The sequence below is a fragment of the Strix aluco genome, chromosome 34 (genome assembly GCF_031877795.1).
Source record: "Strix aluco isolate bStrAlu1 chromosome 34, bStrAlu1.hap1, whole genome shotgun sequence".
In the NCBI taxonomy this organism is placed as follows: domain Eukaryota; kingdom Metazoa; phylum Chordata; class Aves; order Strigiformes; family Strigidae; genus Strix; species Strix aluco.
Genome location: NC_133964.1, coordinates 367,311 through 437,942, shown reverse-complemented (window position 1 = coordinate 437,942; position 70,632 = coordinate 367,311). Strand labels below are relative to the sequence as shown.

Here is a 70,632-nt window from a genome sequence, read left to right as displayed (position 1 = left end):
ACCACCAAGGTATACTGAAGCAAATACTGCAGTTTAGAGTGTTGCAAGATGATGTGAAAGTATTGAAATGATTTTCAACACTTTCAAAGGGGGGAAATGTTACTGATTTGATATGTTATTGATTTAAAATAGATTAGTATTAATTTGTTTAGTTTTAATAGGAATATAGAAGATATTTAGTAAAAATCATATACTGCATTTGCACTCTATACAGGAACCAAGGCTACTACGAACTCCCTTGTACAGCCCTGTACCAAGGCCGAAAGAATTGGTCAGAATCACCTAGTAGGAACATTTAGAACTAGATAACAGGCTTAAGATTCAAGATGATTTATATATATATCATTTACTTATAAGGTATTTAATAACCTGAAAGAATGCAGAGAGATGTCAGAATCCAAATTAATGGGAAAATGGGGAAATCGGCTGAAGCAACATATAAGTTTAAGCCAAGAAACAGTGTCCTCAGGCAATAGGTAATTCCGACAGGGGGAGATCGCGACCACCGACTCATTAACCACCGACTCACATTACACCCCAGACCCATTTCCAGGTGTTTCTGGACTCTACGGCGCAGAATCGGAAATAGGAGGAGAGTATGATAATGATTTCCAGGAATTGTTATGTTTATGCATGAATACATAATGAATATGTATGAGTGAGTTCTATATAAGATGTATGATTTTGGTGCATGGTGTGCGTCGTTGGTGAAAGGATTCACCCGCGCACCCGGCCGTCAATAAAGAAGTGTCTGCTTATCTACATCAAATTGGTGTTGATAAGTTTTTATTCCGAGTTTTTCGGTAACAATCATGTTTCATTGTTTTTTGCTTGCAAATAGGAAAAATTCTTCTGTGCCTGTGTGCAACCAGTTCTCTCAGGAGAGCAGGTGGGAGATGGTGCAATGGAGCTGTAACCTCCCGCTGCAGACTGCAGTGGAGAAGTCGGATGTAAGGAAAAGGGATGTAAATCCCAGCTGGCCAATGACAGAAATGGTGAGGCTGGGGAGGTGAGGAGCAAGGTTGTCCAGACAGTGCCAGACCTCAAGGGGCTGCTTCTGCTACCTGTGCAGAGCTCCTGAGGAGACCCTCTGGATCAATATCAATTGCAGAAGGCTTCTATCACCTCTTCTCTAATCTGAAAAGTCAATAAAAATAACCGTTAAAATAAAAAATAATTTTTATTAGATCCTCTTTGAAATCTTCCTGCTTAACTACACTGTGAAATGACTCCAATGAGCTGTACAAGTCCTGAAGACTTGAAGAAAACTAAAGGAAGAGAAATAGCTCGTTAGGGTTTTCTTTATTTTAATGAGCCCCATGGTGTATTTGGGCCTGAGTCCATGAACCTCAGATACTGAGAGGAGACTGAGCAAAGTACTCAAGAAGTCAAAGTCAGCAGCAAAGCTCAAAGTACCTTGAAGCACTGATTGGCCCCACTGAGGGCCACTACTGACAAAGCCTCTCCAGGGACTCGTTAGAGCAGATAATTGAGGCTGGGATTGCAGGTAGGCAAAGGCACCCTGCAGGTGGCTGTAATGCTGAGAAACCCCTTGGTTTGTTTTATGAAGCAGAAAGGCCAAGCCCTGACCCTCAGGCCCTGGGAAGGAGATGCTGCCCCTCATGTGTGGCTCAGGGCTCTTCCTGGGGGCAGTGGGGTGTGAGGGTGAGCAATGCCAAGTGTAGGAAAACTGCACAACACCTCCCGGCTTCCCCAAGCAATGGTGAAGAAGAAATGAAGTTCAAAGCCTCAAAACAATTTTTTTCCTCTTAGACCTCAGTGGCAGAGGCAACTGCCATAGCCAAGGGGAGAAAGAACTTGGTCCTTGCCAGAGCCCTTGGCCATCTCGACTGCAGGCTGTCCCACACTGTCCCATGCCTGCACCTCTTTCCCTCCAGGCTGCAGACACCCATCTTGCTTTCCCACCTAACTGCTACCTCAGCATTTCCACACCTTCACTGATGTCTCTCCACCCTCAGCGCCTGTTCCTTGAAAGACAAAGCCATGGGCTGATCCTGACTCCCTCGGGGTGATCTCTTGCACCACAATGCTACCATTTGAGTGAGATAGCTTCTTCTTCAAATGCAGTCTGAACCTTCCAAGATACACTTTTTTGAGATTTCCTTCTCCTCCAACTACCAAGAAATGCTCCATCATCTCTGAAACCCCCCTTCAAGCAGTTGCAGGCTATTTGTACAGTGCCCTGAGGCTCCACCTCACCAGGCTAAAGCAGCCCAGGTTTCTCAGCCTCTCCACAAAGTCCCCAAACCCCGTCCTGGCAGATCTGCTCTGGAGCCTCTCCAGTTCCTCCTCATTCCTTCAGAACAGGGAGCCCCACACCCAGACACACTAGTCATGATGTGGCCACCACAGTGCTGATGATCACTCCCTTGTCTGAGTTGGCCACATGCCCCCTAACGCAGCCCCACAGGCAGCTGGCCTTACTCACGGTGACATGAACCTCTGCCTTGTATGGCATCCCTAGTGATGCCCAGGCCCTTCTCCTCGGGGTCACTCCTCTGCCAGTCAGGTCCCCGCATGCCCCCATCTATGGGGTTATTCTGTCCCCAAATGCAGGACTGGCCACTTGGCCTTGTAAAGCTTCATGAGGTTTCTAATGACTGAACACAGAGATTTTCAGGCTTCCCCAGGATTGAAGCTCCATTGGGCCAGGTGGTGATGTGTGCCTGCAGATGGCTCACCCTGACATGGGGTGACTTTGACACAATAAGAGCATGAGGAATTGCAGGACATAACAGATAATAACAGGAGGCACCTATTCAATGATGCTGTTCACCAAGGTACACATTCCCATGGTGACAAGTTCAGAAACACCAAAGGAAATTGCAAAGGAAGCCAAACTAGGACCAAAGACGAAAAGGTAAACAGAGATGGGCTATTTGCACTGGAGGGTGCAAGGATGGTCAAGGGGAAGAAATTTTGAGCAGGAAAAGACAGGAAAAGGTGAAGCAATGGAAAAGATCAGGTCTGTTTGGAGGTACCTGCCAAGCATGCCTGCATCAAAAAATTCACAGATCATCTGAGCAAACTTTCTCATTGACTTCTGTGGCCACCAGGAACCTGAGTGATTTCCCTCCCATCATGAAGGAAAGATCCATGGTGGATCAAAATGCAGAATCATTCATGCTGGAAGGGACCTGAGGAGATCTCTAGTCCAACTTCCTGCTCAAGGTAGCGTCACCTAAGGGTCATGGCAGGTTGTTCAGGGCTCCATTCATTTTCAGCTTGAAAAGCTCCAAGGATGGAGATGACACAAGCTCTCTGGGAGATCTGCTTTAGTGCTTGACCGTCTTGATGAGCAGAAATATTTTCCTCCCTTGTTTCAGCTGATGCCCATTGGCCCCCATCCTCTCACCATGCACAACAGTGAAGAGCCTGGCTGCATTTCCATGAGGACACCCAAGAAGATATGGGAAGGCTGTTATTAGGTCTCCCCAAAGCCGTCTCTTCTCCACGCTTTGCACCTTTGCAGCAAAGGTGGCCAGTGGCTTTCTGGGCTGCATTAGGAAGAGCACTGCCAGCAGGTTGGTGGAGGTGATCCTTCCTCTCAGCACTGTTACAATTTCTCTTGTTGACTTCCCTCTGTTTCCAACCTGCCTCTGTTTCCAAGGTTTCCAACCCTGCCACCTTCACTTGCACTGTAGCCACAGCTGCCCTCCACATCTTCCACCAGTCCTGCCCTGTCTTCTTGTGAAAAACAAGTCCAGGAGGGCATTCCCCCATGTTGGGTTGGGGATTATTTTCCACCTTCCCTTCAACCAAGGCCACATAGCAGAGGTCCATGGTCTTCAAAGTCTCCACTGATTACCAGGGCCTGAATTTGTGTCTGTTCTCTAACTGTCTAAAGGATCCATCCTCCTGCTGTCCTTCATCAGGAGGTTCGTTTATCCTGACCAGAAGATCACCGTGCGTTGAGGAGTCAATGATCCTCATAACAGTAAACCTGAGTAGACCCAGGCCTGGGCTGTGCTCCATGTACAGCCTGGGCTTCAGGTCCTGTTGGGCTGAGTGTATCCCTTGGTCGTAAGTTAAATTTGATTGTAAAAGACAAGAGTGCAGGAAGCTCCCACCTGCCACTGATGATCATGCCATCTGCATGTCCTTTCCTTCATACAAAATTACAGCAACAAATGCCCGTGTGGACATCCTCTTTTTAGGGCAGTAGAAGTCATGACTAGAATTGTTTTCCTTGTAAGAAAACACTGAAAGAGCTCACAGGAGCTAAATGAAATAACACTTCAACAGGTGGGATCTGCACAGCTTGCTGCACCAGGATCAAAAGCACGGGTGACGGGATCAGAGTATGGGAACGAGGGCTTTGGAGGGTTAGGTGGTAAAGCCCAGGGTTTTGCTGGGGCACACTGGATGCCCTGGAGTGTCCTGGCCATGGGAGGGGAGGGTCTGAGGCCAGCAGATATCGTGGTCACCTACCTTCTTAAATACACCCTGTTAGAAAGGCTATGAGACCTCACTGGTCACTGAGATGTCCCCAGTACCAGCAAGGGATGGGAGGACCAAAGTGCCCTCCAGTTCCCCAGACTGGATGCCCTCCAAGTCCACCCCACTACTTACCACCATGCCATAACCTGCACTCGCTTCGAAGAATGCCTAGGGAAGAAGAGCAAAGGGGTGGTCTGGAGTGGATCTTGGTGGGGCTGGGGTGAGACACAGGTGTCCCCAGTCCCTGCAGGCCCATGGCTTCCCCTGGTCTGAGCAGGAAAATCCCTTCTGCTCTGCCTGGCCCCATTCTTCCAAGTGTCACCTACAATACCTGTCCATGCAAGGACCAGGGGTGGGGATGGAGACAAGGAGACAGTGAGGAATTCATGTCCTCCAAAGAGAATGGGGTTGAGGTGGGGGGAGACCCAAAGACAGGGCACTGGGGTGAATTAGTGGACACCAGGGTACTGGGCTGGGGGTATTGCAGGGACAGGACTGTGTCGAATGCAAGTGAGTATTAAAGGAATTCAAGTGGAGGGGACATGGAGACTTCAAGCACAGTGGCTAGTGGGGACAGAAGGAAAAGGACCACAGAGGACAAAAATGACAAGATTGGGAGAGTGTTTGGGAGTGGGGGTTCAAGGAAGGGGATCTGGGGACACTACTGCAGTGGACAGGATGAAAAGCAAAAGACTGAGGGGAAAGACAGAAAGAAAGGCATCGGGAGGGATCAAAGGGAGGGGATTTGGGGACCCCAGATAGGACATGAAAGAGATCCCAGGGATGAGATGTCTGAAGGGACCAAAACAAGGGGATGGCATTGCACAAGAGGGATGGACGTGGTGTCATCAGGACAAGAAATCTGTGGGGACACTCCCAGGGAAGAGACGGGTCCAACCATTCCAACAGGAACTGAGGCTCTGGGCACAAGAACATTAATTGTGGGCGAAGGCAGGGAAGAGATGGAATTGTGGAGGGGAACAAGATGGGGCTGGAGGTGCAGGGGAGCCTGCAGGAGCCCCTGGATTGGGAAAGGGAGAGGCCAAGGCAAGGGGTTTCATGCTCCCCACTATGATTTCGTTCTGCAGGAGAGCTGATGTCATGCAGCCAGGACCCATCCTCAGCCTTGAGCACCTCCCCGTGGCACTGGGGACTCACTTGAGCATCTTCTAGGTTGCACAACAGGATGGGGAAGAGCAGGGCCATGGTGAGCACTGCGACCTTCTTCTTCCTCTGCAGTGTGGCGAGTGCTGGGTGAAGCTGGAAAAGGTGAAGGGCAGATTTATCCCTCCCAGGACTCCTCCTTGCGCACCCCCAGCACCCACGCCTAGAGCCCCCAGGGCAAAGCCAGGCTTGACAGAGACACCAGCCCTGGTAGCAGAGTCACCCCCTCATCCGGAATGGATCCAACCACCTTCCTCGGCACCAGTGCTGCTTCTTGCATGGGGCAGCTGCACGTGGAAGGGCCCAGGCACCTTGGGGTGGTGATGGGGGGTGGACAGAGCACCCCTGACAGCTGAACGTGTTGTGGGGAACTGTGTCAAAGGTTTTACAGAAGCCCAGCTAGACGACATCCATAGCTCTTCCCTTACCCACTGATGTTGTCACTCCATCTTAGAAGGCCAAAAGGTTGGTCAGCCAAGGTGAAGCCACGCTGTCTCAAATCACTTCCCTGTCCTCCATGTGGCTCAGCACAGCTTCTAGGAGGATCTGTTCCATGATCTTCCCAGGCACAGAGGTGAGGCTGACAGGTCGGTAGTTCCCAGGGTCCTCCTTTCTACTCTTTTCAAGAAGGGGTGCAATGGTTCCCTTTTTTCAGGCACCGGGGATTTCCCCTGACTGCCAGGACTTCAAATATCCTGGAGAGTGGCTTGGTAACTGTATCAGCCAATTCCCTCAGGACTCTGGGATGCATCTTGTCAGGTCCCGCAGACTTATGTATGTTCAGTTCCCCAGGTGGTCCTGAATCTGACCTTCTCTTACAGTGGGAGGGACTTTGCTCCCCCAGTCCCTGTCTTGTGGTCCATCCACTCGAGAGGTTTGGGAAGAGAGGTTGCAGTGAAGACTGAGGATAAAGTCTTGTTAAGTACCTCAGCCTTCTCCCTGCCCATTATTTCTAGTTTTCCAGTCTTGTTCATTGAGTTGATACAAGTTTTTTGACCTTCCTTTTCAGGCTGATGTGCCTGTAGAAGCCCTTTTTCTTATTCTTTGCATCCTTTGCCAAGTTCAGCTCCAGCTGTGTCTTGACTTTCCTGACCCCATCCCTACACAACCCAGCAGCGTCTCTCTACTCATCCCAGGGTACCTGTCCCTGCTGCCACTGCCTGTGCATTTCCTTCTTGCCCTTTACTTTGACCAGCAGGTCTCCACTCAGCCATGCTGGTCTCTTGCCTTCCTTGCCTGATTTCTTACACCTGGGGATCAATAGAGGTTATTCTTCCCCCCAATGCAGGACTGGCAACTTCTCCTTCTAAAACTTAACCTTTCTGTTGGCCAAAACCCAGAGTTTCTCAAAGGCCTCCTGGACTGAAACTCCATTTTTCTGGCTGTCAATGTTTGTGTGCAGGTGGCTCACCCTGATTGTGGTGAGCCATCAACACAAGATCACAGGAAAAGAAACTGCAGGACACCACAGCTAATAAAAGGAGTTGCTGGGTTTGTACTGACCAAGGCAGGAATCAACATGACAACCCTCTTAGAAACACTCTAGGAGGGCAGGAAGTCAGCAAAGCCGGGGGCAGTGGGGAAAGAGCAGAGTTGGGCTGTTTGTAGAGGAATGTGTGAGGGTGATCAAAGAGAAGAACTTGGGAGGGAAAAGGAAGAAAAAGAAAAGCAAAGGTTAAGGTCAGACATGATGAAGACTGCATCAGAGGTTCCCTGCTGAGTAGTCAATGACTTCAGTGGGACAAAATTTAGGAGCTGATTGCTACAAATGTATGTCTGCTCCCTTCCATGGTCATGGGGAATGTGAGCGCTCTCCCAATCATCATCAAGGGAAGAGCTGTGGTGGAAGGAAATGCACCGTCACCCATCCTGGACGGGACCTCGGGAGGTCTGTAGGCCAAGCACAACCACTGTCAGTGGAGAAAGGAGAAACGAGGTTTGGGCTGTTTGTATGCTGGGCTGTGGCAGTGGAAAACATCGGCCTCTATAGACACGTGTCCAGTAGTGATCTCTCCAGGAGCTGATCTGAGACTCTGCACCTGTCCAAGAGCTGCTCCTGGGATCCCCTCATCCCTCCAGTACCCCCTAACACAGACAAACACACACAAACACGCAGACACATGCATAGAAACACAAAAATTTATTTCTCCAGCAGAGAGTAATGGAACATCTGAGGCTGGAAGGCAGCCAGATTAGAAATTCTCTGTGCCGCCTCTTCATGCTTATTTTTGTCAGGAGCTCCTTTCTCATCCATATGCATCTTGTCCAGTGTTGCTTCAATTCCTGCATATGTGGTGGTGCTACTCTGGAGCTTGAAGAGGAGATCCTTGGCCATCAAACACTTCTCGCCTCTTCTTTTCAGTGTCATATCCCGTGGGATTCTACCAAGCAGGTTACTCCACAGGCTAAATCTTGCTCAGTGTAGTCCTGCTCTTTGCCTTCTTCTGTTCTCTCAGGAGCCTCAACTCTACTTTCTCACCCCTGAATGTTACATCCCTGACCAGCTCTTCCTTGTTTCTAAGTATGATTGCCTGCAGGACACCTCCCATCACTGGCTCCTCAGTCACCCTTGTCAGGATGATGTTGTCAATTAACTCCCAAACCCTCCTGGATGGCTTTCACTGTGCTGTCTTAAAACTGTCTCCTAAACTTGGGAGAGATTAGGAGTGCCATGAGGTGCAGGGCTTCTTCCAGTTGAATGCAGAAGGCTTCATCTACTTCCTCTTCCTCATCTGGGGGTCCATAGCAGACATTCACCCACCACAGTGTTGTCCATGACCCTTCAGCTCAGCTGACTCATCCTCCATCCCCAGGCAGAGCTCCACACATTCCTGCTGCTCTCTCCCATAAAGGGAATCTTCCCCTCAGGGTCCAGCCCCATGGCCTTATCAGTACCAGACCCCCAGGACCCCACAGTTTCTCCAGGAGAGGGGATTTGTAGTGCCCTGCAACTCCTCATGCTGTTCTCCTGTGAGAGACACCCCAGTCAAGATAAGCCAGCTGCACACAAATATTAAAAGCTGAACAAACTTTTCTACAGTCCATAGGAACTTTGGCAAAATCTGGGATGTCTCAAACTTGAAGTTTTATGAGGAAAAGTGGCTAATCCTACATCATTGGGAGCAGGGGGCAAACAGCCTCGTACATCAGGACAGTTTGGGACGTGACCGACTGAGCATCAACTCTGAGGAGAAGGGCCTGGGCACTGTGAGGGATGCCCTACGAGCCAGGAGAGGATAAACACAATGAACAAGGGCAGCTGCCTACGGGGCTGCATTCGGAGAACCATGGGCCACCCTGACAACCTGAGTTACCATCCCCCTCCACTCAGCACTGGTGTGGCCCCACACACATGGGTGTGTCCCAGGGTGTGGCTCCCCATTTTGGAGAAGTAGGGAGGACCTGGAGAGTGTTGACTGAAGTTCTGCCAAGGTGGGGTTTGGGACCTGGTGCCCATGAGCTGTGTGGGGTGGCTGAGGGACCTGGAGTTCTTTGGCCCAGCAGTGTGGAGGCTCCAGGCGCTAGAGGAGTAGCCTGAGAGTGACTGAGGGGGGATTTCAGAGATGATGGAGCTTTTCTTTGTAGTGAGATACATCATGAGAAAGAACTAATGCCACCAAGTGCAGCTGGGGAGGCCCAGACTGGACACAGAGAAATGTCACTCGAAGGGCAGTGCTGTGGTGTAACAAGTCACCCAGAGGGAGACTGGAGCAGCCCCAGGCTTTGTGTTTCAAGGAGCAGCCAGGGAGGATGGAGAGATCTCAGTAAAGGAAGGGAGATGCTGAGGTGAGAGCAAGGTGTGGTAGCCGGGTGGAGGTCTCCAGCCTGCAGAGAAAGAGGTGCAGGTGTGGGACACAGTGGGACAGCCTGTGGTGGAGATGATAGAGGGATGAAGAAAGTCTGAAAATCCCCCAGCAGAGATGAGCTCTTTCTGCCCTTGGCTCTGGCTGTTGTCTCTGCCACTGATGCCGATGAGGAAGCATCTTCCCCTTCCAGCACTGGGTCTCATGGCCTCCCCTTCCCCACCCAAGAGCCTGGGAGGTGTTGGACCACAGTCCTGCCCTTGGCATTGCCCATCCCCACATCACACTGCCCCAGGAAGAGCCCTGAGCACTGTGTGAGGGACAGGCCCTCCTTTCCCAGATGCTGGTGGTCAGGTCATGGGCCTTGAGCTTAATGTAACACATCCAGGTTTACTCACAATCTGTTACACCTTGAGATGGCCAGTGTTTACGTGTCATCTCTGCCTCAGGTTTTCTTCTCTAACCAGGCCCTGGGGAGGCTTTGTCAGTAATGGTCCTCACTGGGACCCATTAACAACTCCAAGAAATTTTGGAGTTTGCATCTGACTTGGACTTCTTGACAGGAACCTTCATCTTCCTATCGCTGTCTAAGATTCATGGACTCTAAGTGGAGCCTGGGGAGGCTTTGTCAACAGTGTCCCTCAGTGGGACCCATTAAAGCCACAAGAAACTTTGGAGTTTGAATCTAACTTCGACATCTTCAGAGGTTTCTTCAGCAGCTTCTGAGTGTCTGATGTTCAGAGACACATCGTCAAACCCACCTGAGGGGTCATTAAAATACCTTGGGCTGGTCCTCTGCTGCGGAGCTGGGCCGGGCTCCTGGGACGGAGGGAGCTCAGGGCAAGTGGTCAGCGCTGCAGAGAGACAGCTCTGCCCAGGAGCAGCTCCTCTGCAAAGCGCAGTAGGGCTGAGGGCACTGCCTGCAGGCACCAAGGGCAGAGGAGCCGGGCACAGAGAGGGGAAAGGCAGATGGCAGTGGCAGGATGCTGAGAGCTCACTGGAGGAGAAATCTTCGCAGCCCTTGACACAGTAAGTCTGTGGGTGCAGGGCAATGCAGCTGCAGGTGGTGGAGGGATGTGGTGAAGCCGGCACAGCCGCCAGGAATGTCCCTGGTGTCTGGAGGAGGAGGCCGTGCTCCAGAGCAGGGCTTCCCTGCTGCACTGTCAGAGGGACAGGCCATGGCGGCTGCCTTCTCCTGGGGACGGCTGCAGGGGTGTGCAGGCGCGGGTGCAGCCAGGGGTGCCCAGGGCTGTCCTTGAGAGCAGGGTCCCTGCAGCCCAGGGGCTGTGTGCTGGGGCAGGGACTCTGCCGCCTGCCAAGGTCAGCACTCAGCCTGCCCGGGGAGCTGCCCACGGCGCTGTGGGGAGAAGCTGTGGGGGGAAGGAGAGACCCCCGGCAGGGCAGGGTCCTTCTGCTGTGGAGAGGGTGCTGCATGGTACATATCGTGAGAGCCTTTTTGAAGAAGAACATCAAGCCAACATTTAACTGAAAGGGAAAGAATCTGTGCTTTGAGTTTTCCCCTGTTCACTTCCTGGGTGGACAGAGGGAGATGGGAAATTATTTCTCCATTCTGGAGAAAGAAGTGAGACCCAAGTTCTCCTTAGGAGTTTTCTGAACTGCTTCTTAGACCCTGCACACACAGAGATGCCCCTGGGCAGGGCCCTGCTGCCAGGAGGAGTCTTCAGGGCAAAGCTGGGCACACAGCGGGAGGGATGGGGGCTGTGAGCACTGACAGGGACGAGTCTTGGAGAGAGGGAAACAACTCCTTGTAGGCAGAACTCCAGTCAGCAGAGATACTCTGAATCACTCTCTGCATAGGGAAATACGGAGATGTTTGGAGAAACTGAATTTGAAACTGGACTCTTCTGAAGTTCACAGAAGTCCATTTTCTTCAACTACATTTTTAATGAGATCATCCTCCAGTGGAGAGAGGTGTAATAAGCACAGGGCACCTGCATGGTGACCAGCTGGTCACTTGTGGGCAGACCTGTAGCTCTCCTGACTCTGCAAGAGGGCAGAGGGATGCCTTTTGTCCCTCAGGGCTCCCCTGTGTTCAGGCTGCGAGCAATGCAAGAGATGTTGTCTTCTGCCCCTTCAAAGAAACAGCCCTCACTCAGAAGCATGAACCTGAGCTTATAAAAGGGCGTTGGATGCAGATCCCAAAAAGAAAGAGAAGTAATTTTGAGTGGAGTTTTTTGGAGCATAGGATTGGCTCAGAGAAGTCTGCCTTCCATTATCAATGTCTCTTCCTCTTTCAACAGTCCCCCATGCCCAGAGAGAACAAATGTCCAACAGCAGCTCCATCACTGAGTTCCTCCTCCTGGCATTCGCAGACACACGGGAGCTGCAGCTCTTGCACTTCTGGCTCTTCCTGGGCATCTCCCTGGCTGCCCTCCTGGGCAACGGCCTCATCATCACCGCCATCGCCTGTGACCGCCACCTGCACACCCCCATGTACTTCTTCCTCCTCAACCTCTCCCTCCTCGACCTGGGCTCCATCTCCACCACTCTCCCCAAAGCCATGGACAATTCCCTCTGGGACAAAAGGGCAATTTCCTACTATGGATGTGCCACACAGGTCTTTTTCTTCTATTTCTTTGCTTCAGGAGAGTATTTCCTTCTCACTCTCATGTCCTACGACCGCTACGTTGCCATCTGCAAACCCCTGCACTACGGGACCCTCCTGGGCAGCAGAGCTTGTGTCCACATGGCAGCAGCTGCCTGGGGCACTGGGTTTCTCTATGCTGTGCTGCACACAGCCAACACATTTTCACTACCCCTCTGCCAAGGCAATGCTCTGGACCAGTTCTTCTGTGAAATCTCCCAGATCCTCAAGCTCTCCTGCTCACACTCCTACCTCAGGGAAGATTGGCTTATCATGGTTAGTGCCTGTTTAGGTTTTGGATGTTTTGTTTTCATTGTGGTGTCCTATGTGCAGATCTTCAGGGCCGTGCTGAGGATCCCCTCTAATCAGGGACGCCACAAAGCCTTTTCCACGTGCCTCCCTCACCTGTTTGTGGTCTCCCTCTTCATCAGCACTGTTATGGTTGCCCACCTGAAGCCCCCCTCCATATCCTCCCCACTTCTGAACCTAGTGGTTTCATTTCTGTACTCAGTGGTGCCTCCAGCAGTGAACCCCCTCATCTACAGCATGAGGAACCAGGAACTCAAGGATGCCCTGAAGAAACTGATTGGACGTTTGTCATCAGCCATAGACTGTCAAACTTTCTCTGCAAATAGCTCCCAGCGTATGTTATGACAACCTAAACATTTCTTTCCTTTGTTATATGGTTATTTTTCTTTATACATTCCTGATGATGATCTATAAAGAAATTAGATTATTCTTTCCCTCCTACATCAGTATCCACCTGTCTTGTATGGCCCAGGGCCATTGTCTAAAGGAGAAGACAGGTCCTCTGTGTATTTAAGCAAAATAAATGAACCCATGATTTCTTTGTCTTACATCCATCCTTACCACAACAGGAGTGTATGTGGAATGAAAACACTTTTCTGGTTGCACCAGCTCAGGGATCTTGCACTGATCTGGGGAAAGGGGATGGAACGGAGGAGCACCAAACCATTCAGGATCTGCTGGAGAGGAGAGCAGGACATGCAGGGTGCCCCTGACCTCCTTCTCCTTGTGCCATGGGTGCCTCCCATCTCTGGGGATGACTCCTCCCTGTCCCCGAGGAGCTGCTGTGCCCTTCAGAGGGGCTGAGGCTGCGGGGTGAGTGCCCAGAGCACCCTGCAGTGGGCACTGCCTTGGGACCGGCCCAGACTGGGCTTTCCTGGGGATAGAGGAAGAGAGAGGGCGAGGGAGGTGGGAGGGCTTGGAGGGAGCTGGGCTGGGCTGGAAAGTGCCAATGAGAGAAAACCATCAGCATATAACTCGCACTTTGTGACCACACAGGGTGAGGACACTCACCAGGGCATTTGTAGTGCAGAGCCAGGGCTTGTGGAAGGGATTGAAGACACTCAGGTGCAGGAGAGAAGAGGCTGGTCTGTGCCCTTGGTGGCATGGACAGACCAGGAAGGTGGCCCAGGACCTTCATCACCCCCCAGCCTCTCTCATCAGCCATTTCCAGCACTGGCTGCTCACCCAGGGCTATGGGTGAGGCTTTCTGTGAGACCATCTCCATCCTCCTGCTGGTCTCAGTGCCTGGATGGGGGGAACTTCCAGCCCTGCCCGGCCTCTCTCCTGGCCCAGACCCCAGCAGACCCTGGAACAAGGCTGTCTGCAAAGACCAACATGGGACACAGCTGGGTCTGGGCAGGGGTTGGATGCCAGGGGAGCTTCCAAAGCAGCATGGCCGTGGGGAGAAGGGGCAATAAAGGTGTCTGTGGGTTGAACAAGGGAACCTTTCAGTTATCGCAAATCAAATGGAGGGGTTGATTGGGAAAATCCAGCACAGATTTACCAAGGTCAAATTGTGCCAATCTAACCTGATCACAACATAAATCTCCTGTCAGCATGAGGAGAGCAGTGGATGTTGTTTACCTGGATTTCAGAAAGGCTGCTTCCTACAGATTTCTCCTGGACAAATGGGCAAGATACACATTGGAGGTGGGTAGGAAATTGGCTAGCAGGCTGCACTCAGAGGGTGGTGATCAATGATTTTTACTAAGGCTGGAAGCCTGTAAAAGATACATCGCCCAGGAAAAGATACTGGATTTCACCCTGTTCAACATCTTCCTCAATTCTCTGGAGGACGGGGTTGAAATCACCCTCACAATGTTTGCTGATGACAGCACAGAGGGTGGTGAGGTGGACACATCAGAAGGCAGAGCCGCCTCACAGAGAGACCTGGACAGGCTGGAAGAATGGTCCCGCAAGAACAAGATGAAGTTTAACAAAGGGGTTTAGCCTGAAGTTTGGCAAAGTCCTGCCCTTGGGTGGGAATAACCAAGGACACCAGTACAAGCCTTGATCTGCGTGGCTGGAAGCAGCCTTGCTGAAAAGGACCTGTTCCTGGGGGACAGCAAGCTGAAGATGAGCCAGCAGTGCACCGCTGCAGCACCAACGGCAAACAGGCTCCTGGGCTGCATCCTCAAGGGCGTCACTAGCAGACACAGGGACTGGATCATCCCACTCTGCTCAGCGCTTGTCAGGCTCCACCTGGAGTACTGTGTCCAGTTCTGGTCCCCACAATTAACGAAAGACGTGGACAGACTGGAGATAGTCCAACAGAGTGAGAACAATCATTCACTGGAAGAAACTCCCCAAGGGACGTGATGGAGTCCCCATCACGGAAGGCGCTAGATAATCTCATGCAGGCTCCCTTTTGCACAAAAATTTGGACCAGATGACCTGTTGAGGTGCCTTCTAACCTGGGCTGGTCTATGAGTCTAGGATTCTATGAATATCTCTATCATTTAATAGTGCTAAACTGCCCAGGTCCCAGGAGAGTCCCCTGTGCTGCCCCACCATGACCAAATATGTCCCATTGGCCTCCAGGTAGGGTATGACCCCTTCTTCACTGCGCTCTCAGCCTCATCATCCAATTGGTGTTTTACCCATCTTTTTGTCAACCCATCCAGACTGGATTGGCCTAACTTGGGTACAAGAATATTGAGGAAGACCATGTCCAAAGTCTTCCAGAGGTGAAGATACATGACACCCACTGTTCTTCCCTCATTCACAGAAGCAGTTACTTCATCAAGAAGTCAGTCAGGTGGGTGAGGCATGATTTACCCTTGGGAAGTCCATGCTGACTGCGTTTGGACACATTCCTCTCTTTTAGGAGCCCAGAAATGTCACCCAAGTAGAGTGTTAGACCACATACTTAATTTCTCTGATCTTTCACGTATTTGCAACTGTCCAGGATACAATGACAATTTCTAAAGTCACTTTTTCAGATGCAGACTGTCTAGGCAAGGGCCCTTCCATTATTCTCTGCATTTACCCTCCCCTTACTCTTTGTTCATTCAGATACCTCTCGCGGATGCACTTGCATCTTTGACACCAGGGAGGTAAAACTTTGCCTGGCTTTCAATAGCAATAGTTTACTCCTCATGAAACTTTAGCTTGCTTTACTCTTCTTTGCTCACAATTAGGAAAAAGAATCTGTGTCCATGTGCAGCCAGTTCTCTAAGGAAAGCAGGTGGGAGCTGGTGCAAAGGGGCTCTAACCTCTAGCTGCAGCCTGTAGTAGAGAAGTCTGATGTAAGGAAAAGTCCCAGGAGGCCAATAAGAGAAATGGTGGGGTTGGGGAGGTGAGGGGGAAAGTTGTTCATTCTGTGTCAGACCTCAAGGAACTGATTTTCCACCTGTCCAGATGTCCTTAGGAGAGACCCTGCATCAGTATCTATTGGAGAATGCTGACATCACCTCTTCTCTACACTGAAAAGTAACAAAATACACCCTTGAAAATAAAACCTCATTTTATTTGAAGCTCTTTGAAATGCTCATCCATAACTACACGAGGAAACTGCTCCAATTTTCTGTACAAGTCTTGAAGACTTGAAGAAAAGTACAGGAAGAGACATGGCTCCTTAGGGCTTGTTTTATTTTAATAAGCCCATGGTGTATTTGACCCTCAGGTACTGAGAGGAGATTACTCGAACCTCTCAAGGCTTGATATAAAAAGCAAAACCTGAAGTACCTTGAAGCATCATGGAGTCCCACTGAGGACCATGACCAGCAAAGCCTCCCCAAAGATTCATTAGGACAGATAATTGGAGGCCATGATTGCAGGTAGGCAAAGGGAAGTGCAGGCAGCTCTAATGCTAGGAAAACATGGAGTTTGTCTGATGAAGCAGAAAGGCCAAGCCCTGACCCCCAGCCCCTGGGAAGGCAGATCGTGTCCTTCACGCATTGCTCAGGGCTCTTCGAGGGACAGTGGGATGTGGGGTGGGTGATGCTGAGTGAAGAACAATGGTATGACAGTCCCCAGCCCTATGGGGGGTGTGCAAGGGGGCAATGAGCCCCCCTGAAAGCCTTTGGACAACATGTCCCCTCATAGGCCTTGGTGGCAGAGACGATGGCTGTACCCAAGGGCACAAAGACTTGGGTTCTCTTGCTGACTCCCAGCCTTGCCAGCGCCCTTTCCCATCTCCACCACAGGTTGTCCTACGCTGTCCACAGCTGCTCCTGTTTCCCTTCAGGCCGTAGACACCCACCTCGCTTCCTCACCTTGTCTCCCCCTGGCATTTCCACACCTTCACTGACATCTGGCCACACTCACACTGTGATCCTGGAAGCACAGAGACATGGACTGATCTCATCCACATTCTGGATGACTTCTTGTGCCACAGCACAACCCTTGGAGTGACATTTCTTCCTCCACATGCCCAGTCTCCACCTTCCAAGCTGCACTGCGTGACAATGTTTTTGTCTCCTGCTGTTTCCTACAACCCTCTGGGAAACAACCCTTCAAGCAGGGAACCCAACCCCTCCGCCTTCTTGTGGCCTTTCACCCAACCAGACAGAAGCCGCCTCACCAAGATCTCCCAGGGCTGCTGGCTGTACAGCTTCTCGGGTAGACACAGCCAAGCCCTGTGCCTGCTGCTCTCCTGTCATGTTCACAGGCAGAAGAGACACAACAACCCAAATCTAAGCCCCCTTCCTGGAGTGAGCCTGGGCCCTTGGGCAGAGGGGATCTCACAGTCCATGTGCCAGCTGGGTGCCTTCTGCTGGCCTGGCAGAGGTGCTGGGAGACGGGACCTTAAAAGCACCTCTCCCAGCCCTGAGTCAAGAGCTGACCTACCAGCTGTGACCTCACAGACCCTTTCTCAGCCGTGGTCCTGCTGTGGCCTATCACCTCCACAGGCACAAGTGACCTCACAGCCCCCTTCACAGCCATTGGCTTCCTGCTGGATTAGGAGTTCTGAGACACAATGACCACATGATGCTGTACCCAAACATCACCCAGTCCCTGAGCAGATAGAAGTCAGCTTGTTTCATCAGATTTATCTGATGGATTTCCTGCCAAGGTTTGGAGTAGAGAAACATTCCTCTGAGGAACTGCTGTATTTATACTGGTGTATTTCGTATCTCTATTTCTGCTTCTCTCTTTTTTCTTCTTCCTCTGTCTATCCTGTCTTCAGAGAGCTCTCCAAGGGAAAGATTCATTGAATCACAGAGTAACACAGGTCGGAAGAGACCCCTCAACCCCACGGTACTGGCTCTGGCTGGGATGGAGTGAACTTCCCCCATAGCAGCCCCTATCCTGCTCTGTTTCGTACTCATGGCTCCAACGGTGTTGATCACACTCCAGTGGTTTGGCTGTTACTCAGCAGTGTTCGTACTACAGGAAGGCTGTCTCTCCAACACCCCCCCAGAAGCTGGTACCCTCCGGGTGGGCAAGTGGCTGTGAGGGGACATAAATGGGACAGCTGACCTGAATTGACCAAAGGCATATTCCACAGCATATGGCATCATGCTCAGCAATAACAGCTGAGAGAAAGGAGTGCCGAGAGGAGGGCGTGACCTTCATTATTAAGATATTATTCTTCCAAAGCATGTACCGAATTCTTACCTCCCAGGAGGTGGCTGGACATTGTCTGCTGATGGGAAGTCGAGAATAATCATAAAATCTTTCACTCATGGAATGGCTTGGGTTAGAAAGAACCTTAAAGATTATTGGTCAGGGACACCTTCCCCTAGACCAGGTTGCTAAAGGCCCCATCCAACCTGGCCTTGAACCGTTCCAGCGAGAAGGCAACCTGTTCCAGTTTCTGACCACACACAAATTAAAAGGTTTCTTCCTAATATCTAATCTTAATCTCCCCTCTTTCAGTTGAAAACCTTTACCCCTTGTCCTATCCCTCCACTCCCTGATAAAGAGTCCCTCCCCAGCTTTCCTGTAGGCCCCCTTGAAGTACTGGAAGGCTGTTATAAGGCCTCCCCAGAGCCTTCTCTTCTCCACGCTGAACACCCCCAACTGTCTCAGCCTGTCATCACAGGGGATGTGTTCCAGCACCCTGATCATCTTCATGGCCTCTTCTGGACCTGCTTGAGCAGGTCTGTGTTCTTCTGATGTTGGGGGCCCCCAGAACTGGACACAGTACTATGGATGGGGTCACACAAGAACATAGTAGAGGGGAAGAATCCCCTCCCTTGACCTGCTGGCCACCCTTCTCTTAATGCAGCCCAGGATACAGTTGGCTTTCTGAGCTGTGAGTGCACATGGCTGACTCACAGCCAGTTTTCCCTCAAAGTCCTTCTCCGCAGGGCTGCTCTCAATCCACTCATCATCCAGGCTGTATTTGTGCTTGGGATTGGCCTGAACTATAAGCAGGACCTTGCACTTGGACATGTTGAACTTCATGAGGTTTGCACAGGCCCAGCTCTCCAGCCTGTCCAGGTCCCTCTGGATGGCACATCCCTTCCCTCCAGCATGGAGACCGCACCACACAGCTCGGTGTTGCTGGAGAGTTTGCTGAAGCTGCACCCAGTCCCACTGCGCATGTCACCAACAAAGATCATAAACAGCGCCGATACCAATACTGACCCCTGACGAACGCCACTCATCACCACTTTCCTTTCGAAAATCGAGCCACTGATCTCAATCTTTGAGTCAGACTGTCCAGCCAATTCCTTATCCACCGAGTGGTTGATCTGTCAGATCCATTTCTCTCTAATTTATAGACAAGGATCTCATGTGGGAGAGTGTCAAATCCTTTTCACAAGTCCAGGTAGATGACATCAGTTGCTCTTCCACAGAACACTGTGGGGGGCAGCAACTGGCAAGACCGTTGTGTGTGTGCATGTCACATTGGTGTGTATGTTGGTGGGTGTAACCAGTAGTGAACATCAAACCAGAGTAACCAGTGAGTACAAGAGGCCAGGAAGCCTGGTATTTTTGATAGCGTAAGTCTAGACTGGACACTAGAGAGCCCAGAGGCTTTGCAAGGAGCTACTGTAGCAGTAAGTTGGATGAAATCACCTCCTGGAGAAACTGTGGGGTCTTGGGAGTCAGCTGAGAGCTGAGGCGTCAACATGAGAGGAAAGAAAATCATGGGCAAAATTGTGGTGGGCAGATGTCTGGTCCAGACCTCCTGACCATGAAGAGGAAGTAGATGAGGCCTTAAGACAATTTCACCCTGGCAATGGCACAGGCTGGGGGCTGCCTGGCTGGGAGAAGCCCCGTGGGAAAGGTCTTGGTTGGTTGGACAGGAGGCAGCCGTGTGCCCTGGCAGCAAGGGAGGCCAGCTGCCCCCAGGGCTTGATGGCCAGGAGTGCGGCCAGGAGATCAAGAGAGGGCATTGTCCAGGTTACTGCATCCTCATTTCAGACCCCCAGGACAGGAATGGTGTTGGCAAGCTAGAGGGGGGTTGGTGAACAGCCCCTGAGATGGGCCATGTCTGGAACACTTTGCCTGTGAGGAGAGGCTGAGGGAGCTGGGCTTGTTCAGCCTGGAGAAGGGAGGGCTGAGGGGCACCTCAGTGCAGCCTGGCAGCACCTACGAGGAGGCCATAAAGAATAGAGAACTAGGCTCTGCACCATGGTGCATGTTCAGAGGATGGAAGATGAGTGTTGGGTGAAAGAGGGGATGTTCAACCTGGAGATAAGGAAAAGATTTTTCACCCATCTCAGGGCTAGTCCTGAGCAGGGTGGCCACAAGACCTGCTGGTACTTCTGTCTGCCATGGTTGTTCAGGTCAGAATAACAGAGATGCCCCCAGAATCAGAACCTAGGTGGGCCTCTTCCACCTGCCTCACCCCTTCCCCTCCCGAAGGATGTTGGAGTGATGTTATAATCATACCCAACCTAGACAGCTCCCCTTGGCCTGCCTCTGCCCTTCCTCTCTGTCCCTGTCTTGTCTCTGCTGGGATGAGTGGTTTTGTGAAGAATGTCTTCTCCACAAATAGCTGGGGCCAGCTACTGGCCAGTCAGGATCCTATAACAGGAGTGGACTCACAGTCAACATCACAATTTGTGGTGCCTTTGCCCGTCTGTCCCAAAACACTCCCTTGACTCCTCATCGCTGCTGGACCCCACGTTCAACAGCCAAACCCAACCCCTTCACTGCCCTTTCCCTCTCCCCTGTCCCACAGGTTGGCAGAGCCAGGGGGGGACGTATCGCACTCAGGCTTTGCAGTGCTCATGCAGAATTATTGTGACAAAGTCGGTGCTGAGATCAGACTCAGTGCTGTGGAGCAGACCCCAGCAAGAAATAACAGCGTTCAACAGGAGATCTGCAGTGGTGGCAACCATGTTGATTTTGCAAGGGGGGCTTCTGTCCATTCACTAAAAGGATCTGCTGCTACCAAGATGCACTTGGTGTTTCAAGCTGTCACTGGCAGAGCTCCCACCAAATCAATCTGCCATTGTGGCCGTGGGCCTCCACTCTGTTGGTGCTGGGCTGGGGCTTTTACTCCAGTGTAATCTGCACTGGTCACGGCACAAGACAGACAGCTCCTACCCCAGAGATCTACATCCTTCTTCGTGTTAGGCCAGCACTCACTTCCTTCATTCTGCTCAGAGTGTTTGCTCAGCTCATGGAGGAGCTTGATGAGATTCTCCTTGAATATTCTGAGGCACAATCCAATGCTTATTGCCTTCCGCATCCACAGCATAATAAATATTCCTTTCCCTTACTATGCCAATTGACCTGATGGGTGTGTTCACCTGACTCCCTTGAATTTCCCTGGTTGGAAGGTGAAATTTTCACAAATTTGGTGAATATGATGGGCTCTGTCGCAGCCACTTGGAGTCGCTTTTTCTAGAGTTATTCAGTCTGGGTTTGCCCCAGATGACCCAAGAGTGTTCATGGATGCTCCTGTGCCTGCTAATAACAGGGCCAAGTTTCTCGGGTTCCCAATGGCCTCTTCAGCTGTGGGTCATCCCCAAGAATCTGCTGGCAAGGGTACCAGGATCCATAGTGCTGGCCCAGAGGAACCTGGGCCTTCCCAGTAGAACCTATGGATCTTGACCAAGACTTACTCTTGAGTTCCCAGACTGCAGGGAATGCATTGCGTTTATTGTCACTGGTGTTAGTGACTATATGCTGCTCTGCTAGAAAGTGATCTGCTCTTCCTGCTTTCTCAAGGTAATTTTCTAAAGTCTGTAATTCCATTTCTAAATCTTGTACTTGTCTGGCATCTAACTCCAGCTTTTTATTTTGTAAGCAGAGTCTATATCTGTGGGCCCTGCTATCTTCCTCTCTTTTGATTAAGTTGTTGTCTTAATTTGGGAAATTCTTCAGCGTTGTGTAACATGGAATTCTTCCAGGCAGGTTCCTCATCAGGCCAAAGCCTGCTCACTGAAGTTCTGCTCTTGGCCTTGTTCCCTTCTCTCAGGAGCCTCAACTCTACTTTTCCACCTCTGACTGTTACATCCCCGACCAGCTCTTCCTTGTTTCTAAGTCTGATTTCCTGCAGGACACCTCCCCTCACTGCCTCTTCAGTCACCCTTGTTGGTATGATGTTGGCAATTAACTCCCAAACCCTCCTGGATGGCTTTCACTTGGGTATGTTGCCCCTTCACAAAATATTGGGATAGTTTAGGTCTGCTATGAGGACCAGGGCTTCTTCCAGGTGAATCAAGAATGTCCATCTATTTCCTCTTCCTCATCAGGGGTCCATAGCAGACATCCACCCACCACAATGTTCCCCATGACCCTTCAGCTCTCAGCAGACTCATCGTCCATCCCCTGGCAGAGCTCCACACATTCCTGCTGCTCTCTCCCATAAAGGGCAACTTCCCCTCTGGGTCCAGCCCCATGGCCTTGTCAGTACCAGACCCCCAGATTGGAGAGACATGGATTTGATTGATGGACCACTCAGAGATAAGGAACTGGCTGGACACTCACAGTCCAAGGCTTGTGGTCAGTGGCTCAATGTCCAGGTGACAAGTGGCATCCTCAGGGGTCAGTTTTGGGACCGGCTTTGTTAAATGTCTTTGTTGGTAACGTGGACAGTGGGATTGAGTGCACACTCAGCAAGTTTGTCAATGACACCGAGCTGTGTGGTGCAGTTGACACGCTGGAGGGAAGGGATGTTCCATCCAGAGGGACCTGGACAGGATGGAGAGCTGGGCCTATGCAAACCTCATGAAGTTCAACAAGGCCAAGTGCAAGGTCCTGCACATGGATCGGGGTAATCTTAAGCACAAACAGAGACTGGGCAAAGAGTGGATTGAGAGCCCTGGGGAGAAGGACTTGGGACTGTTGGTCAATGGAAAACTGACTGTGAGCCAGCAACATGCACCTGCAGCCCAAGAAGCCAACCATTTCCTGGGCTGCATCAAGAGAAATGTGGCCAGGAGGTTGAGGGAGGAGGTTCTGTCCCTCTACTCCATTCTCATGAGACCCCACCTTGTACACTGTGTCCAGCTCTGGGGCCCCCAGCGTCAGAATGACATGGACCTTCTCAGACAGGTCCAGAAGAGGCCACAAGGATAATCAGGGGGCTGGAGCACCTCCCTTATGAGGACAGGCTGAGGGAGTTGGGATTGTTCATCCCAGAGGAGAGAAACCTCCAGGGAGACCTTCTAGCGGCCTTCAAGTACTTAAAGGAGGCCTAGAGAAAAGATGGGGAGGGATGCTTTATCAGGGAGTGTAGGGATAGGATGAGGGGAAACTGCTTTAAACTGAAAGGGGCAGATTTAGATCATTTATAAGGAAGATATTCTTTTCTGTGGGGGTGGAAAGACATAGGAACACATTACCCAGTAAAATTGTGGATGCCCCCTCCCTGGAAGTTCTCCAAGCAAACTGTTTCAGTCTCTCAGCACCCTCATTGTAAAACATTTCTTCCTTACAACAAATCTAAATCTACCCTCTTTCGGTTTAAAAATGTTGCCCCTTGTCCTGCCATTACAGGTGCTGGTAAAAAGTCTCACTTTGTCTTTCCTGGACTATGACCACTATGTTTTCATCTGCAAACACCTTGGAGGGTTCCCAGACATCTCCCAAGATGGTGTCGGGAGGCCTCAAGCACATGACCAGTATAGAGAGGCTGTACACTCTGGGCTCACTGGTGTGGAGACTCCAGACAGAATAGGAGTAACCTGAGAGTGCTTGAAGAGAGGTTTCAGAGATGGTGGAGTTTTATTTCATAGTGGAAAACAGCATGAGAATGAAATAACACCAGAAAGGGCATCTGGGGAAGTCCAGGCTGTACACAGGGACAAAAAGTATTCACTCCAAGAGCAGTGCTGCAGTGTAACAGATCACCCAGAAGGAGTCTGGATCAGTGCAAAGCTTTTGGAAGATTTCAAAAACCAAAACCCAACATTTCAAGGAAGAGCCAGGGAAGATGGTGCGATATCAGTAAAGGAAGGAAGATGCTTGAGTGAGAGCAAGGTGGGACAGCTGGGTGGGTGAGTACAACCTGCAGGGAAAGAGGCACAGGTGATGCAGTACCATAGGACAGCCTGTGGTGGAGAAGACAGAGGGTTGTGGAAAAGGTGAAAGCACCCAACAAACGCAATCTCTTCATGTGTCTATGACTGTTCTTTCTGCCACTGATGCCTGTGAGGAGGCACAGTCCCCTGCAGCACTGGGGCCTCATTGCCCCCTTGTCCCTACTCAGGAGCCTGGCAGGTGCACATCTCCATCGCCCACTGCCCCAGGAAGAGCCCTGAGCAATGGGTGAGGGACAGGATCTCCCTTCCCAGGGGCTGGGGGTCACGGCTTGACTCTTTGGTTAATGGGGTCAGGGCTTGGCCCTTTGGCTTCATGAAACACATGCAGGTTTCCTCAGCATCAGAGCCACCTTTCCTTTGCTTTTCCCTACCTGCCATCACTGCCTCCACATTTCTGCTCTAAGTGGAGCCTGGGGAGGCTTTGTCAACAGTGTCCCTCAGTGGGACCCATTAAAGCCACAAGAAACTTTGGAGTTTGAATCTAACTTTGACTTCTTCAGGGGTTTCTTCAGCGGCTTCTGAGTGTCTGATATTCAGAGACACATCATTAAACCCACCTGAGGGTTCATTAAAATGCCTTGGGCTGCTCCTCTGCTGTGGAGCTGGGCCGGGCTCCTGGGACGGAGGGAGCTGAGGGCAAGTGGTCAGCGCTGCAGAGAGACAGCTCTGCCCAGGAGCAACTCCTCTGCAAAGCGCAGCAGGGCTGAGGGCACTGCCTGCAGGCACCGAGGGCAGAGGAGCCGGGCACAGAGAGGGGAAAGGCAGACGGCAGTGGCAGGATGCTGAGAGCTCACTGGAGGAGAAATCTTCGCAGCCCTTGACACAGTAAGTCTGTGGGTGCAGGGCAATGCAGCTGCAGGTGGTGGAGGGATCTGGTGAAGCCGGTAGAGCCCCAGGAATGTCCCTGGTGTCTGGAGGAGGAGGCCGTGCTCCAGAGCAGGGCTTCCCTGCTGCACTGTCAGAGGGACAGGCCATGGCGGCTGCCTTCTCCCGGGGACGGCTGCAGGGGTGTGCAGCTGCGGGTGCAGCCAGGGGTGCCCAGGGCTGTCCTTGAGAGCAGGGTCCCTGCAGCCCAGGGGCTGTGTGCTGGGGCAGGGACTCTGCCGCCTGCCAAGGTCAGCACTCAGCCTGCCCGGGGAGCTGCCCACGGCGCTGTGGGGAGAAGCTGTGGGGGGGAGGAGAGATCCCCAGCAGGGCAGGGTCCTTCTGCTGTGGAGAGGGTGCTCTGTGGGTCAGGGCTGCTCACAGCTCCACATCACCCCTAGGGAATTTCTGGGGGACTTTTCAAGAGGAGGGTCAAGATTGGACTACCTAAAAGGAGAGGAGTGTTTGCTTTGAGTTTTCTTCTCTTGCTTGTCTTGGTGGGCACTGGGAGAGTGGAATTTATTTCTTCTTTCTGGAGCAGGTGCTAAGACCCCAGTTCTTGTTAGCACTTACCAGAATTTTTCCTGAACTGCTGCACACACAGATATGCCCTTGGGCAGGGCCCTGCTGCCAGAAATTTCTGCAGGGCAGAGCTGAGCACACAGCAGGTGGGATGGGGGTGGCGAGCACTGACAGGATGGAGACGTGTTGACAGAGGCACAGGTCCTGCCTGTGGCAGCTCTAGGCAGCAGAGACATTTGCAGGGAGGGAGAGGGAGCTTCTCAAACAAATGCCATAGGAAGGTGATTTGGGCACCTCCCTGTCATCCCCTGCAACACAAAGACCCTCAGGGAGCTCCCCCCTGGTCTCCTCTCCCACCCAGAGAGTCTTTGCCCCCAGGGTTGGGGGATTTCCAGCTGAGTCTTCTTCTTGGCATCCTGACCTGCAGTGAGGAGAAACCCCTGAGTTCCTCTCTGTCTGTCCCTATCCTTACTCCTTACTCCTTGACAGGAGTTTTGGGGCATTTCTCTGTGTCTCCCCTCCTGACCTGCCTGCCTTTGTCCCCGCCTTACCTGGGGGCTCTGGGCACGGCAATGTGTGGGACTGGCAATGAGCTGACCCTCACTTAAGGACACCCCATCTTCAGGGCTCTGACTCTTTCCCTGGGGTCCTGCTGGGCTGCAGGCTGCCCTCCAGAAGGGCACAGCTCTCCCGTGGTCTCTCTGCGCCCCATGGAGAAGACAACTCGGTGCTAAGGCCATGACAATGCGGCTCATCGTCTGTGTGTGGGCAGCTGCAATGAGCCCTGTGTGTCCCTCCTCAGGTACGGTGAGATGTTGGGGAGGGGTTTGGGGATCTGCACTTTGAAACTGGATTCCTCCGCTGTCAGAAGTTTCCAGTTTCATTTCAGGTGAACATCAGGCTTTGATCATCCTCCAGCTCAAAGAGAGGCAGGGAAAGGGCAGCTGAGAGCAGGGCTGATGGACAGAGCAGCTCTCCACACTGCACGAAGGGACAGTCCCTTTGCCTGTCAGCACCAACAAAGTTTCATATGGAGTGGAACAGGAATGCCAAGTGTTTCTGCCTTAGGAAATGCTCCTCAGGAGTGGTGAGACAACTAGAACAAAATAAACAAAATCAATTCCCCACAGCTCTGCTCTAATGTCAGGTGAAATGGGAGAAACAATGCTGAAAAGCTCATTTCTATCAATAGTGTGTTTAATTTGAGATCACCCGTGTTCCTATTTGCCTGCTGTTGTAGGATAGGACTGATTCATCCAGAGCCCACAGCACAGACCCCTGCTCCCTTGGGTACCCTCCGCCAGCACCAACCAGAGCTCATGAGGTGGACATGTGTGGTCGTGCAATTCCTCCCCGCCTTCTCTCGGCACTTGTAGTGACTCCAACTCCCCTCCTTGCTCGGCCACTCAGTGCCCCTTCGCCAAGCCTGGCTCCTGCTCTCCCTATCGCTTGGGAACAGTCCATCACCTCCTGACAGCCTGGTACACCTGTACCTGGGACATGGTCCAGGGAAAACAATAACAGAATTGCACGCTCATCAAGTTCTTGTGCAAAGTGGTGGAAGATACCAGAATGCGCCATTATTTGAGCTGGGCTGGAGCTAAAAAGTACCTGAGAAAAGTCAGTTACCTTGGACCCTATAAATAGGGACCCCAAGTGAGACCCTCTGAGCTCTCCTGGATCGCAGTGGGCCTGTGACCAGCATCTTCCCTGAGCTGGGATGCCTCTCAGGTACCAAAATCCTTGAGGTATGGTCTGCCGTTAGAACTGACGGGAGACCAGGTCGAAGTTAACCCTCTCGAATCTCAATTATCACCCATTGAGGAATGTCGATGCACTGTGAGTATTTACTCCAAACTCGACAAGAGGGAAATGTTAACTGGAAGCTGGCTTCTCTTTCACCCACTCATTCTCTCTTCCTACCGATGTGTTTAGGTATACACAGTTATTTCCACGAGTGTGGGTACATAGTTATTTCACTGGATCCAAATATTTTTGTCTGTCTGAGTGTCTGTATGTCTTGTCTTTGTGAATGAGCATGTATATATGTATTGATTTAAGGTACCGTACGGTAAGTTAGTGTGAATCTTGTCATCTTTGAATCTGTAGTTAAGTCGCTATTTTAATTATAACATATTTTACTGAATGACTTTGTAAATCCTTAAATTGGTTAATGATCAAGTGCTGCCAGTCACTAATACAGCTCACTTAGCTGTGAAATCATTACAGTGTTAATACTTTCATCTGCGACAACCTGCCAATGGTCTCCTGAAAGAGGCAAAGGAGTTTAGTGGGGTTCTGTGAGAAGTGGAGAAGTTTTGTTCAGAGAAGTCTACTCTAACTGCTCACTGCTTTTCCTCCATGTACAGTCCCCCATGTCCAGAGGCAGCAGATGTCCAACGGCAGCTCCATCACTGAGTTCCTCCTCCTGGCATTCGCAGACACACGGGAGCTGCAGCTCTTGCACTTCTGGCTCTTCCTGGGCATCTACCTGGCTGCCCTCCTGGGCAACGGCCTCATCATCACCGCCATCGCCTGTGACCACCACCTGCACACCCCCATGTACTTCTTCCTCCTCAACCTCTCCCTCCTCGACCTGGGCTCCATCTCCACCACTCTCCCCAAAGCCATGGACAATTCCCTCTGGGACACCAGGCACATCTCCTACTCGGGATGTGCTGCCCAGGTCTTTTTTTTCTTTTTCTTTTTTACAGCAGAGTTTTCTCTCCTCACCATCATGTCCTACGACCGCTACATTGCCATCTGCAAACCCCTGCACTACAGGACCCTCCTGGGCAGCAGAGCTTGTGTCCACATGGCAGCAGCTGCCTGTGGCACTGGGTTCCTCAATTCTCTCCTGCACACTGTGAACACATTTTCACTACCACTCTGCCAAGGCAATGTCCTGGACCATCTCTTCTGTGAAATCCCCCAGATCCTCAAGCTCTCCTGCTCACACTCCTACCTCAGGGAAGTTGGGCTTATCATGGTTAGTGCCTGTTTAGCATTTGGTTGTTTTGTTTTCATTGTGGTGTCCTATGTGCAGATCTTGAGGGCTGTGCTGAGGATCCCCTCTGAGCAGGGACGGCACAAAGCCTTTTCCACGTGCCTCCCTCACCTGGCCGTGGTCTCCCTCTTTATCAGCACGTCCATATTTGCCTACCTGAAGCCCCCCTCCATCTCCTCCCCATCCCTGGACCTGGTGGTATCATTTCTGTACTCAGTGGTTCCTCCAGCATTGAACCCCCTCATCTACAGCATGAGGAACCAGGAGATCAAGGATGCCCTGAGGAAATCGATAACTAGGTGTTATTCTGAACCAATAAACTGCTCATCTTCTTCAAAGCAATTATAATATAACTGTTTACAGGCCCAGCCTCTCTGCTTTTTCTGTTGGTGGTGGTGGTATTTTACTTGTAATGATGTTGTCATCCCCTTTCTGTTTCAGTGTCTGCTTTTCTTTTCTGACTGAGTGGCTGCATAAATGAGGAGCCATGATCTCTGTGTGTTTTACAAAAGAAAGGGTCTGCAGTGATGTTTTTTTCTTCTGAGATCTTTCCTCTAAGACATTTTTGGAGCTGCAGGGACAATTCCTGTGTGCAGAGGTGGAGGGGAAGAGAGTCCCAGCATGGCAGCCCTGTCAGGCAGCACTTGGTCTTCCAGAGAAGTTCTCTCCTCCCTTCCACACTCTCTTTCTGTTCCCTTCAGTTTGGTGTAAGGCCTGAGTGCTCTGGCAGCTTGGTCACACTCCTGCTGCGTGGCAGTTCTGTGTCCACAGGCTGGGACAGGCTGAGGTCTTCTTCCAAATCTGATCTCAAGAACATGCCCAAGAAATTGTCCCATCGATGAAAACACCAGTGAACAGGTGCACAGTTTGATTTGCAGGGTGGGAGCACACAGCAGTGTCCTCGCACAGCCAGGCCTCCTGGGAGAGACTTGAAGGACCAGAGTCTGGTCTGTGTCTGTGTTCACTGGACACACTGGGGAAGCTGCCTGGGCTGGTTTGGCTGGGATACAGTTAATTTTCTTCCTAGTAGCTGGTATGGGGCTGTGGTTTGGATTTGTGCTGAAAACAGTGTTGATAACGCAGGGCTGTTTTCGTTATCGCTGAGCAGGGCTTACACAGAGTCAAGGCCTTTTCCGCTCCTCACCCCACCCCACCAGTGAGCAGGCTGGGACTGCACAAGGAGATGGGAAGGAAGACAGCTGGGACAGCTGACCCCAGCTGACAAAAGTGATATTCTATACCTTATGCCATCATGCTCAGTTATATAAAGTTGGGGGAAGAAGGATGAACATGGGGACGTTCAGAGTTACAGCATTTGTCTTCCCAAGTCACCGTTACATGTGATGGAGCCCTGATGTTCTGGAGATGGCTGAGGCCCTGCCTGCAAATGGAAAGAAGTGAATGAATTCCATGTTTTCCTTTGCTTACCTGTGTGGCTTTTTCTTTACCTATTAAACTGTCTTTATCTCAACCTGCAAGTTTTCTCAGTTCTACCCTTGTGATTCTCTCTGCCATTGGACCCAGGGGAGTGAGTGAGTGGCTGTGTGGGGTTCAGTTGCCAGCTGGGGTTAAACCATGACAATGACTCACGCTCTAGCCCCTCCCAAACACCATTTGCAGCACTGGCCTCTCACCCCACACTGGGGAGTTTCTTTTTCCCTACACAAAGGTACATCAAATACGTAGCTCAGAAGTCCATGTTTGCCTTGTGGGGAGGAGATGTAAGCATGCACATCATGTGTGTGAAGTAAGAGAGCACAAATGCCATCAGCCATTCCTGGGGGTGCCATGAAGGTGTGTGGGACAAACAGTGTCATGAGGTCACTTCACATTGACAGTAACGTCATCTGGGAAACCACCTGAATGCAGCAATGGAAGGTGTTCCCTTGAACTGTGGTCCCTGTGTCCATTCCTCATGCTGTGGGGCATCTCCCACGAGTGCAGAGCAGGGTGATCACCACAGGTCTGAGGGGCCTCCCAGACTCTGTCAGTGGCAGCAGGAGGCCAGAGAGACACTACGACTCCTGCAATGTACGGCCTCTGCAGGTGCAAGGGAAGGACTCGTGTCTCTGAACACCCCTGTGTGTAAGATGAGTGCATGAGGCCAGCTGAGATGTGGACACCTGACAGAGCCCTGACACTTCTGTGTGTGACTCCAGGAACAACCCCCACTCTCCCAGTGAGACTCATCTGGGCTGCCTTGGACAGGCTCATTGCAAGTGCTCCTGTTCGTTATGTCACCCTCACCTGTGATTCTGGACTGAGCCCTCAAAAGTGTCAGAGCAACCAGAGAGGTTCTGGGGTCCATGGAAAAGGCAGATGTCAAACCAATCTTCAAGAAGAGCAGGAATGTGGAAGCGCTGGAGAACAACGAACATGTTATGAGCGATCCAGACCAAGGGGCCTCACTGTAACAACAAGCTGCAGCTGTGTTCAAGGATATAAGCAAGGCCGAGATAGTTTTAGAAACTACATTCCTGGGCAAAAGATAAAGAAGTTGGACTGTTGAAAACAGGATGCCTACCTAGTGGGAGAGCAGTGCTTGGACACCACACTGGGACCAATCATAGAGGGCAGAAGGGTGCGTGAACAAGTAGCTTTAGCCTATTAGCAATAAGATAGCAGCGTGTGAAGCTTGTGATAGTGTATAAATTGCTGTGTAGCCTTTAATAAAGTGGCATCAACTTGATCACATTGATTGTCTAAGTTGTGTCTGGGACTTCCGCGTCAGCACAGGAATGAGAATTGGGAGAATTACAGGCTGATCAGCTAGCTCCATCCCTGGGAAGGTGGTGGGACATGTTCTCCTGTAAGCGTCTCCAGGTAGTTGAAGGACAAGAAAGGGATTGCTGAACCAAAAGGGGCAGGGCAAAGAAGGGCATGTTGTGCACATGGAATTTTGCAAGGCATTTCACATGGTCTTCCATGGACTCCTCATAGCCAGCTTGGTGCTACCTGGGCTGAAGAAGTGGATGTTAGGGTGGGTGGGATGTTGGCTGGGGGATCAAACCCAAATGTCATCAGTGGTACAAAGTCCTGAGTGCAGCTGGTCACTAGTGGCATCCCTCAGTGACCAGCACCTGGGCCAACACATTGAACATCTTTACCATCCCCCTGTATGATATGTCAGAGTGCACTTTCAGCTCCTTTGTGGGTGATGCAAAGCTGGACAGAGGCCTTGAAGAGCCTCACCTGGTTCACCCTGCCTTCAACTTGAAAGTCGGGCAAGAGGTTGTTCAGGGCTCTCTTCACACTTGAGTTACTCTATGATTCAAATAGTCTTTCCCTTGACAAGGTTTTTGACCACAGAATAGGCTGAGGAAGAAGGAAATTTAAAAAAAGGCAGAAGAAGAGATATAAAATGTGTCAACATAACTCCAGAAGTTCCTGTGAAGAATGTTTGTCCACTCAGATCATTAGTAGGAAATACATTTGATGGATGTGATGAAACAAACATACTTTGATCTGGTCAGGTCCTCGGCCATAAGGAGGGTGATGGATGCGTATGGTCTTATGAGGTCTGTTGTGTCTCAGAATCTCACAATTCAGTAGGAAGTGTGTGGCTGTGAAGGGGACCGTGAGGTCAGTTCTGTCTCTGGAGGTGACAGGCCAGCAGCAGGTACACGGCTGGGAAAGTGCCTCTGCCAAAGTACCCATAGGCCTTACCCAGGAGAAGGGCTTGGACATGGGCTGTCATGTCCATTCCACCTGAGCACATGTGGGACAGCAGCAGGCACATGGCTTGGTCACATCCATCCGAGAAGCTGAAAGGCCAGCAGCGGTCATGTGGTTTAGAAGATCCTGGTGGGGTTCCTGCTCTCTGGTCAGGTGAAAGGCCACAGGAAGCCTTTGGGTTGGGTTCCCTTCTGGAAGGGCAGTTTCTGAGGTGGTAGAGCTTTCCTTGGTAGTGGGAAACATCAGTGAAGGTCGGGAAATGGTGGGGTTGGAGCAAGGCGGGGAAGGGAGATGGGTGCTCCAGCCTGCAGGGAGAGAGGGGCAGGAGTGGGACAGGGTAGAACAGCCTGCGGTGGGGATGGCAAAGGGCGCTGGCAAGAATGGAAGGTGCCAACAGAACCCAGGTCTTTGTCCGCTCATGTCACGGATGAGTGTTTTAGATCACCTAAAGTATCATGGGGAAAGGTATTAGCAAAAAGTGATTTTAATGTGAATTTGTAACAGTGTGACTTAATGAAATTTGATGGCAAGTTTCACTCTATTACTTACTACATGGAAGAAACAGAGAAAGGAAAATTGAGGTAGAATCGAGTTAGAATGATTTACACAGAGACCGAAGATGCAGGAGTGTAGTGGGACCCTCCCATTGCATCACGAGGTTCAGATGGGGCCCTCTTACGTTCAAAACTCCTTCTCAGAGAGCAGTCTAGGTGCAGCTAGATCCAATCTCAGTCCCAGACCTGGTCAAGAGTTTATGTCTAATGGAATTAATATAAAGAGTAAGGAAAATATCTTGTTGATTTGTTATGTTAATTTGTTGGGGAATGAGTGATTATATATCCCACAATATTTTGAGGTAGCAGAAATTTAAGATTTATTAACACTATTAAGGTAAGCCACAAGATTAGGTTTAGGTTGAATGATTTTTGGCAATACTTAATCTCTGGCACTTAATCACTTATAAGTGTGATTTCATAAAATTCATTATAATCAACATTATCAAGTTCCCTAAATCAAATAGACACACACATAAACATACACACACACACAGGTACAGAGTTTAACGTATGATAGTAAATTATTGGTATCAAATGGTCACTGACACTTAGCGAAATCTAATTGTAGTTAATTCCTCACTAGTCTTTGTCATCATTTCTCAGCAGAGAATTTTTGAACCCTTTTTCTTCATCGGCATCTCTCAGCAGACGATCTTGGAAAGCTTCATGAAATCTGTTCTGTGACATCCTCACAAAATCTGCCCTAAGAGGCATCCCAGCTCAGAGGGTGATACTGAGGCACAGCCTGTTGTGATCCCGTAGAGCTCAAAGGGTCACACTTAGGGTCGCTATTTATAGGATCACGAGATGATTGACACTAGTCAGTATTTTTTCATTTTGGCCACAATTCTTGTCAGGTAATTCTGGTACCTCCCCGAGCGGGCTACGATCCAGGCAGCAGGAGTTTCAGGTACAGTTAGGAAGCGCCCAATCGTCCTAACAAACTGTAGTTATAACCAGGACAAGAAAGTACCAGATTGTCCCAACTGGCTGCACTTGTAGCCAAGATAAAAACGTGCCAGATCGTCCCAGCCCACTGCACTTGGAACCAAGACAAGAACACAATGTTGGCTGGTCCTGACATCGCAAGGTGGCCCAGGGGGTCTGCACCACCACACCTTGGCTATGGCAGTTGCCCATGAGAAGACATCTCCTCGTGGCACTGGGGCCTGGTTGATTCCTCACAGCCTCATGGGGAAGCTGGAAGTTGTTGTGCCCTTGTTGTCCTTTCCTTGGCATTGCACCTCCCTTATGAGGACAGGCCGAGAGAGTTGGGGGTGTTCAGCCTGGAGAAGAGAAGGCTCCAGGGAGACCTTATACAGGCCTTCCTGTAGGGGCTAGAGGGCCTCTTAAAGGGGCTACAGGAAAGATGGGGACGGACTCCTTATCAGGGAGTGTAGGGATAGAATGAGGGGTCATGATTTTTAACTGAAAGAGGGTAGATTTAGATTAGACGTAAGGTAGAAATTCTTCCCTGTGAGGTTGGTGAGGCCCTGGCACAGGTTACCCAGAGAAGCTGTGGCTGCCCCCTCTGTGGAAGGGCTCAAGGCCAGTTTGGACAAGGCTTTGAGTGGCGTGATCTAGTGGAAGGTGAACCTGGTAATGGCAGGGGGGTTGGAACAAGATGGTCTTTAAGGTCCCTTCCAACCCAAACCATTCTATCATTCTATGATCCCATGGACAACCTTGCTCCTCACCTCGCCAACCTCGTTATTCCTCTCATTGGCCCCCTGGGACTTGCATCACTTTTCTATACATCAGACTTCTCCACTGAATCCCACACCTGATTGTGACAGCTTCTTTGCAGCAATTCCTACCTGCTTTCCTTAGAGCAGTGAAGGGAAACAGCCACAAACAAGTTGTTTTGAACTGGGAGAAAGAAAAAGCAAAAAGCTCATCACACTGGGGTCTTTATTCACTCCCTTGATGATACAATCAAGGGACACACCAATCATTTTCACAGTGTACCTGGACACATCTTGTCTTCATGGATGACATCCTCAAAGCACAGCAACAGTCTGTGTCAAAACTCAACTGAATCTTGAAAAGGAACTCAAAGGCACCAAGATGAGCTTTTGGTATTCAGGAACAACTGAAGAACAAACAGAGATACTGTGGGACCACTGCTGAGTTTAGAAAGAGCAGGTGTAGGTAGATCTGAGATGGTCTGTGTCCTCTTTGCCTCAGTTACCACCAGCGAGGTCTCCCAGGCCTTTGTGTTTTCAGTCAAGACTCAGGACAGGAAAAACCAGCGGTGGATGGGGATCAAGGAAGGGGTGACTGGAGCAAACTACACCCTTACCAGTCCATGGGAGCAGTGGGGCTGCACCCAAGGGTGCTGAGAGAGGTTTTCACCAGGACATGCTTGTCTGTTAGGATCCCAGTAAGAGAGGCACTCAGACTCTGTGAGGCATCATTTAAAATGCTGTTCGTTAGTGCTAACACCATAAGGAGAGAATCGTAGAGTTAATCTTATGTGCCTCTAGATGGTGGGAACCCCAGGGGATGTAGCATTGAATGGGCTTCCGACCTACAAGCAGCATGCCATGCAGACCCCATCTGTCGATGAGAGTCTCCTGGTTTGGACATTCAAGCTACTCTGGGACGTTCTTAGAAGCAAACAACATCATTTATCATTTCTGCAGTCAAACAGGAACAACGTTCTCATGAGAACTTCTTGCTGCACTGTTGGGTACAGGCACAGCCAGGCAGGTGGCATAAGGAGCAGTAGAGAGTGGGAGCTGCCTGCAGGCTCCTCTGTGACAAAGAGCTGCTGAGGTTGTCCTGTGGCCAAGGGACCCGTGCAGCACAGCACAGGCGTGAAGACCGCGCTGTACATGCAGCAGCACAGAGCAGCACAGCACTGACTGCTCAGGTTTCCCTGGGAGAAGGCTGGGCTCCACCCTGGTGCCCCAGCTGAGGTGCTGCGGCCCAAATGTGCACTGCCAGGAAGGGCTGTAGGTCCATTGCTTGTCACAGGACTGTGACGTTTTTGGATTACATAAGTAGAATAGAATAACATGGCGTAAAACAGAACAGAACTGAATAGAACAGACTATTTCAATCAGAAGGAAACTACAATGATCATCTAGTCATTGATAATCTAGACATTCCTTCCAGCCCTGTCACCAGCTTTCTCACCCTCCTCTGGATGCATACAGGGACCTTCACATCCTTCTTAAATTGCAGGCCCAGCACTGCACACAGTACTCGAGGTGAGGCCACACCAACACTGAATGCAGCGGGATGATCACCTCTCTTGACTGGCCTCTTGGCTGCCAGGGCACACTGCTGACTCCTTTTGAGCCTGCTGCCGACCAGCACCCCCAGACCACTCTCTGCAGGGCTGCTCTCCAGCCACTCCTCTCCTCGTTTTCACTTGTGCCTGGCATTACTTCATCCCAGATGCAGAATCCAGCATTTGGACTTGTTAAACTTCATCCCATTGATGATTGCCCAATGCTCCATTCTGTCCAGATCCCTCTGCAAGGCCTCATGTCCCTCAAGAAAGTCACAGCCCAGTTTGAGATCATCAGCAAACCCGCTCACAGTGCATTCAACTCCTGCATCCAGATCATTGATAAAAATATTCAATGGAACTGGCCCTAGAAATGAGCCCTGACGAACACTGTTGGTAACCAGTTGCCAGGCAGATGTAGCCCCTCTGAATTCAATCCTTTGAGTCCTGCAGTTTCGCCATCTTTCCATCCAGCTCACTGTACTCCCCCCACAGCTGGACAAGTTTTCCAGAAGGGTACTGTGAAGGGCGGTATCAAAAGCCTTATTAAAATCCAGAAAAAACTACTTCCAACACCTTCCCATTATCCAGTAGGTGGGTGACCCTGTCCTCAGAGGATATTACAGTGGTTAAACTGGGCTTTCCCTTGGTGAATATGCCTGTTGATTGTATTGTCCTTTTAATATCTATCAGTAGCACCCAGTACTATCATCTCCATAATTTTTCCATCTATTGAGGTCAGACTAACAGGTCTGTAGTTTCCTGGGTCTTCCCTCACACCCTCCTTGTAAATTGGAACAACACTGGCTGGCTTCCAGTCAGTGGGGACCTCGCCAGACTCCCAAGACCTTTGGCAGATGGTGGAGAGGGCTCCTGCTGTTACACCTGCCAGCTCCTGCAGTACTCTGGGGTGAATCCCATCAGGCCCTGTGGACTCATGAACATTCACCTGATACAACTGATCCCTTAGATTTCAGGATCCACCAATGGAAGGTCACTGTTGCCACAGTTGTTATTGATTTACCAATAAGTAGAAGAAATTGTGTTTGATTTAATAGAAATATAAAATCATAAGAAATATTTAGTAAAATTTTTGTTTGTTGTGGTTTGTGTTGGCAACCGATTGCTGCTTTAGAGTCACCTATACAGTCCCATACCAAGGCCGAAGAGATTGGTCATAATCATTTAGTAGAAACGTTTGGAACCTAAGTAACGAAATACAAACTGATCTGCAAGTTGATTTATAATATATAGATAGGACCAGGAAAATACAAGTAGTTGTCAAAGTCTAGGATTAATAGAAACTTGGGGAAACAACCGTAACAGCTTACAAGTACTTGCCAAGGAAACTGTGTTTGTGTATGAAACTGTGTCCTTGGGAATTGTATATGAAAAGTTCTATATAAGATGAGTGATTTTAGTGCTTGGCGCGCGTTGTTGGTGAGAACACTCCCCTGCGCGCCCGGCCGTCAATAAAGAAGTGTCTGCTTATCTGCATCAAATTGGTGTTGATAAGTTCTCTATTCCGGATTTTCGGTAACAGTTTCTGGCGACCCAGATGGGACCTCGCTGAGAGAGACCGGAGGAATCGGGGACCTGATCGGTTCCAGCCGGCACTGAGGATTTCTCGGGGATACCCATCGATCCCCGATCCGTAAGGCTCTTTGCGACATTCACTGGATTTTGGTAAGACACTTCTTTTTGTATTAGGAGTGGGTTAGAGTCCCACTTAGGAGTGGGTTAGAGTCCCACCCTTGGAAAGTGGGTTAGAGTCCCACTGTATAAGCCTGCCTGTCAGATGTGGCGAAAGCTGCGCAGGTTGGGCTGGAGGATCCTCGTGTATTGGAAGCCTGGGCGTCTGCCCGTAAGACATAAGCGAAAGCTATTGCAGGGTTGGACAATTGTGGGTTGGGAAACAAGAGAACCTATATGCTATAGCGTTCTCAAAGGAAGTGTCTCTAACAGGAAGTTAGAAGTTTTACATGTGTTATGTTGTAAAACTGTTTTGGAGAGTATTGTATAAGAATTTAAGAATTGTATAATATTGTGTTATATACCTTTGCATATAGTAACAGTTGTGGAAAGGTGTGAGTGTGCTTGTAAGTGTCAGACATGCAATTGAGCACGAAGCGAGTGCGGAGCTCGGATCCGTGTTTCTGTTACTCCGCGAGGAGTGCAGCCGGAAAAGAAAAAAGCGACAGATTTGAGTGATTAATTGTGTATTGTACTGTAAAGTGATTTATTATGGCATCTAAGCTGACTCATTTGTTTAAAAGTAAAAGTATGGGTAATCTGACTGCAAATGACAAAGTTCCGAAAACTTCTCCGTTAGGATGTTTGTTAGCACATTGGGGAGATTTGCATGATGATTTGCGGAAGAGTCAGATGATTGAATATTGCAATCAGTGGTGGTCTCTGTATATTTTGGAAGATCAGGAAAAATGGCCTGTGAATGGGACACTGAATTATAACACCATTCTGCAGTTAATGCTGTTCTGTAGGAGGGAAGGGAAATGGAGTGAAGTGCCATATGTTGATTTATTTTTCTATTTAAGACAGAGGAAAGATTGGCAGAAAGAATGTAAGTTGATTAGTAGGGATAATTTAGTAATGGCTATAACTTCTGACGATAAAAAGGTGAAAAAGTGGTGTTCAACATGTGAGTTGGGAAAAGATTGTTTAAAGAAAAGAATTGCTTCTGCTGAAAAGGATGAAGGGCCAGAATTAGATATATCCCCTCCGCGGAGAGAAAGGCATCGGGGGCGAGAATATAGGGAACAGGTAGAGGAACCAGAGAGTAGTGGAAGAGAGGATGTGGAGGAAGGGCCATCTGAGATTGTAATTCATACTCCTGTCTCCCGAAGAACTCGGCAGCAGGTGCAAACAATAGCTCCTCTACGGCAGGGCGTTGGTAATGAGGGGCCAGTGTATGTAAAAGTGCCTTTTTCAGTTATGGATTTGATGGCTTGGAAGCAGGCAGCAGGTATATATAGAGAAGATCCTGAAAGAGTAGGCAGAGTGGTAGATACCATAATCAGAACACAGAATCCGGACTGGAGTGATTTACAGGTGATCTTGGATAATTTACTGGATGATACAGAAAAGCAGATGGTATTAAAGGCTGGCAAAGCACAGGTAGAAGTGGCTGTATTGAGTGGGACAACAGGGGGAACAGTAGAGCAGAATTTTCCATCTGGAGATCCGCAGTGGGATCCAAATAATGTAGAGCACAGAGAAAGACTGCATAGATACCAGAAGTGGATTTTGCATGGAGTTAAACATGCCATGCCTAAGTCTCTGAATTGGTCTAAATTATATGAGGTGAGACAAGATAAGAATGAATCTCCCTCAGTGTTTCTGGAGAGATTGAAGGAAGCAGCCCGAAAATATACTGACTTAAGAGTAGAAACAGAGGTGGCTCAGATACAATTGGCTTTGATTTTTATGGGACAATCGGCACCAGATATAAGAAAGAAACTCCAGAAACTTGAAGGAGAGGATTCAAGGAGTTTGAATAAAATGCTAGAAGCAGCATGGAAAGTATATAACAACAGGGAAAAAGAGGAAAAGGAAGACCAAAGAAAGTAGATTGTTGGCTGTAATGACAGGGATAGCAGGCAGAGGAAGGGGCAGAGGAAGAGGACGAGGAATTGGTGGAAGGGGAGGATTTATGAACTATGGTAATCAAAACTTTAATACCCCTTTAGGAGTGAATCAGTGTGCCTTTTGTAAACAAGAAGGGCATTGGAAGAGAGACTGCCCAAGAAACGGGAATGCTCAGCAAGAAATAGCCAAATTGATGGTTTTAGATGACTGAAGGGGACCGGAGGGGAACCCAGCTGAGCCTCTGGTTGTAATTAAGCTGGGAGATAAAGTTGTTAAATTTTTAGTGGATACGGGAGCAACATTTTTGGTATTGAATACTTGTAAAGGAAAAATTGGAACAAAACCAGCAAACATAATAGGAGCAACAGGGAAGGAGGAAAATAGGCCATTCCTGCAACCCCTGGATTTAAAATTTGGAAATAAAATAATTACATATGAATTTTTGTATGTACCAGAATGTCCGATACCCTTGTTAGGAAGGGATTTGTTATCTAAATTAAATGCACAGATTGTTTTTGAAGAAGGAGAACTTTTCTTGAAAATACCTGAATCAAAAACAGGAGAAAACCTGATGATACAGGAAAAAGTGAAAGAGCAGGAAATTCCACCAGAGGTGGATTCTGCAGTGATTCCTACAGCATGGGAAACAGATATTCCTGGCAAATCAAAATTGGCAGAGCCTGTGAAAATAGATTTAAAGGAAGGTGCAGGGACAGTAAGAATTAAGCAATATCCAATCAAACCAGAAGTTAGACAGGAGCTGAAGAAATTAATTGATAAATTTTTGCAGTACAAAATTTTAGAAGAATGCGAATCTGAGTATAATACTCCTATTCTACCAGTTAGAAAACCCTCAGGTGAATATAGATTGGTGCAAGACTTGAGAGCAGTAAATCAAATAGTCAAGGACATATATCCTGTGGTGGCAAATCCTTAGACATTGTTAACAGCGTTAAAGGAGACTCATCAGTGGTTTACAGTGCTTGATTTAAAAGATGCTTTCTTTTGTATACCTTTGGAAAAGGAAAGCAGAAAATTGTTTGCTTTTGAGTGGGAAAATCCACAAACAGGATGAAAAATGCAGTTGACATGGACAAGACTACCCCAAGGATTTAAAAATAGCCCAAAGATTTTTGGAAATCAGCTGGCAAGAGAGCTTGAAATCTGGAAACGGGATAAACCAAAGCTTGGACATTTACTTCTACAATATGTGGATGACATACTGATTGCCACAGAAGAAAGATTTACCTGCATACAGGTAACAAAAGACCTTTTAAATTTTCTGGGACTGAATGGGTATAAGGTATCTCGGAAGAAAGCCCAAATAACCTGCCAGACTGTGATTTATCTGGGCTTTGAAATTTCAAAAGGGCAGCGACAATTAGGAAAAGATCGCAAAGAAACTATTTGTAGTATACCTGAGCCGAAAAATATTCATGAACTCAGAGCGTTCTTGGGAACGGCAGGGTGGTGTCGCCTTTGGATCATGAACTATGGTCTGATAGCTAAACCATTGTATGAGGCCCAGAAAAACTTTCCTTTTGTATGGGGCCCACAACAGCAAAAGGCTTTTATGGAATTAAAACGCGCCTTAATGTCTGCACCTGCTTTAGGACTTCCGGATTTAACCAAAGATTTTCAGTTGTTTGTCCATGAGAAACAGTGTCTGGCATTGGGTGTGCTGACTCAGCGGATAGGAAGCTGGAAACGACCGGTCGGATACTTCTCCAAACAACTGGACACAGTGAGTAAAGGGTGGCCGAACTGCCTTTAAGCAGTGGCTGCAACAGTGATGCTCATACAAGAAGCTCGGCAATTGACTTTGGGAAGAACAATAACAGTCTATGTCCCACACGTGGTGATAACTGTTTTAGAACAAAAGGGGGGACATTGGCTGTCTCCGAGCCGAATGATGAAGTACCAGGTAATACTGACTGAACAAGATGATGTGATTCTAAAAACAACTAACCTGGTAAATCCTGCAGTGTTTTTAAGTTCTATACAGGAAGAAGGACAACTGGAACATGACTGCCTGGCTACCATTGAGTATGTTTATTCCAGTCGAGACGATTTGAAGGACGTACCATTGGAGCGACCAGACTGGGAACTGTATACAGATGGCAGCAGCTTTATGGAGCAAGGGGTCCGATACGCTGGATATGCGGTAACAACAGACACCACAGTTATAGAAGCAAAGGCATTGACGGGTACCACATCAGCTCAGAAAGCAGAACTTATTGCTTTAATTCGAGCCTTAGAACTAAGTGAAAAGAAGAAAGTAAATATTTGGACAGACTCAAAGTATGCTTTTGGGGTAGTACATGTCCATGGAGCTTTGTGGAAAGAAAGAGGATTATTGTCCTCCCAGGGATCAAATATTAAGCATCAAAATGAAATTTTACAATTATTACAAGCAGTTCAAAAACCAGATCAAGTAGCAATCGTGCACTGTAAAGCACATCAAATTGGGAACACAAAAGAAATTGTTGGAAATAATTTGGCTGACCGAATGGCAAAGAAAATAGCAAAGGAACGAGCATTCCAAATGGCATTAATTCCCTCCAAGACAGTAACCCTTCCTAGAGAAAAGCCAAAATACTCGGTGGAAGATGAGAAACTAGGTCAATTTCTGAATGCCAAGAAAAATTTAGCTGAATGGTGGATAACTCCTCATGGACGAGTAGTAGTTCCACCTTTATTAATGAGAGAAATAATGCAAACCAAACATCAAGAATGTCATTGGGGAGCAGAAGCTCTAGTAACATCTTTACAAAAACAAGTTATATCAGTGAAGATGATGGACATGGCTAAATTAATAACTGCAAAATGCGAAGTATGTTTGAAAAATAATCCAGTGATCAAGAAAAGAGTTCAAATGGGTAGGTTAAAATCTGGTACGGAACCTGGAGATTATTGGCAAGTAGATTTTTCAGAATTACCTAGACAAAATGGGTATCGATACATCTTGGTGGGGGTTGATACTTTTACAGGATGGCCAGAAGCTTTTCCCTGTCGCACCACACAAGCAAAAGAAGTAGTAAAGTGGTTACTACGAGAAATAATTCCAAGATTTGGAGTTCCTATTGGAATTTCCTCTGACAGAGGTCCACACTTTGTTGCAGAAATAGTCCAAAATATTAGCAAAATTTTGGGCATCACTTGGGACTTACATACCTCATGGAGGCCACAATCCAGTGGAAAAGTAGAAAGAATGAATCAAACTTTAAAGAGACAAATAAGCAAAATCTGTCAAGAAACTAATTTAAAACGGCCTCAAGCGCTTCCATTGGCATTGTTACGAATTAGAGTACAACCAAAGAGTGGAACCTCAGTCAGTCCTTATGAATTATTGTATGGGAAACCTTATGAATCCCCAGAACCAAATCCAAACATGCATGTGAAAGGGAAAGAAGATGTGTATAACTATTTACTTTCTTTAGGAAAAACTTTGACTGCAATTCGGAGCGCAATACTGTGGAACAGACCATTATCCCTTGAAAATCCTGTGCATGACTTTCAACCAGGAGACTATGTCTATGTGAAGACGTGGACTTCCGAACCTCTGCAAGAACGCTGGAAGGGACCTTTCCAGATACTGTTACCCACCTTTACGGCTATCAAGATTGCAGAATCAGATGCTTGGATACACTATACCCGGGTGAAGAAGGCGCCCACTCCATGGAAGATTACTAGCCGTGACCCAAAGACTTTAAAACTGACTCTGAAACATGTCTAATTTTTCATATCAGTTTGTGATTATTCTCCTTGTGTTAGCTAAGCAGGTGATACTGGTGTGGACTGATTCGGTGGTGAGAAACAAAAGACAACAAGACACAGAACAATTGATCAATATTCCCAAAGAAATGCCTGAGGAAAATTTGATGTTAGGATTGATTAAGGGATTTGCCAACTTGCAGAATGTTACACAGATTACTGCTTGTTTGCCAATACCAAGAGCAGTAGGTGAATCTATTCCTTGGGGAATTTTAACTATGAATTTGACCAACCTGGAACATAAAAATGAATCCACTTATTGTGAGCAAAGGCCAGTGACTCAATGGAAAGAACAGGTGAAAGTTATCAGAAAACAATGGAAATCGGTGGGCAGAGAGGCAGATTGTCTAAAACTCTTGAACCATCAGTTTACACCAACGACTCATCTGGGTTTAGGGCTAGAAGCAGGTCCAGAACAGGGATTGTTAGGGTGGTGTTCATACGATGAACAGATTAAAAACAATGTGAGTAGAAACATCATGGAATGGCAATGTAACAAAACCGGTCAAAGTACACAAACACAAGCACAGTGGAATTCTGTATGGTCGATGTCCATATTTTCTCAATTTCAGTACATGGCTAAAACTCCCTGGTGTTTTACTTGGGACGGTACTTGGATTAAAGGTGTACTTGCAATTCTTCCTTCAGTAGTAGATAAAGGTACTACACGAATAGAAAAGGAACATGTAGTACCATGGTGGAAGTGTGAAAAGGTATATGATTGCAGCAATGCAGACTCAATAATTCAAAGAATTCCTCCCTTAGCAGCTGCTCTGAAGTTTGGTTGTTACTGTCGAGGTTTTCATAATAACCTCACTTTGACAAGCATATTCACGCCCAGGAGAGGATACTTTTTCAGTTGTAAGAAATCTACCATTCAAAGTCCAGGACATTTGGTTTGGGCATTAAGTGATGGAACCTGGACAACTCACTTGCCAGTAGATGGTAAGGTAAAACAAGTTACTTTAGGCATGCCGACATTGTGTCCAATTTGGAAGAAATCGCCATTCAAAGGACTCTTAGAAGATTTAAGATTAAAATGAACCAAGAGGTCTGAAACAGATGATGACACATGGAATGAACCATCAACAGGAGTGAAAATTGGCTGGGCTTTAGAGTCCCTTTTGAACCCTATAGCTTCATATAGAAACAGAGAATGGCTCTATCAGTTAACAGGACAAGTAGAAAAATTGGCCAACGTCACAAGGAAAGGATTTAAAGAATTAAATATTCAATTACAGGCAACTTCCCGAATGACACTTCAGAATAGGATGGCATTGGATATGCTTCTGCTAAAGGAGCATGGAGTGTGCGGATATCTCAAGGATAGCCCAGATCTTTGCTGCATTCATATTCCTAATGTGACTCAGGATGTAGAACATGATCTAGATCTCTTAGGCAAAATCGAAAAAGAAACAGAAACGATTCGAGAAAATATGTCCGAAGATTGGTTGGGAAAGATTTTTAGTGGATTAGGATGGAACCTGAGCTCTTGGCTGAAATGCCTAATCAAGACCTTGTTTTTGCTGTTAATTATCTTTGTGATGATCATGTTAATTTATGCCTGTCTTAAAAGACAGTTTATTAATAGACTTGCAGCACACCGAAAAATTATTAGAGAAGTACCACATATGCCACCTGGATATAGTCCATCACCAAAAATATGGTGAAACAAATACTAACTTTAAAAATGAAAATGAATAAAATGCGAAAGTATTGAAATAATATTCAACAGTTTCAAAGGGGGGAAATGTTATTGATTTACCAATAAGTAGAAGAAATTGTGTTTGATTTAATAGAAATATAAAATCATAAGAAATATTTAGTAAAATCTGTTTGTTGTGGTTTGTGTTGGCAACCGATTGCTGCTTTAGAGTCACCTATACAGTCCCATACCAAGGCCGAAGAGATTGGTCATAATCATTTAGTAGAAACGTTTGGAACCTAAGTAACCAAATACAAACTGATCTGCAAGTTGATTTATAATATATAGATAGGACCAGGAGAATACAAGTAGTTGTCAAAGTCTAGGATTAATAGAAACTTGGGGAAACAACCGTAACAGCTTACAAGTACTTGCCAAGGAAACTGTGTTTGTGTATGAAACTGTGTCCTTGGGAATTGTGTTTGTGTATGAAACTGTGTCCTTGGGAATTGTGTTTGTGTATGAAACTGTGTCCTTGGAAATTTTATATGAAAAGTTCTATATAAGATGAGTGATTTTAGTGCTTGGCGCGCGTTGTTGGTGAGAATACTCCCCTGCGTGCCCGGTCGTCAATAAAGAAGTGTCTGCTTATCTGCATCAAATTGGTGTTGATAAGTTCTTTATTCCGAATTTTCGGTAACAATCCCATCCCCTCAGAATAGTACCAGAAGCCTGAGGCAGTAAGGCAGAAAGGTGTTTTCATTCCCCATTTCTTCCTGCCCTACTACGGATGGATGCCAGAACAGTTTGTGGGTGCATTTATTTTGCTTAAGGACACAGAGTGCCTGGCTCCTCTTTTACACAATGGCCATGGGTCTGACAAAACAGGAGAATACTGATGTAGGAGGGAAAGACTAATGGAATTTCTTTCTGGAACACATAATCACAAAAGGAAAAAATAAAAAATAACTATATAAAGAATGAAAGACATGCTTAGGTTGTCATACAGTGGGAGTAATTTGTAGAGAAACAAGAGTCTAAGGCTGCTGAAAAACGTCCAATCAGTTTCCTCAGGGCATCCTTGAGGTCCTGGTTCCTCATGCTGTAGATGAGAGGGTTCAGTGTTGGAGGCACCACTGAGTACAGAACTGCAACCACCAGGTCCAGGGATGGGGAGGAGATGGAGGGGGGTTTCAGGTAAGCAAACATGACAGTGCTGATAAAGAGGGAGACCACAGCCAGGTGAGGGAGGCACGTGGAAAAGGCTTTGTGCCGTCCCTGCTCAGAGGGGATCCTCAGCACAGCCCTCAAGATCTGCACATAGGACACCACAATGAAAACAAAACACCCAAAACCTAAACAGGCATTAACCATGATAAGCCCAACTTCCCTGAGATAGGAGTGTGAGCAGGAGAGCTTGAGGATCTGGGGGATTTCACAGAAGAACTGGTCCAGGACATTGCCTTGGCAGAGTGGTAGTGAAAATGTGTTGGCCGTGTGCAGCACAGCATAGAGAAACCCAGTGCCCCAGGCAGCTGCTGCCATGTGGACACAAGCTCTGCTGCCCAGGAGGGTCCCGTAGTGCAGGGGTTTGCAGATGGCAACGTAGCGGTCATAGGACATGATGGTGAGGAGAGAAAACTCTGCTGTAGCACAGAAAAAATAAAAAAAGACCTGGGCAGCACATCCTGAATAGGAGATGTGCCTGGTGTCCCAGAGGGAATTGTCCATGGCTTTGGGGAGAGTGGTGGAGATGGAGCCCAGGTCGAGGAGGGAGAGGTTGAGGAGGAAGAAGTACATGGGGGTGTGCAGGTGGTGGTCACAGGCGATGGCGGTGATGATGAGGCCGTTGCCCAGGAGGGCAGCCAGGTAGATGCCCAGGAAGAGCCAGAAGTGCAAGAGCTGCAGCTCCCGTGTGTCTGCGAATGCCAGGAGGAGGAACTCAGTGATGGAGCTGCTGTTGGACATTTGTTCTCCCTGGGCATGGGGGAGTGTTGAAAGAAAACATTGACAAGTTAGGACAGATTTCTTTGAGTCAATCCTAAACACCCCCTCAAAATGACTTCTTTTTCTTTGGGGGAGCTTCATTTAACTCCTTTTTATGAGCTCAGGTTCATGCTGCTGAGTGAGGGCACTTTCTTTGAAGAAGCAGAAGAGAACATCTCTCGCATTGCTTTCAGAAGGAACCCGGGGGAGCCCTGATCAACAAAACGATCCCTGTACCCTCGTGCAGAGTCAGGAGAGCTGCTCTGCCCACAAGTGACCTACTGGTCACCACATAGGTGCCCTGTGCTTATTACACTTATCTCTGCTAGAGGATAATCTCACTAGCACCGTATCTGAAGAAGAAACTGGGCTTTTGTGAGCTTAGAAGTCTCCAGTTTCAAAGCCCATTTCTCCAAACTCTTCTCTCCTTTCTCGTGCAGTGCGGAGAGAATGATGAGGAGGGGTGGCCTGGCTCTTTGCTGCCGGGAGATACACCTGCAGGAGCTATTTGTTTCTAAGTCTCCTCCCTGCCAGTGCTCACAACCCCCATCCCACCCGCTGTGTGCTCAGCTCTGCCCTGGAGACCCCTCCTGGCAGCAGGGCCCTGCCCAGGGTCATCTCCCTGTCAGCAGGTCCTAAGGACTAGGTCAGATAAGCACTGATGCTGCAAGCAAAGGTGGTTCTGGTGCTGTCTGTAGGTAGAGGGGTGGGTGAAGGCACTTTATGTGGCTTCTAGCAGATCCACTGATTCCCCCAGTGTAACAGATCAGGAGTCACTGATTTATTCACTTTTGGCAGCATCTTTCTATGTCACTTAGAAGAAAGCTGAAATCAGAGACCCTGGAAAGGTCTTAATTATTAAGAAATCCCCTGCCTTTGCCTTCCTCTTGAACATCTGCCTGTGCCAGTGTCCTGGCAAAAGCCTCACAAGACCTCTCCACAGCACAAGGACCCTACCCTGCTAGTGGTCTGTCCTTCCCCCCACAGCGCCATGGGCAGCTCCCCGGGCAGGCTGAGTGCTGACCCTGGCAGGCGGCAGAGTCCCTGCCCCAGCACACAGCCCCTGGGCTGCAGGGACCCTGCTCTCAAGGACAGCCCTGGGCACCCCTGGCTGCACCCGTGCCTGCACACCCCTGCAACCGTCCCCCGGAGAAGGCAGAGGCCATGGCCTGTCCCTCTGACAGTGCAGCAGGGAAGCCCTGCTCTGGAGCACGGCCTCCTCCTCCAGACACCAGGGACATTCCTGGGGCTGTGCCGGCTTCACCACATCCCTCCACCACCTGCAGCTGCATTGCCCTGCACCCACAGACTTACTGTGTCAAGGGCTGGGAAGATTTCTCCTCCAGTGAGCTCTCAGCATCCTGCCACTGCCGTCTGCCTTTCCCCTCTCTGTGCCCGGCTCCTCTGCCCTCGGTGCCTGCAGGCAGTGCCCTCAGCCCTGCTGCGCTTTGCAGAGGAGCTGCTCCTGGGCAGAGCTGTCTCTCTGCAGCGCTGACCACTTGCCCTGAGCTCCCTCTGTCCCAGGAGCCCGGCCCAGCTCTGCAGCAGAGGACCAGCCCAAGGCATTTTAATGACCCCTCAGGTGGGTTTGGTGCTGAGTCCATGAAGCTCAGGCAGCGATAGGAAGTTGAAGACATCCAAACCAGATGCAAACCAAAAGATCCTTGGAGTGTTAATGGGTCCCACTGAGGACCATTACTGACCAAGCCTCCCCAGGGTCTGGTTACAGCAGAAAACTCCAGGCAGAGATGACAGGGAAAAAACGGTGATGTCAAGGTGGAACAGATTCTGAGTAAACCTCGATGTGTTACATTAAGCCTAATGCCGAGGTCTGATACCCAGCTCTTGGATCTCCCTTCCCAGGGCAACATGTCCCTCACACGTTGCTCAGGGCTCTTCCTGGGGCAGTCTGAAGTGGGGATGGGAATGCCAAGGGCAAAACTATGGTCCAACACCTCCCAGGCTCTCGGGTGGGGAAGGGGAGGCCATGAGACCCAGTGCTGGAAGGGGAAGGTGCTTCCTCATCGGCATCAGTGGCAGAGACAACAGCCAGAGCCAAGGGCAGAAAGAGCTCATCTCTGCTGGGGGATTTTCAGACTTTCTTCATCCCTCTATCATCTCCACCACAGGCTGTCCCACTGTGTCCCACACCTGCACCTCTTTCTCTGCAGGCTGTAGTCACCCACCCTCTTACCACACCTTGCTCTCACCTCAGCATCTCCCTTCCTTTACTGAGATCTCTCCATCCTCCCTGGCTGCTCCTTGACACACAAAGCCTGGGGCTGCTCCAGTCTCCCTCTGGGTGACTTGTTACACCACAGCACTGCCCTTCGAGTGACATTTCTCTGTGTCCAGTCTGAGCCTCCCCAGCTGCACTTTGTGGCATTAGTCCTTTCTCATGCTGTATCTCACTACAAAGAAAAGCTCCAACATCTCTGAAATCCCCCCTCAGTCACTCTCAGGCAACTCCTCTAGCGCCTGGAGCCTCCACACCACTGGGCCAAAGAACTCCAGGACCCTTAACCACCCCACACAGGTCATGGGCACCAGGTCCTGAACCCCACCTTGGCACACCTTCACTCAACACTCTCCAGGTCCTTCGTACTTCTCCAAAATGGGGAGCCATGCCCTGGGACACACCCATGTTTGTGGAGTCACACCAGCCGGACAGGTCCCATCCTGTCCTGATGGGTTATTTGCTCCCCTCCCCCCACTGATGTAGGACTGCCCCATTGTAAAATTTCAGGCAATTTCCATTTCTGAATCCCAGAGTTTCACAAGGGCCTCACAGAGTGAAGTTCCATTTGGTCAGCTTTTAATATTTGTGTGCAGCTGGGTCATCTTTATTGGGGTGTCTCTCACAAGAGAACAGCACGAGGAGTTCCAGGGTACTACAAATCGCCTCTCCTGGAGAAACTGTGGGTCCTGGGGGTCTGGTACTGATAAGGCCATGGGGCTGGACCCTGAGGGGAAGATTCCCTTTATGGGAGAGAGCAGCAGGAATGTGTGGAGCTCTGCCTGGGGATGGAGGATGAGTCAGCTGAGCTGAAGGGTAGATATCTGCAATGGACCCCCTGATGAGGAAGAGCAAATAGATGGACCTTCTCGATTCAAGTGGCAGAAGTCCTGGTCCTCATATCAGACCTAAACTATACCAATATTTGCTGAAGGGACAACACAGCAAAGTGAAAGCCATCCAGAATATTTTTGATTTAATTGACATCATCCCAACAAGGGTGACTGAAGAGGCAGTGAGGGGAGGTGTCCTGCAGGAAATCAAACTTATAAACAAGGAAGAGCTGGTCAGGGTTGTAACAGTCAGGGGTGAGAAAGTAATGTCAAGGCTCCTGAGAGAAGGGAACAAGGCCAAGATCAGGACTTCAGGAGAGCAGGCTCTGACCTCCTGAGGAACCTGCTTGGAAGAATCCTATGGGATACAACACTGAAGAGAAGAGACAAGAGGTGTTTGATTGTCAAGGATAGCACTGCCAGACATGCAGGAATTGAAGCAACATTGGAGAAGGTGCATATGGATGAGAAAGGAGATCCTGACAAAAATAAGCAAGAAGAGGCGGCACAGAGAATTTCTAATCTGGCTGCCTTCCAGCCTCAGATGTTCCATTACTCTCTGCTGGAGAAATAAATTTTTGTGTTTCCATGTATGTGTCTGTGTGTTTCTCTGTGTGTATTTGTCTGTGTCGAGGCATACTGGAGGGATGAGGGGATCCCAGGACCAGAGTCTAAGATCAGCCCCTGGAGAGATCACTACTGGGCACGTGTCTATAGAGGCCGATGTTTTCCAGTGCCACAGCCCAACATACAAACAGCCCAAACCTCGTTTCTCCTTTCTCCACTGACAGTGCTTGTGCTTGGCCTACAGACCTCCTGAGGTCCCTTCCAGGATGGGTGACGGTGCATTTCCTTCCACCACAGCTCTTCCCTTGATGATGACAGGGAGAGCGCTCACATTCCCCATGACCATGGAAGGGAGCAGACATAAGTTTGGAGTGATCAGATGTGGCTTTTTGTCCCCCTGAAGTCACTGGCACAGGGTTGCTCGGCAGGGAACTTCTGATGCAGGATTCATCATGTCTGAGCTTAACCTTTGCTTTTCTTTTTCCTTCTTTTCCCTCCCATGTTCTTCTCTGATCACCCTCATACATTCCTCTACAAACAGCCCAACTCTGCTCTTTCCCCACTGCCTCTGGCTTTGCTGGTTTTCTGCCGTCCTGGACTGTTTCTAACAGTGTTGTCATGTTGATTCCTCCCTTGGTCGGTACAAACCCAGCAACTCCTTTTATTAGCTGTGGTGTCCTGCATTTTCTTATCCTGTGATCTTGAGTTGATGGCTCACCACAATCAGGGTGAACCACCTGCACACAAATATTAACAGCTCACAAGATGGAACTTCACTCCAGGAGGCCTTTGAGAAACTCCAGGATTTGGCCAACAGAAACTTCTCAAGTTTTACAAGAAGTGGCCAGTCCTGCATTGGGAGGAAGAATAACCTCTATCAATCCCAGGTGTAAGAAATCAGGCAAGGAAGGCAAGAGACAGGCATGGTTGAGTGGAGACCTGCTGGTCAAAGTAAAGGGCAAGAAGGAAATGCACAGGCAGTGGCAGCAGGGACAGGTATTCTGGGATGAGTTGAGAAAGAGAAGGTAAGGTTGTAAGAGAAGGTCAGGTTTGGGACCACCTGAGGAACCTGAGCATGCATAAATCTATGGGACCTGACAGGATGCATCGCTCGAGTCCTAAGGAAATTGGCTGATGTAGTTGCCAAGCCAGTCTCCAGGATATTTGCTAATTCATGGCAGTCAGTTGAAGTCCCCAGTGGAAAAAGGGAACCACTGCACCCATTTTTAAAAAGGGTAGAAAGGAGGACCCTGGGAACTACCGACCTGTCAGCCTCATCTCTGTGCCTGGGAAGATCATAGAACAGATCCTCCTAGAAGCTCTGCTGAGGCATGTGGAGGACAGGGAGCTGATTCGAGACAGCGACCATGGCTTCACCAAGGGCAAGTTTTGCCTGACCAACCTCGTGGCCTTCTATGATGGAGTGACAACATCAGTAGACAGGGGAAGAGCTATGGATATCATCTAGTTGGGTTTCTGTAAGGTCTTTGACATGGTCCCCCTAATATCCTTCTCTCTAAATTGGAGACATATGGATATGATGGACTATTTGGGGTCCATACTGGGACCAGTACTGTTTAATATCTTCATCAATGACATAGACATTAGAATCGAGTAAACTCTCAGCATGTTTGCAGGTGACATAAAGCTGACTGGTGTGGTTGACACTCCCAAGGATGGGATACCATGCAGAGGGACCTGGACAATCTCGAGAAGTGGGCCCATGTGAACTTCATGAAGTTCAACAATGCCAAGTGAAAGGTCCTGCACCTGGGTCAAGGCAACTCCCCATATCAGTACAGGCTGGGGGATGAAGGGATTGAGAGCAACCCTGCAGAGAGGGACGTGGGGGTACTGGTGGATGAAAAGTTGAACATGAGCCAACAATGTGTGCTGGCAGCCCAGAAAGCCAACCATACCCTGGGCGGCCCCAAAAGAAGTGTGGTCATCAGGTCGAGGTGATGGTGCCCACCTACAATGATCTGCTGAGACACCTCCCCACCACTGCATCCAGCTCTGGGGTCCTCAGCACAGTAGAGACATGGACCAGTTGGAGCAGGACCAGAGGAGGCCACAGAAATAATCAGAGGGATTGTTGCTCTGGGGAGACCTTATTGCTGCCTTTCAGTAATCAGAGGGGGTTTAAAAGAAAGCTGGGGAGAGACTTTTAGCAGGATCTGTTCTGATAGGACAAGGAAAAGGGCTAATGGCTTTAAACTAAAAGAGGGTAGATTCTCTTCCAGCAAAAAATATTCTATGATTCTATTCTATGATTTTCACAGCCACCTCCACATTCATTTTTGTACCTGGTTCCATCACCTCCGATTTCCTTCTTCCCCAGCCCCCAGGGATGGTCACCTGTTCTGGTGGTTCCCTCTATAGTCTCTTCAGTGATGGCCTCAGTGGGGCACGATAATACCCTCAGACACATGGAGGTTTGCTGCTGACTTTCAGTTCTCCAGAGCCTTGTTCTTTCTTCTTTCAGTATCTGCAGTTCAGGAACATGGCACCAGAGGGCTCATTAACATGCAAAATGCCCTGACAAGCCAAGTCTTTGGGCAGAATGTTCCTTAATTCCTCTCTTCTTACATGGTTAATTTCAGAGGTTTCAGGAGTATAACCAATGTAAGAACTCTCAATATCCGATATCAGTAAGAAATAATTTATTCTTTTTCCATTTTCATCTTTTTCTGGTTACAGATTATGTGATATAATAATCTCCACTTAGTCCCCCAGTCTCCAAGACCTTTCAAAGATGGTGGGGAGGGACCTCACTGTGACATCGTCTTTCTCTCTCAGCACCCTGGGATGCAGCCCCTCTGGTCTTGTGGACTGGGAAGGGTTGAGTTTGATCAAGTAGCCTCTGATCTGGTTTTCGTTGACTACTGACTGTTCTCTTCTGGAGAGCAGGATTTGGCCTGCTGAGGAACCTGCTTGGAAGAATTCCATCTGAACGACGCTAAAGAATTTTCCAAAGTAAGACATCCGACTTAATCAAAAGAGAGAAAGATAGTAGGGTCCACGGATATAGGCTGGGCTCACAAAATAAAAAGGTGGAGTTAGATGTCAGACAAGTACAAGATATAGAAACAGAACTAAAGGTTTTAGAAAATGACCTTGAGAAAGCTGGAACAGCAGCTCAGTTTCTAGCAGAGCAGCATATAGTCACTAACACCAGTGACAATAAATGCAATGCATTCCCTGCAGTCTGGGAACTCAAGAGTAAGTCTTGGTCAAGATCCATAGGTTCTAATGGGAAGGCCCAGGTTCCTGTGGGTGACACCATGGATCCTGGTACCCTTGCCAGCAGATTCTTGGGGATGACCCACAGCTGAAGAGGCCATTGGGAACCTGAGAAACTTGTCCCTGTTATTAGCAGGCACAGGAGCATCCATGAACACTCTTGGATCATCTGGGGTAAACTCAGGCTGAATTACTCCAAAGCAATTGACTTGAAGTGACTGTGACAGAGCCCATCAACTTGATCCAATTTGGGAAAAGGTCACCTTCCAACCAGGGAAATTCAAGGAAGTCATGTGAGAAGACCCATCAGGTCAATCCCCATAGTAAGGGAAAGGAATATTTACTATGCTGTAGATGCAGAGGGCAATAAGCATTGGATTGTGCCTCAGAATATTCAAGGAGAATGTCATCAAGCTCCTCCATGAGCTGAGGCAAACACTCTGAGCAGACTGAAGGACAGTGAGTGCTGGCCTAACACGAAGAAGGATGTAGATCTCTGGGGTAGGAGCTGTCTGTCTCGTGCCGTGACCAGTGCAGATTACACTGGAGTAAAAGCCCCAGCCCAGCACCAACAGAGTGGAGGCCCACGGCCACAACGGCAGACTGATTTGGTGGGAGCTCTGCCAGTGACAGCTTGAAACACCAAGTGCATCTTGGTAGCAGCAGATCCTTTTAGTGAATGGACAGAAGCCCCCTTGCAAAACCAACATGGTTGCCACCACTGCAGATCTCCTGTTGAACGCTGTTATTTCTTGCTGGGGTCTGCTCCACAGCACTGAGTCTGATCTCAGCACCGACTTTGTGGCAATAATTCTGCATGAGCACTGCAAAGCCTGAACGCGACACGTCCCCCCCTGGCTCTGGCAACCCGTGGGGCAAGGGAGAGGGAAAGGGCAGTGAAGGGGTTGGGTTTGGCTGTTGAACGTAGGGTGCAGCAGCGATGAGGAGTCAAGGGAGTGAATGGAGACAGACAGGCGAAGGCACCACAAATTGTGATGTTGATTGTGAGGCCACTCCTGTTACAGGATCCTTGTTGGCCAGCAGCTGGCCCCAGCAATTTGGTGACAAGACATTCATTACAAAACTGCTCATCCCAGCAGACACAAGACAGGGACAGAGAGGAAGAGGAGAGGCAGGCTGAAGGGAGCTGGCTGGATTGAAGATGATTATAAGGTCACTGACCTCATAGGTGCTGCCAGGCTGCAATGTGGTGCCCCTCAGCTCTCCCTTGTTGGCTGATGGAAAGCCAACTATAAGCCAGCAACATGCACTTGCAGCCCAGAAAGCCAACCGTGGCCTGGGCTGCATCAAGAGAGTGTGGCCAGCAGGTTGAGGGAGGGGATTCTGTCCCTCTGCTCCACTATTGTGAGACACCACCTGCAGTGCTCTGTCTAATTCTCGGGCTCCCAGCGTAAGAAGGACATAGACCTGCCCAAGCAGGTCCTGAGGAGGCCACGACAGTGATGGGGGGACTGGAGCACCTCCTCTATGAGGACAGGCTGAGAGAGTTAGGGTTGTTCATCCTGGAGAAGAGAAGGACCCAGAGAGGCCTTATAGCGGCCTTCCAGTACTTCAAAGGGGCCTAAAGGAGCACAGAGGAGGGACTCTTTATCAGGGACTGTAGGGATACGGTGAGGGATAATGGCTTTAAATGGAAAGAGGGGAGATTAGATTAGATAGAAGGAAGAAATTATTTATTGTGAGGGTGTTTGGACATTAGAACATGTTGACAAGTAAAGTTGTGGATGCTCCCTCCCTGAAATGTCTCTAGGCAACCTATTGCAGTGTCTCAGCACCCTCATCACAAAACATTTCTTCCTTATAACAAAACTAAATCTACCCTCTTTCAGTTTAAAACTGTTGCCCCTTGTCCTGCCATTACAGGTGTTGGTAAAAAGTCTCACTTTGTCTTTCCGGGCCTATGACCACTATGTTTTCATCTGCAAAAACCTTGGAGCGTGCCCAGACATCTCCCAAGATGGCATTAAGAGCCCTCAAGAACATGACCAGTATGGAGAGGCTGAACAGCCTGGGCTCACTGGTGTGGAGACTCCGGACAGAATAGGAGTAGCCTGAGAGTGCTTGAAGAGAGGTTTCAGAGATGGTGGAGTTTTTCTCTGTGTGTACAGTCTCCTCTTCCCCAGCTTCACTTTCTGGCATTATTTCCTTCTCACGCTGTTTTCCACTATGAAGAAAAAGTATTCATTCCAAGGCCAGTGTTGCAGTTTAACACATCACCCAGAAGGAGTCTGCATCAGTGCAAGGCTGTTGGAAGATACCAAAAACCAAAACCCAACATTTCAAGAAAGAGCCAGGAAGAAAGGTGAGATATCAGTAAAGGAAGGAAGATGCTCAGTTGAGAGCAAGGTGAGAAAACTGGGTGGGTGACTACAGACTGCAGGGGCACAGGTGATGCAACACAGTAGGACAGCCAGCGGTGGAGATGACAGAGGGTTGTGGAAAAGCTGAAAATTCCAAACAGAGTCAACCTCCTCCTGACTTTGGCAACGGCTGGTGTTTCTGCCACTGATGCCTATGAGGAGGCACAGTCCCCTGCAGCACTGGGGCCTCATTGCCCCCTTCTCCCTACTCAGGAGCCTGGGAGGTGTATATCTCCATCAACCACTGCCCCAGGAAGAGCCCTGAGCAATGGGTGAGGAACAGGATCTCCCTTCCCAGGGGCTGGGGGTCACGGCTTGGCCCTTTGGTTAATGGGGTCAGGGCTTGGTCCTTTGGCTTCATCAAGCACATGCAGGTTTCCTCAGCATCAGAGCCACCTTCGCTTTGCTTTTCCCTACCTGCCATCACTGCCTGCACATTTCTGCTCTAAGTGGAGCCTGGGGAGGCTTTGTGAACAGTGTCCCTCAGTGGGACCCATTAAAGCCACAAGAAACTTTGGAGTTTGAATCTAACTTTGACTTCCTCAGAGGTTTCTTCAGCAGCTTCTCAGTGTCTGGGTTTCATGGACTCAGCACGAAACCCACCTGAGGGGTCATTAAAATGCCTTGGGCTGGTCCTCTGCTGTGGAGCTGGGCCGGGCTCCTGGGACAGAGGGAGCTCAGGGCAAGTGGTCAGCGCTGCAGAGAGACAGCTCTGCCCAGGAGCAACTCCTCTGCAAAGCGCAGCAGGGCTGAGGGCACTGCCTGCAGGCACCGAGGGCAGAGGAGCCGGGCACAGAGAGGGGAAAGGCAGACGGCAGTGGCAGGATGCTGAGAGCTCACTGGAGGAGAAATCTTCGCAGCCCTTGACACAGTAAGTCTCTGGGTGCAGGGCAGTGCAGCTGCAGGTGGTGGAGGGATCTGGTGAAGTCAGGAATGTCCCTGGTGTCTGGAGGAGGAGGCCGTGCTCCAGAGCAGGGCTTCCCTACTGCACTGTCAGAGGGACAGGCCATGGCGGCTGCCTTCTCCCGGGGACGGCTGCAGGGGTGTGCAGGCGCGGGTGCAGCCAGGGGTGCCCAGGGCTGTCCTTGAGAGCAGGGTCCCTGCAGCCCAGGGGCTGTGTGCTGGGGCAGGGACTCTGCCGCCTGCCAGGGTCAGCACTCAGCCTGCCCGGGGAGCTGCCCACGGCGCTGTGGGGAGAAGCTGTGTGGGGAAGGAGGGACCCCCGGCAGGGCAGGGTCCTTCTGCTGTGGAGAGGGTGCTGCGTGGGTCAGGGCTGCTCACAGCTCCAGATCACTCCTAGGACATTTCTGAGAACACATTATATGGGGAATGTCAAGGCAGGGATTAATCAAAATATAAGGAGCTTTCTGAATTCTGTGATTTCATTTTGATGCTTTTGTGGTATTTGGTGGGAGAAATGGAAAAGGAGTTCTCATGCTTGAGCAGTTTAGCTCAGAAGAAGTCGGAGGGACAGAACAGCTCCCCTTACCCTCTATTAACCTGCAGCCCATCCTCTTCCCTCGCAGGACTTGCTCTGTTCTCCCTGGCTACAGCAGAAATCCTGAGGGATTCTGACATCCAAGAACACTCCCCAAGTGAAATGGGGGGGGCTTCAAAAAGCCCAAAGCTCTCTAACAGCTTTCTGCCATCCTCGTTCCTTAGCACTGGGTGTGCAGATGCTGACAGGCCCTTTTGCATTACAAACACGCACATATAACAAAGTCTAACACCAGCTCTGGCTCCTGATCCCAGCATTTACACAAACCCACTGCTGCAGAGCAGGGCTGACTCGTGGGCAGCCTGCAGGCAGAGGCCCTGCTCTTCATGGTGATTTAATCCAGCACCAACTGGAGTTCCAGGAACAGAACTGAAGAAAATTTTCCTAGAAAAGGAAAAATGGGAGCGTGGGTGCAGTAGGGATAGGGGTGTTGTGAAATGACATTGATTTCCCTCAGAAAAGTTTCTAATGAATTGTCACTGTTATTTCCTCTTCTGATAGTCCCCCATGTCCAGTGGCAGCAGATGTCCAACAGCAGCTCCATCACTGAGTTCCTCCTCCTGGCATTTGCAGACACACGGGAGCTGCAGCTCTTGCACTTCTGGCTCTTCCTGGGCATCTACCTGGCTGCCCTCCTGGGCAACAGCCTCATCATCACCGCCATCGCCTGTGACCACCACCTGCACACCCCCATGTACTTCTTCCTCCTCAACCTCTCCCTCCTCGACCTGGGCTCCATCTCCACCACTCTCCCCAAAGCCATGGACAATTCCCTCTGGGACAACAGGGACATCTCCTACTCAGGATGTGCTGCCCAGGCCTTTCTCTTTCTCTTCTTAGTCATAGCAGAGTTTAATCTCCTCACTGTCATGTCCTACGACCGCTACGTTGCCATCTGCAAACCCCTGCACTACGGAACCCTCCTGGGCAGCAGAGCTTGTGTCCACATGGCAGCAGCTGCCTGGGGCACTGGGTTCCTCTGGGCTGTGCTGCACACAGCCAACACATTTTCATTACCTCTCTGCAAGGGCAATGCTGTGGACCAGTTCTTCTGTGAAATCCCCCAGATTCTCAAGCTCTCCTGCTCAGACTACTATCTCAGGGAGTTTGGGCTTATCATGGTTGGTGTCTCTTTAGAATTTGGGTGTTTTGTTTTCATTGTGTTGTCCTATGTGCAGATCTTCAGGGCCGTGCTGAGGATCCCCTCTGAGCAGGGACGGCACAAAGCCTTTTCCACGTGCCTCCCTCACGTGGCCGTGGTCTCCCTCTTTATCAACACGGGCATGGTTGTTTACCTGAAACCCCCATCCATCTCGCATTCATCCCTGGACCTGGTGCTGTCATTTCTGTACTCAGTGGTGCCTCCAGCAGTGAACCCCCTCATCTACAGCATGAGGAACCAGGAGATCAAGGATGCCCTGAGGAAACTATATGAATACATATTATTATAGTATTAATAAGGTGTCCATCCTCATATAAATCCCAGGTATTTTGTAAAATCCAATTTATCTTTTGTTCGTCTTTAGATTGCATTTGTTTGTTAAACTATGTTTATGGTCATCAAGTATTATTCACACAACATCTTCTTAGGTTTAGAAAGAATTTTTTCTGAATTTGCCTCTCCTCCATTCTCTTAGATCTCCTCTGGAGCTGGCATCTAGCCCCAGCAGGCAGAAGGGATTCAGGAGCCAAGGGCCCAGCTGCCCCATAGAGGAGCAGACCAGTGCCCTCAGGGCTGCCCCTCACTGTCTCAGCAGGCACTGCCTCTCTGCTGCCTGTGAGGTGGGGCTGTTGCTTCCCTGGAGCCATGGCCAACGTGAGCGACAGGACGTGGCCTTTTCAGCGCTGGGCTCTCCTTTGTTCCACATTATCCTGCTGTGGCCTTGCATTTGTGTCACCACCAACCTCTTGTGTAGCTTCTGACAGTCCCCTTGTGTCCAGTGACACCCCTGTGACTGCAGGCAGGATCAGGCCATGGGAACCAAGGTGTCAGAGCTGGCCTCCATGCCAGCACCACCATCACCAAACGGGTTCCTCAGGGCAGGGCCAGAAGGCTGGACGACTCTCCCAAAGCTGGTATCGGGAATACATTCAAGAAACTGCTCCGTCAAAAAGACATTTGCTCGTTTGAGGTTCTGGATGGTTTCAAGGGACAAGCGCAGAGACCTAGTGGGATCTGTTTAGGGGCCAAGGGCTGGACCAAGACCTCCCTTCTTGGTTGTACATGTGACAGAATCGCAGAATCACAGAAGCATCTAGGTTGGAAAAGACCTTGAAGATCATCTAGTCCAACCATGAAACTCACCCTGACCGTTCCCAGCTCCACCAGATCCCTCAGCACTGGGTCAACCCGACTCTTCAACCCCTCCAGGGATGGGGACTCCCCCCCTGCCCTGGGCAGCCCATTCCAACGCCCAACAACCCCTTCTACAAAGAAATACTTCTTAAGAGCCAGTCTGACCCTGCCCTGGCGCAGCTTGAGGCCATTCCCTCTTGTCCTGGCGCTGGTTCCTTGGCTCAAGAGACTCATCCCCCCTCTCTGCACCCTCCTTTCAGGGAGTTGCAGAGGGCCATGAGGTCTCCCCTCAGCCTCCTCTTCTCCAGACTAAACAACCCCAGTTCCCTCAGTCGCTCCCCATCAGACCTGTGCTCCAGACCCTGCACCAGCTTCATTGCCCTTCTCTGGACACACTTGAGTCATTCAATGTCCTTTTTGGAGTGAGGGGCCCAAAACTGAACCCAGTCATCGAGGGGCAGCCTCACCAGTGTCGAGTCCAGGGGTAAGATCACTTCCCTGTCCCTGCTGGCCACATTATTGCTGATACAAGCCAGGATACCATTGGCCTTCTTGGCCACCTGGGCACACTGCTGGCTCATGTTCAGCCGGCTGTCAATCAACACCCCCAGGTCCCTCTCTGACTGGCAGCTCTCCAGCCACTCCTCCCCAAACCTGTAGTGCTGCTAGGGGTTGTTGTGGCCCAAGTGCAGCACCCGGCATTTGGTCTTATTGAAACTCATACAGTTGGCCTCAGCCCATCGCTCCACCCTGTCTTCACAACACTTGTGCTCGAAGCAATCATAACAGTCCCTAACATACAGCGCCACCCCACCACCTCTCCTTCCTTGTCTATGCCTCCTATAGAGCTTGTAGCCATCAACTGGTACACTCCAGTCATGAGAATCACCCCACCATGTTTCTGCCCATTTCTCAAGGCCCTGTCCAGCCCTGTCCTTGGCCCTTGCTCCATCCAGGGAAGATGGAAAGGGCCTCAGCAGCAGTGAATCCCCTCTGGCTGACTCTGCTTCCTACCCCACGAGCATGGCCAGTGGAGGGTGACCCCATGGCTCCAGGACACCACAGTCCCCTTGATCTGCAGAGCAGCACCGCTGGCTTGGGGCCCTGCAGGAGCACAGAAGAAAGCCAGGACCAGCCAGCTAGGCCAGCTCAGACATGTGAATCTGGGGAAAGGGATGTCCATGGAGAAGATTAAGGCAGCAATTCTATGCCTGCAGGGAAGAAGCACGAGAAAGAGAAACCTCTTCCTGCAGGCACCCACTCAGGGCAGAATGCTGTGTTGCTGGACCTGATATTTTGTGCTGGCATAGGAGGAGGGTTTCAGTGTCTGTTGCGGTGTCTGTCCACTCTGGCTTGCACAGGCTCCTCTTGCAGTCGACAGTGGGTCTTCAACCTCCTCAACTGTAATTCATCCTTACAGAACTTCTAAATCACTTGCTTTCTTTGTTGTCTGGGTCTCCAAGCATCTGCTCAGCCCTCACACAGCCTGGGTATTGGCTCACTCCTGGGCACTTCTTTCCAGGTGAGCCCCCTCCAAGTTGCAGTCCCAGCTGTGGTTCTGAGGGGAGATGCTGCTTGGTATCAGGTCTGCTCCAGAGCAGACAGGGCTGAGCAGGGTGTCCATGAGCAGGGGCTGCCCTCCTGCCTGCTGCAAATGGTCGGGGGGCTGGAACAGAGGTGTCCTCAGAGCCAGCACCCAGACAGGGACCTTTCCCCTGCCTCACCCCTCCCTTTTTGGACGCAGGCAGGTGATGACTGACGAGGGCTGCACTCTGATACTCATGAACAAGGCAGAACTGGATGAGGATGTGAATGCTGAGGGCAGCTGTGGCTGCAGTGACCATGGCAGAGGAAAAAGACAAACAGCCGAATGACAGCCTTGGCCTGCAGCACAGCTCATTTCACATGGTTCAGCATCTGCTTGGCAGGATCCTGGAGAGCCAAGATCCATGGAGCCTTCTTGGAACTTTGGGGACAACAACATCAAAGCCCAGAAAGACCTCAGTGTGATGTTCTGTGAGGTAAACAGGCCCTAGCTGGAGGCTGGTGAGGATGGACAGAGATCTTCTAGCTGAAGTGTTCACACACCAGAAGGCATTGCACAGGGGTGGGAGAGGGAACAGGTTGTCTAGGAGCTAGATGCAGACATGGCCTTGGGGTACAGGGGTGGAGGCAGGACAGTGAAAGCTCAGATGGGGCTGAAATCAGATAAAGGCTGAGGAAATCATTGTTTTCCCTTCCTCTTCTCCTGGTAAGATCTGCCCCCAGACCTCCCTGTTCCTTGAGTCTCTGACCAACATCTCTGCAGGCAGGGCTACACCCATGGCAGAGGAGGGTGTGCCTGGGGAGCACTTGCACCACTTGGACACACACAGGTGCACGGGATCAGAGGGAATGTGCCCAAGGGTGCTGGGAGAGCTGGCTGGGGTCATTGCAAGGCTGCTCCTGGTCACCTTTGAAATGTCAGGGCAAACAGGGTGGGAAATGGCAGACATTGCACCTATTTTCAAGCAGAGCAACAAGGAACATCCATGGAACTAAAGGCTGGTCAGTCACATCTCAGTCCCCGGGAAGGTGATGGAGCAAATTCCTTTCAGTAATTCCTTTGCCCACATCCATCAGCTGTTGCTCTCTGAGATGCCCTGGGGTAGCTGAAGTACCCGCAGGGTGCTTGGAAGGGTGGCACAGGACCTATGGGAACCCTTCTGGAGCATTTTCTGGTCACCAGGAAAAGGACCTCCAGACACCTCAGTGGAGACAACTCCTTTGTCTCTATTGACTGGGAGGGGAAGTCTAGACAACTTGATTTGACACAGATATCTGCATGGAGGTGTCTGATGTTGGGGGAGAGCAGTGTCTTCCCTTTCTTCACCTACAAAGGAGTCACTCTTCATTTACCCTGGAGGGAATAAAAAAGGAGTGTCCATGGATGATGCAGAGACCCCTTTGAGCAGACACTGTAACACAGATGTGTAGAGACAAGTGCAAATCTGGCCACCCAAACCCAGGGTGTTTCGCTGCAGGTGGTCACCCAGCTTCCCCGTATCAGGTGAGAGAGCCTGCCACCTTAGTGGTGACTCTCTTTGTGCGAGGGGTGAGGAGTGGCAAGGATGCTGCTGGGTGGGGAGGGGTTTTAGTGTGCTGGGATCTCTTCAAGACATAGAAATATCTGTCTTTTATGCTGCAGGTCTGAGTATGATAGTAATGTTTAGGAAATGTTAATAAAAATGAAACAATGAAGAGATAAGGGAAGATGAATACCCAAAACATCTTGAACACAGTTTCCAGCTTTTTTACGTTCTTTGTGCTCATTTCCTCCTAGTTTAGTTTTGACTTGTTTTGATATACCAGTCTTTGGGGGATTTCATGAACATTTTTTTAATTACGATTTTAAAGACAAAAATATTTCCAGAACCAGGGTCGGGAGTAGCTACAGGGACACAGATGCCCTAAGTCACAGGGAAAGAGATGCCTGGTGGCAGTGCAGGTGTCCTGGGCCCCTCTGCCTGCCCTCTACCTGCAGCTCCCGAGGGGCTCTGGTCTCCTGCAGGAGACCTCCTGGCCTGGGTGACAGCGGGCAGTCCCAGGCAAATAGGTCAGATACACCGAGGCGTCTGCAAGGGGCACTCGATGTCCATGGTCAGGCAGCTGAGCTCTGCCTGGAAAGGGGGAGAACTGCCTGAGACTTCTAAAAAACACCTGAGCACCTTTTCATCAGCTGAGATGATTGAAAACTTTGAATAAAGTGATGATGTTTTTCCACCATGACCACAGGGGAATTTCTAGGAAGTGTATGAACTGAAACTGAAGCTCTGAGCTTCAGGGAGTCAGAAGCCTGCCCTTGTCTCTCAGCAGTCTAATTCTCTCTTCAGCCACCTCCTTCACTGTGCTCATATCTCTCATTTCCCATCGATCTGTCTGAAACATTGCTAGTGAGGTTCTCCCCTGGGGATGGTGAACCTCAGTGGAGGCAGCTTCCCCTTAGCACACAGCTGAGCAGTGGCGGTTGTTGTTTGTTAAACTTTCCCATGCTTTCCTTCTGTTTGTTTGCAATGAGGAGAAATTCTGCTGTGCCCGTGTGCAGCCAGGTCTCTGAGGGAAGCCAGTGGGAGCTGGTGCAGAGGAGCTGTAACCTCCAGCTGCAGCTGGGCTGGAGAAGTCTGATGTCAGGAGAAGTGCTGCAAGTGCCAGGGGGCCGATGGGAGAAATGGCCGGGCTGGGGAGGTGAGGAATCAGGTTGTCCATGGAGTGTCTGACCTCCAGCAGGAGCTGGTCCTACCCCTCCTGACAGCAGGAGGAGACCCCCTGCATCAACATCAATTAGAGAATGCTGCCATCACTTCTGCTGCAAACTGAAAAAGTAATACAGGGTACTTAAAATTAAAAAATACTTCTGTATTAAATGCTCAGAGAAATCTTCCACAGCATGTATACTCCAGAGATGTCTCCAATAAGCTACCCAAGACCTGAAGACTAAAGAAAATAATTGGAAGAGACATAGATTTTTGCATTTTCATGAGCCCCATGGTGTCTTTGGTGCTGAGACCATGAGCCTCAGACACTGAGAGGAGCCTGAACCAACGGCTGAAGAAGTCAAGGTCAGAAGCAACACCTACAGTTCCCAGGAGTGTTACTGGGTCCCACTGAGGGCCATCCCCAGCAAAGCCTCCCCAGGGGCTGGTTAGAGCAGAAAGGTGGAGGCAGGAATGAGAGGTAGCAAACCCAATGTAAAGGTGGTTCTGATGCTCAGTCTGCCTTCATGTGTTGAAGCCAAAGGGCCCAAGCCTGACCCGCAGCCCCTGGGAAGGGAGATCCTGTCCCTCCCACATTGCCCAGGGCTCTTCCTGGGGCAGTGTCATGTGGCAATGTGCGGTGCTAAGGCCGGACGAGGGTATGGCACTGATGGGTCTGTCCTGGGTGGGGCAAGGAGGCCATGAGCTCCTGGTGCCATAAGGCTGAGGTTTGTCCTGGTAGGCCTTAGCTGCAGAGGCAACAACCATAGGCAAGGGGGAAAAGTTCTGCTGGGAGTTCTCGTATATACTAGAGCCTTCAACCGTCTTTACCACAGTCTGTGCTCAGTGTCCCACACCTGCAGCTCGTTTCCTGCAGGCTGTCAACATCATGATTTCTTCCCCATGTTGCTCTCACCTCAGCATTTCACCTCCCTTACAGAATAGAATAGAATAGAATAGAATAGAATAGAATAGAATAGAATAGAATAGAATAGAATAGAATAGAATAGAATAGAATAGAATGGAATAATTTCAGTTTGAATGGACCTACAAACGATCACCTAGTCCAACTACCTAACCAGTTCAGGGCAGACCAAGTTAAAGCTGTTATTAAGGGTATTGTCTAAAGGCCTCTTAAACACTGACCTGCTTGGGACATCAACCACCTCTCTAGGAAGCCTGTTCCAGTGTTTGTCCACCCTTTTAGTAAAAAATGTTTCCTCATGTACAGTTTGAACCTCCCCTGCTGCAGCTTTGAACTATTCCCACACATTCTATCACTGGATGTGAGGAAGAAAAGAACAGCACATGCTGCTCAGGAGGCTGCAGGGAGCCATGAGGTCACTCCTCAGCTTCCCCTTCTCCAAACTAGACAAACCCAACATACTCAGCCACCCCTCATGTGACATTCCTTCCAGCCCTGCCACCAGCTTTGTTGCCCTCCTCTGGGTGCATTCACGGACCTTCACATCCTTCTTCAGTTGTGGGGCCCAGCACTGCACATAGCACTCAAGGTGAGGCCGCACCAACACTGAATATCTCTCCATCCTCCCTGGCTCTTCCTTGAAACACAAAGCTATGGGATGGTCCAGACTCCCTCTGGGTGACTTGTTGAAGCCCAACATTGCCCTTGGGGTAATGTTTCTTTCTCTTTGTGTCCATTCTCAACCCCATAATCTGCACCTTATTCTCTTATGGCTTTCTCATGCTGTTTTCCACTATGAAGAAAAGCTCCATCACCTCTGAAACCACCCTTCAAGCACTCTCAGGCTAATCCTTTACTACCTGGAACCTCCATGCTATTGGGCCAAAGATAGCACATTTGGGCCAAAACCCCATCTTTGCAGACCTCCCCTCAAAACTATCCACCTCCTCCCAACTCCTACAAAATAGGAGCTGCACAGAGGGACACATCTGTGTGTGTGGAGCCACACCAGTGCTGAGTTGAAGGGGAAGCCAACTCAGGTTTTCTGGGTTGCCACATTCTTCCTAATGCAACCTCCTAGGCAGCTGGCCTTGTTCCTGGGGAGCATGCACCACCGGCTCGTGTGCCGTCCCTCCTAGTGCCCAGGCCCTTCCCTTAGGGTCACTGCTCAGCTGGGCAAGTCCTTGCTGGTTCTGATGCATGGGGTTATTCTTCCTCCCAGTGCAGGACTGGCCACATCTCCCTGGAAATATCAAGAGGTTTCTGTTGGCCAAATCGTCGAGTTTCTCAAGGTCCGCCTAGATAAGAAGCTCCATTTGGTCAGCTGTTAATATCTGTGTGCTGATGGCTCACCCTGACTGATGTGTGTCTCACACAATAACAGCAGGAGGACTCTCAGGATACTACAGGAAATAAAAGGAGGTACCAGTTCAGTTTCTGTCCCAGAGAATTACTGTGACAAACATCTCTAAAACAACAAAGGAGGGTACAAAGCAAGCAAACCAAGAGCCAATAGATTAAGGGCAAATAAAGGTTGATGTGCTAGGCCATGTTAGTGGCCTATATGTATACATATATAGAATTTTAGACAATATGGATCTCTCCAGGATTTGGTCTTAGACCCTCCGTTTACCCAGGATCTGGCCCTCTCATGACTCAGACACTAAAGGAATCATACAGAAGGTGGAAGCAAGGATGGATAACCTGGGAGAAATAACCAAGCATTGACCAAGCATGCAGGGATGAGGTTAGGAAAGATAAAGCCCAAATGGAAATGAATACGGTCAGGGATGTTAAAGACAACAAGAAAGGCTTCATGAAATGCACACTTGACAAAAGGAAGATGATGGAAAATGCCGGCCCATGGCTCAATGAGACAGGGGATCTGCCTAGACACACATGGAAAATGCTGAGGTACTGAATGCCTCCTTTGCCTCGGCCTTTACTAGAGGAATCCCAGGTCCAAGAGAGCAGGAGGAAAGGATGGAGCAAGGAAGATGTACCCTTGATGGAAGAGTATCAGGTGAGGGAACACTGATCTGATGGTGAGGTGGCCACACTTGCCATGGACTGGCGATATAGAAGTCCTTGGGCCCTAATGGGATGCAGCGATGAGTGCTGAGCGAGCTGGCAGATGTCATTTCAAGACCACCCTCAATAATGTCTGAACACTTTTGTGACTGGGAGAAGAGCCTGGAGACTGGAAGAAAAGAAATGTCACCCCTGTCTTCAAGAAGGGCAAGAAGGAGGAACCAGGGAACAAAAGGTCAGTCAGCCTCACCTTGATTGCTCAGAAGTGATGGAGCAAGGAAATCTGGAAACCATTTGCAGTCAGTTTAAGTACAAGAAGATAATCATGAGTAGTCAGCATGACTACATGCTTTCTAACTTGATAAACTTCTCCAGTGAAGTGGCTGGCCTGGTAGATGAAGGAAGAGCAGTGGATATTGTCTGCCTGGACTTCAGGAAGGCTTTCAACACTCTCTGCCACAGGAACCTTACAGAGAAGCTGTTGATGTATGGGCAGGATGAGCAGACTGGGTGGTGAGTGGAAAAGGGGCTGAATGGCAGGACCCAGAGGGTGGTGATCAGCAGGGCAAAGTCGAGCTGGAGGCCAGCAGAGAGCGGTGTGCCCCAGGAAGCCATACTGGGTGCAGTCCTGTTTAACATTTTCCTTAATGAGGTGGAAGATGGAGCAGAGGAGGGGTTGATACACCAGAGCTTTGTGCTGCCATCCAGAAGAGACATTGACAGGCTGGAGAAATGGGTCAAGAGGAACGTCATGAAATTGAGCAAGGGGAAGCACTAAGTCCTGCGCGCTGAGGAAGAACAGCCCAGTGCACCAGTATGTGCTGGGGGCAGCCAACTGGAAATCATCTTGGCCAGAAAGGGCCCTGGGTGTCCTGGTGGACACCAGGTTGAACATAAGCCAGTAATGTGCCCTTGGGGCAAAGAAGACAAAGGGCATCCTTGGCTGCACTGGACTAGGTATTGCCAGCAGGCACAGAGAGATGATTGGTCCCTTTATGCAGCACTGGTGAGGCCACCCCTGGAGTTCTGAGTCCAGTGCTGGGCTTCCCAGTACAAGACAGACAGGGACATACACAAGGGTGATGAAGGGACTGTGACACCTCACATGTGAGGAAAGACTGAGAGAGCTGGGACTGTTTAGGCCAGAGAAGAGAAGGCTCAGGGGGGACTTTAATTTAGTCTAGAAACCCCTGAGGGGAGGGTGCACAGAGGTGGAGCCAGGCTCTTTTCAGTGGTGCTCAGTAACAGGACCAGAGGCAGTGGGCACACGAGGGAACACAGGGGATTCTCTGGGAACATCAGGAAATGCTTTTTCACTGTGGCCAAACACTGGCACAGGTTACCCAGGGAAGTTCTGGGCTCTGCATCCTTGGAGCCATTTAAAAGCTCTCTGGACACAGTTCTGGGTAACCAGCTCCGGTGGCCCTGCTTGAGGAGGGAGTTGGGCCAGATGATCTCTAGAGGTCCCCTTCCAACCTCAACCAGTCTGTGATTCTGTGATTCCTACACCCTCCCTTCAAATATTTGTGCACAATGATGAGATCCCCCTTATTGTCTCCCTTATAGCCTTATTGTCTCCAGGCTAAACAGTCCCAGCTCTTTCAGGGAACTCTGGAGAGATGCTCTAGACACTTAATAATCTCCACTGGCCCTAACATGGGCTTCCTGCAGCAAGTCCATGTCTCTCCCATACTGGGGAGCCCTGCACTGGCCTCAACACTCCAGAAGTGGTCTCACCAGTGCTGAGTGGAGGGGCAGGATAACTGCCCCCACCTCCAGCAGCACTCTTCCTAATGCAGCACAGGAGGCTGGTGGCCACCTTTGCCACAAGCATGCATTGCTGGCTCGTGTTCAGCTTGTTGTCCACCTGGTCCTTCCTCACAAAGCTGCCTTCCAGTCACTCAGACACCAGCACGTACGGGTTCTTGCTTTTATTCCTCCACAGGTGTCACGGTCTACTCGGTGGACTCATGATGGTTCGTTTGCTACGATCTCGAAAGTGCAAAATTAAGGTGACCAACACCAAAGGGGATAGCAGTAATCAAACAGTGAAACTTTATTGTGTTGCCTGTGAAGAGGCACATGATAGTTAGAGATGGGTGAAAGAAAGGAGAAAAGTAAAGTTAAGTTTAGAGAGAAGAGGGAGAGAGGTTATAGCTACCATCGCTGATCTCACGACGTCCTAATGGTCCCGGGTCCAGCTGATGCTGCGTCGTCGATCGTCGTGGTCCTTGGTGGGGAAGCTTCCCATTTTCGTTGTCCAGAAGTCATCTTTTATGCTCAGTAACACACTTTGCTCCACCTCTGCCTCAGGGGTCTCCGCCCTTCTCAAGCGAGGCCATCGCGCGTGCGCAGGGGGGAGTGTCCGAGGTGTGGTCAGTCTTGGAGGCGGGTAACCTTCTAACCAGGAGGTGTGTTTCAGTATTATAATGAAGCAAAGTTCATCTGAGGTTCATGATTTCTTCATCGATGTTATGGCAACAGTCGCGATCCATCTTTTTGACAATGGCTATGCAATTATCACTAACAGCTCCGGCTAGGCCCAGGTACTGAACAATAGCACAACACTCTTTGTACTGCACGGCTCAGGCACCAAAGAACAGCACTGCACTGCCTGCACCACATGGGTCAGTGCTCAGGAGAACAGCACAGCACTGGCTGTGCCACACAGTTCTGCATTCAGGAGCCTTTGCACCACATTCCACTGCAGGGATCGGCAACTACGCTCCAAACAGGCCGTTGTCGGGTCCCTCACTGTCCATGTCCCTGATGACAATGTTGAGACAATGCTGATCTTCTGACCGACTCTTACAACAGGGGAAGGATTTTGCATTTCTCTTGGTTGACCTCTGTGAGGTTCTGCTCAGCCCAGTTCACCAGCCTGTCCAGGTCCCTCTCAATGGCAGTGACACTACCTGGTGCATTCACTTCTCCTCCCTAATGTTGTGTCATCCTCAAGTTTCTGGAGGGTGCACTCAGTCCCATCATCTAGGTCACAGAATGAGGAATTTAAACACTCTTGGATGCACTATTGATTCCTGAGGCACACCACTAGAAACTGTACTCTAGATGGACTTTGTGCCCATGACCACAGCCCTCTGCATTTAGCCGTTCAGCCATTTCTAAATGCATGTCTGTTTCCACTGAACAAACTTTGTCAACAGGATTCTAAGGCAGAAGGACTGACTGGCTCCCCAGATCCTCCTTCTTGTCTTTCTTGAACATGGGGCTGACATTTCTTTCTTCCAGACCTCAGGAATATCTCCTGATCCCCAAGACTGTTAAAAAATCAGTAGTGCCATTGCAGTGAAATGAGCTAGAGTCCTCAGCACTCATGGGTGAATCCTGTCAGGCCTCAAGACCTTGTTCATTTCCAGTTTGTCTAATTTAACACACCTCCTCCAATGATAAGTCTTCCTTACTCCAGATTTTCCCCCTGGTCGCAGGTCCTGGGGTTCCTGAAGGCTGCTCTTACCACCAAGTCCCTCAGTCTTTTCCTTGTCCTGTGTCACCAGGACCCCTGCCCCATTCAGCAGATTCCCAGATTTTCCCTAGCCTCCAGCTATTCCCAAAGCCTTCAGCTTTGCTGTGCTTCTACAATCCTTTCTTGTTGCCCTTCACATCCCTTCCCAGGTTCAACCCCAGATGGGCTCTGGCTTTCCCAGCCCCATGTCTCAATATTTGTGAAGTTATCATTGTTACCCTGGAGAAACCCTCTTGACAGCTTGTTCCCTGCTGTGTTTCCCCTCTGGCAGAGATCAGGGGGTTTCAAGTCCCC

The 70,632-nt window shown here is 49.6% G+C and overlaps 3 protein-coding genes and 1 pseudogene across 3 annotated transcripts; 3 read left to right on the top strand and 1 right to left on the bottom strand.

Moving 5' to 3' along the window:
• The first annotated feature begins 11,703 nt into the window (after positions 1 to 11,703).
• LOC141917112 (olfactory receptor 14A16-like) lies at positions 11,704 to 14,292 on the top strand (annotated as a pseudogene).
• Positions 14,293 to 27,430: 13,138 nt separating this feature from the next.
• Positions 27,431 to 28,479, top strand: LOC141917111 (olfactory receptor 14J1-like). Its single transcript, XM_074810204.1, has one exon. The coding sequence runs from the start codon at positions 27,517 to 27,519 to the stop codon at positions 28,477 to 28,479; it is 963 nt and encodes a 320-aa protein (XP_074666305.1). The 5' UTR covers positions 27,431 to 27,516.
• Positions 28,480 to 36,033: 7,554 nt separating this feature from the next.
• On the bottom strand, positions 36,034 to 46,594 carry LOC141917180 (olfactory receptor 14A16-like). The gene is made up of 3 exons (XM_074810260.1): positions 45,634 to 46,594; positions 36,308 to 36,528; positions 36,034 to 36,120 (listed from the first exon to the last, which is right to left on the bottom strand). The coding sequence occupies exons 1-3, from the start codon at positions 46,592 to 46,594 to the stop codon at positions 36,034 to 36,036; spliced, it is 1,269 nt and encodes a 422-aa protein (XP_074666361.1).
• Positions 46,595 to 57,894: 11,300 nt separating this feature from the next.
• On the top strand, positions 57,895 to 58,821 carry LOC141917157 (olfactory receptor 14A16-like). The gene has a single exon (XM_074810243.1). The coding sequence runs from the start codon at positions 57,895 to 57,897 to the stop codon at positions 58,819 to 58,821; it is 927 nt and encodes a 308-aa protein (XP_074666344.1).
• The last annotated feature ends 11,811 nt before the right edge of the window (positions 58,822 to 70,632 follow it).

What these genes read in the sequence shown, in the direction of transcription:
- LOC141917111 (XM_074810204.1), top strand. Translation starts at nt 27,517, where the DNA reads ATGTCCAACGGCAGCTCCATCACTGAGTTCCTCCTCCTGGCATTCGCA.
- LOC141917180 (XM_074810260.1), bottom strand. Translation starts at nt 46,594, where the DNA reads ATGTCCAACAGCAGCTCCATCACTGAGTTCCTCCTCCTGGCATTCGCA. An exon ending in CTCTACAAATTACTCCCACT is followed by an intron (nt 36,529 to 45,633) that starts GTATGACAACCT and finishes ATGAGTCCACAG; the next exon opens with GGCCTGATGGGATTCACCCC. An exon ending in GAAAAATTATGGAGATGATA is followed by an intron (nt 36,121 to 36,307) that starts GTACTGGGTGCT and finishes CGCCCTTCACAG; the next exon opens with TACCCTTCTGGAAAACTTGT.
- LOC141917157 (XM_074810243.1), top strand. Translation starts at nt 57,895, where the DNA reads ATGTCCAACAGCAGCTCCATCACTGAGTTCCTCCTCCTGGCATTTGCA.